General features: G+C 38.0%; 8 protein-coding genes and 2 long non-coding RNA genes across 19 annotated transcripts in view; 6 read left to right on the top strand and 4 right to left on the bottom strand.

The window, feature by feature from the left end:
- Positions 1–83, top strand: part of LOC126619735 (gibberellin-regulated protein 12-like) — a 1,314-nt gene extending 1,231 nt beyond the window's left edge. Inside the window, exon 4 of the mRNA XM_050288151.1 lies at positions 1–83. This exon is cut by the window's left edge and continues 308 nt beyond it. The gene's annotated coding sequence lies outside the window, so the exon portion shown is untranslated.
- A 1,816-nt stretch (positions 84–1,899) lies between these two features.
- Positions 1,900–4,119, top strand: LOC126620100 (uncharacterized). Its single transcript, XR_007622235.1, has 3 exons — positions 1,900–2,005; positions 2,106–3,439; positions 3,694–4,119. It is a non-coding gene; the product is annotated as an uncharacterized LOC126620100 (long non-coding RNA).
- Positions 4,120–13,426: 9,307 nt separating this feature from the next.
- On the top strand, positions 13,427–15,024 carry LOC126619090 (ethylene-responsive transcription factor ERF062). Its single transcript, XM_050287364.1, has one exon. It carries the CDS (start codon positions 13,507–13,509, stop codon positions 14,797–14,799), a length of 1,293 nt encoding a protein of 430 aa, XP_050143321.1. The 5' UTR covers positions 13,427–13,506; the 3' UTR covers positions 14,800–15,024.
- A 2,530-nt stretch (positions 15,025–17,554) lies between these two features.
- LOC126619091 (ubiquitin-conjugating enzyme E2 4-like) lies at positions 17,555–20,797 on the top strand. 2 transcript variants are annotated; one of them, XM_050287365.1, is made up of 3 exons: positions 17,555–17,713; positions 17,982–18,211; positions 20,477–20,797. In XM_050287365.1, exons 1-3 carry the CDS (start codon positions 17,695–17,697, stop codon positions 20,708–20,710), a joined length of 483 nt encoding a protein of 160 aa, XP_050143322.1. In that variant the 5' UTR covers positions 17,555–17,694; the 3' UTR covers positions 20,711–20,797. The 2 variants fall into 2 exon arrangements, with proteins under 2 accessions (XP_050143322.1, XP_050143323.1); XM_050287366.1 differs by having other exon boundaries at positions 17,559–17,713; positions 17,985–18,211.
- Positions 20,798–20,932: 135 nt separating this feature from the next.
- LOC126619092 (uncharacterized) lies at positions 20,933–24,009 on the bottom strand. The gene is made up of 3 exons (XR_007621943.1): positions 23,540–24,009; positions 21,867–22,057; positions 20,933–21,310 (listed from the first exon to the last, which is right to left on the bottom strand). It is a non-coding gene; the product is annotated as an uncharacterized LOC126619092 (long non-coding RNA).
- Positions 24,010–36,731: 12,722 nt separating this feature from the next.
- On the top strand, positions 36,732–41,867 carry LOC126619088 (high mobility group B protein 15). 8 transcript variants are annotated; one of them, XM_050287358.1, is made up of 8 exons: positions 36,786–36,873; positions 37,111–37,234; positions 38,519–38,776; positions 39,661–39,739; positions 40,300–40,462; positions 40,546–40,665; positions 40,780–41,192; positions 41,271–41,867. In XM_050287358.1, exons 2-8 carry the CDS (start codon positions 37,179–37,181, stop codon positions 41,508–41,510), a joined length of 1,329 nt encoding a protein of 442 aa, XP_050143315.1. In that variant the 5' UTR covers positions 36,786–36,873; positions 37,111–37,178; the 3' UTR covers positions 41,511–41,867. The 8 variants fall into 8 exon arrangements, with proteins under 8 accessions (XP_050143316.1, XP_050143315.1, XP_050143319.1 ...); XM_050287362.1 differs by lacking the exons at positions 36,786–36,873; positions 37,111–37,234 and adding exons at positions 36,913–37,068; positions 38,275–38,334; XM_050287359.1 differs by lacking the exon at positions 37,111–37,234 and having other exon boundaries at positions 36,732–36,872.
- A 486-nt stretch (positions 41,868–42,353) lies between these two features.
- On the bottom strand, positions 42,354–47,147 carry LOC126619087 (myosin-binding protein 7-like). Its single transcript, XM_050287354.1, has 4 exons — positions 46,854–47,147; positions 45,721–46,434; positions 43,426–44,906; positions 42,354–42,833 (listed from the first exon to the last, which is right to left on the bottom strand). The coding sequence occupies exons 2-4, from the start codon at positions 46,361–46,363 to the stop codon at positions 42,774–42,776; spliced, it is 2,184 nt and encodes a 727-aa protein (XP_050143311.1). The 5' UTR covers positions 46,364–46,434; positions 46,854–47,147; the 3' UTR covers positions 42,354–42,773.
- Positions 47,148–51,968: 4,821 nt separating this feature from the next.
- LOC126618045 (receptor like protein kinase S.2) lies at positions 51,969–54,835 on the top strand. Its single transcript, XM_050286116.1, has one exon. It carries the CDS (start codon positions 52,121–52,123, stop codon positions 54,614–54,616), a length of 2,496 nt encoding a protein of 831 aa, XP_050142073.1. The 5' UTR covers positions 51,969–52,120; the 3' UTR covers positions 54,617–54,835.
- Positions 54,801–64,136, bottom strand: LOC126618061 (probable calcium-binding protein CML22). 2 transcript variants are annotated; one of them, XM_050286158.1, is made up of 5 exons: positions 63,981–64,136; positions 55,878–56,117; positions 55,564–55,763; positions 55,299–55,473; positions 54,801–55,204 (listed from the first exon to the last, which is right to left on the bottom strand). In XM_050286158.1, exons 1-5 carry the CDS (start codon positions 64,003–64,005, stop codon positions 55,083–55,085), a joined length of 762 nt encoding a protein of 253 aa, XP_050142115.1. In that variant the 5' UTR covers positions 64,006–64,136; the 3' UTR covers positions 54,801–55,082. The 2 variants fall into 2 exon arrangements, with proteins under 2 accessions (XP_050142115.1, XP_050142116.1); XM_050286159.1 differs by lacking the exon at positions 63,981–64,136 and adding an exon at positions 56,270–56,395.
- Positions 64,137–64,793: 657 nt separating this feature from the next.
- On the bottom strand, positions 64,794–69,614 carry LOC126618060 (protein PHR1-LIKE 3-like). Its single transcript, XM_050286157.1, has 7 exons — positions 69,324–69,614; positions 69,033–69,232; positions 67,069–67,145; positions 66,755–66,809; positions 66,112–66,199; positions 65,952–66,021; positions 64,794–65,369 (listed from the first exon to the last, which is right to left on the bottom strand). Exons 2-7 carry the CDS (start codon positions 69,217–69,219, stop codon positions 64,923–64,925), a joined length of 924 nt encoding a protein of 307 aa, XP_050142114.1. The 5' UTR covers positions 69,220–69,232; positions 69,324–69,614; the 3' UTR covers positions 64,794–64,922.
- Between the last annotated feature and the right edge of the window lie 260 nt (positions 69,615–69,874).

Genomic DNA, 69,874 nt, shown 5'->3' with positions numbered 1-69,874 from the left:
TTTTCTAGAGCAATACGATGGAGAGTTTTTGTTAGAATAATAATAACTTGCAATCAGCACACATTTTGTGTGTGGAAGTGGAACCAAGTTTGTCTTTAATTTTACTATGACTTATTAAGGATGATAACTGAACAAAAGCAAAATGAAAATGAAAAAAAAAAAGAAAAAGAAAAGGAGAGTGTGAGAGAACGGCAAGAATCTGAGAGAGAAAGATGAGGAGAGAGAAGTGAAGTTTTCTTATTTAATTTTTAATTTTTAAATGGGGCATGCTATGTCTAGATGGTTGTAAGGTTAGTATAAAAACAGTAAAATTATGTGAGATGTAATTATTAGGTTGTACACGTTTTATATTTTTTGTTCAGTTTTGACGAGAGGGTTAAAATAGTAGTTTTATGAAGTTTTGATTAACAAACATGATCTATTAACATATAGTTTAGATAATAACTTAAACTTTTCTTGAGTAATGACATTTTTTATTATAACTATTCCACTCACTGTGTGTGTGAGAGCAGACTATTCAAGAACCTTATATATCAAAAAATTCTCAAAACCACAAATCCAAAAGCAATTCATCCAATACGATTTAAAAAGATGTTCAAACAATAATCCAGCCTACATTAGGTGGTGCATCTGTTTCACGACACGCAAGTGCTTAGATTATTCACACTCACCAATAACAATTTGTGCTATAGTGTCTTTGCATAGTATCCTGTCATAGTTCAATACTAGGTTGATCCCTAAGGTGCCCGCATTTTCTGTATGTGCAAATGTCGAATTTTCTTTGTGCACACACTAGTCTGAAACTTGAGGATGATGTTGATGATATGAGCATAAGATTATTCCTCTATTGAAGTCGATTTGCAAAATGCTATAATTAGTGGCTCACTTGAATTTGAGTGATTTCTGACATAAGATGCAACTCGATTTCATAATAAAAATTACATACAACAGTAATTTTGGGTTACGCACAATTGATAGATTTGCATGTGAAGTCTTTAATATCCATCATCCTTTATGAAACCATCATTCTTTGTGAAACCATCATGTCTATGTCTAAAAGCAAGTCCACACATGCCCAAATTACCAAGGTAAAAGGGAAAGAGTTGCCCAAAAACCCTAAAAATAAGCTCCGCCTGTCAAATATTGTTAGGGAAATCGCCATGTATTACCACGCCCGACTTAAAGCCCAATCAATTTTAGCATGCGTTAACATTTTTGAGTAAGACTTGACTTCAATCACGTTATTTATTTTTACGCCAAACACATAGGTTTCACGTATTTACAGTGCGAGTTGGCCCTACAACTTATGATGTTGTCGGCCCACTGCTGTCAAAGTGCTAGCCTTCCCTAACGCTTGTACATGTGGCACGATCTAGAACGTTTGAGTGTACAACGGTCCCAAGATCGAATGGTCCACATTTATCAAACGAGTCATAGATGCTTCTAAATTAACATATAGTGGGAGTCGAATCCCAACCAGATGATGAATAGTACATGACATATTTATGGTAAAGATTTGCTGCCACCATCCTACAACTTTGCATTGCAACCCTAAAAAAATTAAAAACCTAAAATCCTACAACTTGGAACCCCAGATCTCTCTTTCCCAATTGACTTGCTGCTCTTCCTCTGCTTTGGCACTCTGCAATCTGCATCATGACTCATATCCTTTCTTCTGTTGATTCCATTTATTTATTTATCAATCTTTTGTCATTTGATTTTGATTCATTCATTATCTTCTTCAATTTTTATGATTGATCTCGTAATCATGGTGTTTTTCAACGCTTCGAATCTGTTTGCCAGGTTTCCATTGCCTTCGAATCCGTGTATTTTTTTTTCTTTGTTATTATGGATTGAAATAAAAACGAAATTGCGTGTTTTCTTTGATTCTTGAGATTTGATCACGCGGCAACCAGAGAGAGCGTGACCGGGAGAGAGCCGCCGCCCGGGCCAAGGCTGGGAAGAACAAAGACGACGGCTTGACGCCGGAGCAGCGCCGAGAGAGGTCCAATTTCCCTTTTTTTATTGAGTATTATACCTTGCTTTAAGCTTTTGATAAAACCCAATTTGTAAATTTATCTGTTTCTTTGAAAAATTGATTGCAGGGATGCGAAAGCGCTGCAAGAAAAGCAGGCGAAGAAGGCTGCGGGGGCGGCGGGAGGGAATTCCTCCGGAGGTAATAAAACGAAATAAGAGAATGGAGTTGTCTAATTTGGAGCTCTTGTCTTAACTTTGGCTTGATTTATAGCTGTTGAGATCTAAATAGTTTGTGGCTTCCAACTTTATTTTTATTTTTCAAGTGCCGAATAATTGATGCTGGAGATGTTGTTGTGAGTTATATTATACTTGAATTTGAAACAATTGAAGTTTGCTAATGTGATGTGTCCTCTGTATTTGTTGAATGCTGATTTCTCTTTTATGAATAAGTCATGATTTAGAATTGTTTGATTGGAATTTCAGAAAACTGAACTAAGCTTGTTTTATACGAAAGCTAATAGCTTTAGTGTAGTTTTAACCTTTGATGTTTTGATGAACCGTCTCCTGATCTGGGTGTGTAAGCTCGTTCTGATTTGTTTCCGAATCAGATGTTACCATAGAGATGGTTGCTGGTTTATTTCTTTTAAGTAAGGGTACAAATATCATTTGATGTAGGAGAACGTAAACCTAAATAATTTAGGAGTCCATTACAAATTCATAACTAATTTAGGACCTTTGATTCTATTTGCGACTTTACAAATGGAGGCTTTAAATTACATATCCTGTACATCAGTTGTGATGTGAATCAACAAATGCAAGATATCATAAGCCTTGATTAGATGCATATGGTCTGAGTCTGAAAGAACGACACTTTGATGCCCATGTAATGGTTCGAAGTAGGAGGCATAGATTTTATAACAGTACCAATAAGCTTATTCATACCTTCATGCCCATGTGTGTGTTCTTGAGCATTGTCTCTTGCCCTTGGCTCAGGGGTTGACTTACCACTAAAACATGTCAATTTCTCTAGTTTGTTTTTCTATATACTATGCTACTGTCATTTTGGATCTGTAATTTATTACTGTAAGAGAGGCTCGTCGGCTAGGGAATAATTGTTGTGCATAGGTTCACATATATGAAGCACGTGCTCAAAAGTGTTAGTATCGTTCTCTAATTGTTTGAGTGAGTTAATACTCTTTTGAAGTTGAAAGAGGACTCAAAGGATACTATATGTTGTTTGTCCATGTATTGCATGTGCTATTTATAGAAGCAGGCCTAGTTGCACATTCCTCCACAAGCCTAGGACATCAAAGTTATACCATCTTGTTTAGGTACATCTTTCTCATGGTAATTGTGCTACATCACCCCTGCTCAAAGAATCAACTTCCTTCTTCACTTAAGCCGAGATGGTCTTCATTCTTTAGTTCGGGCGGGCATGTTTTCTTATGCGAAGACCAACTAGGTGTGCAATCCTCGCCTACAACCATTTAGAATGTTAGTTAAGATGATAGCGACTTAGAATGAATTAGAATTGTTTAGTTTATGTAAGTTTTCAAAATGTGAGGCCTGGACTTTAGGCTTCATCGGTCTGAGTGAGTATATCTCATGGCATGTAGACATGAGATACAACCTTTTTATAACATGCATGTCAGATTTACATAGCATTGGATCTGTAGGGTGTGAGCCGTATGCGATTACTTTTAAATTATGATGTAGGAGGGATTGGGGCTGGGTTTGACGGACAAGGGATTGGGCTGGATCGACAGACGAGGGATTGACGATGGTGGCTGATGGTGGTGGAAGAGGACGGTAGCTGGTGGTTATGGGTGAAAATGTATGTATGTGTCTGCTTGTGTCCTTGATGTGGGAGAAGAACTATGTTTGGTTAAGGTTGAAAGGAGAAAATTGCTGTTTGCGTAGCAAGATAACTATGAGTTTTGGGTGAGAGTTTAATACGACAGGTGTAATCATTTTATTGGGCCACATAAGAGGTTTTGGGTACTGATTAGTGAGTACCCAATTGTCCATTAAGCACATTAATCATTCCTACATTCATAAATCAAACCCAGAGTAGGAGACTAGATCTCTTTTATAAACTGTATAAAATGAAAAAAATAAAAACAGAAAGGTCTTTCATTTTGATTTTGGACAGTTTTTATAAGAAGCATTTTAGCGAAAGGGAATTGTTATTAGCACTCCAAAAATCTTATTTTATACTCCTCACATGTGTAATTTTCTTCCCAATTATATAAAGTTTAGAGTGCAAAATGTGATTTTTGAAGTGCTAATAACAATTCCCCAGCAAAATTGCTTTTATATAATAGGGCTTATTGTTATAGAGGTATGCTATCCACACATTCTTTTTTACTTCTCATACACTCTTTGTTAATTTATATCATTTGATTTTTTTTTTTCAATTCATCTGATCCGACAGTTGAAAATTTAAAAAGTGTGAGAAAGTAAAAAAAGTGTGGATATGACCCCATGTTCTAAATTATGTGAGCTTCCTAAAAAGTACCTAGAACTAACTATTTACTAGCTAACAATTTCAAAAGTTTTATATAATAGGGCTTATTGTTATAGAGGTATGCTATCCACACATTCTTTTTTACTTCTCATACACTCTTCGTTAATTTATATCCTTTGATTTTTTTTTTCAATTCATCTGATCCGACATTTGAAAATTTAAAAAGTGTGAGAAAGTAAAACAAGTGTGGATATGACCCCATGTTATAAATTATGTGAGCTTCCTAAAAAGTACCTAGAACTAACTATTTATTAGCAAACAATTTCAAAAGTGTTTTGTACTGAAAATGCTTTTAGAGCATTTTTAATGGTGTAGGCAAACATAATAAGTAAGACTACTATAATGGTGAAAGTGTCAAGTTGCATGTTCAATTTTCTTATGAAAAAATGTCACTCATATGGAATAGGCAACCCAAGTGGGTGATGCTAGACTAATTTTTAAATCATATTTTGTAAAACACATGATGTGACAATTGATGGTTGGACTCCTTCTTGAATGATTAAAAAAGAGTCCAACTATGAACCGTTATGTCATGTATTCTACAAAATACAATCCAAAAATTTGGTATCCCTACCATTTTCTAAACCAAATAGGTAAAATTTCATTTTATTATTGTCCTTCACCTTTGAGATTTGTTTTTATTATAGATAGATATGTAGGTCCAGTTTTGCCTACACATGTAGAAGTAGGCAATGCTGTATACTTTGGGGGAGTAGGCAAAGTTTACCTACTCAGGGGTGGTTTGAGAGTGAGGTACTTAAAAAAAAGCGCCCATGAAAAAAAGCTGTGAGAGTTTTAGGTGTTTGGTAAACTGAAAAAAAAAAGCTTATTTTGGAAGCTGCTGTGAGAATAAGCTGAAATCAAAGGAAAAAGCTGAAACTGCTATTTGCAGCTTTGGAAAACTGACTTTTTTTTCAAAACACACAGAGCTACAGTGCTCCTTTAATGAAAAGACTCACTATCAGACTTCTTTTTTTTTTTTTCCAAAAGCACTTTTACAAAAAAAGTTTACCAAACACTCTGCTGATTTATTTCACAGCTGCTTATTCTCACAGCACAGTCGTTTATTCTCACAGTAGCTTTTTTTCAAAGCACAGCAATACCAAACCAGCCCTTAATTGTGAGGTGGATTGTCTGCCCTCCCATTTCTATACTCTTCCCATCCACTTCTGTTTTGTGTGGACACGGTTAAGTCACGTCAACATTTTATATTCCTATTACTTTTTGTTTTATTATTTTTATAAAAAAATCAATATAAAATGTTGATATGATTTAACCGTAACCACACAAATAGAAGGGGATAGGAAGAGTATGGAAATGGGAAGGCAGACAATCCACCTCCACTCAATTGACTACTCCATTGGAGCTTGATTTTGCTTATGTGGCTCATCAAAAGAAGTTTGGCTAATCATTTGCCTACTATATTGGAGATGCCCTTGACCTTTTTAGAATGCGTTACCCAAAATACAAAGGTAATAGGCTTTATTATTTCGAAAGTAAAAGGAGGTATTTCAGTATATATACTTAGGCCTCCAACCATGGATGGCTAATAAAAGCCCTTGGGCACAAATTTAGCCCTCAGAATATTTTCTTTTTTAAGGAATGGTAGCCGGCTAATCTTCCCATCTCCAATTATCGAGGGTTTAATATTAGCACCTCTATAATTTTTCTTTCTTTTTAGCATGTTCACCATGTTATCAAGTGATGAGCTTGACAAAAAATAAATGTCCAAGTACCTAGAGGTTGACATTTTTTTAAACCTTGGCTCATTCGATTTCTTAAAATACGTCGTTTTCAAAATACCTTTTGATTGGAGATGATCGTAATCTTTAATTTGCTCGATATAAACTGCTCTGAGCATGCCACATTGATTTTCCTGCCCCCACCAGTTGTCAACACTTTTCATGTAATTGAGTTGCTGCCATTGCATTTGATGCTCTATTCATCGGTGACTTTGTGTTATTGGAGACTTAAAACATGGGTGAATTTAAAACCTTATCTTAGGACTTTAACATGTCAACGGGGAATCAATTTGGGCACATTTTCAGACACATTTTTCTTTGAATTTTATACTTTATAGGTGGAAAACGAATTGCTTTGGTTTGAGAAACTCTCTGACTTGATTGTTGATGTGTAATTCAAGGATACCCATAATTTGTAAAACTGATATGTAACACTATTTTTTCTTTTGATCGAATTGAAATTTCTGACAAAGTTTCTATCAAGGTCCAGATAAGTGCATCTTAGTGTGATGGGTACTATTTAATTTTTTATGATGTTTAATAGTTTTGAAATTCTCACAAACAATTCATTTTGCAAGAAAGAAGGTTTCTGAAAGCGGAATCAATAAATTACTGCATACAACTCTGATCATGTTGGAAGAGACGATGCATTACTATATTAAATTAAAAATCATAGGCCAATTTTTTTTTTTGATTCATGTGGTTACACGTCACTTTCAATGTGATCTTTGTAGTGAAAAAGTTTTTAATTAAACCCTCGTGGTGGACCTTATTAGCAATTGAGGTCCAAATCCAAATATTTGTTGGTCTTCCGTTAAATAAACTCACGTGACTATCACATGAAGGGTCAAATACGTCATTTCAATCCAAATTATATCTTATTCAATGAACATCTAGTATAATTTAGGGTTTAATTGAAATTTGATTTTATAAAAAAAATTAAAAAAGAAAAAGAAAAAAAAAGCTTGAACGTGAAGACTGAAACTAAACATGTAAAACCATGTCAATGGCTAGGACAAGAGGTGAAGGTGAAGTCGCACCTAATTTGAAGTTCATATGCGGAGGGCAAGCCTGAAGATTGAATTTTCTGCAATGCCTTTCACCCATTGTCTTTAATTCTACAATGCCTTTTAACCGTCTGAATGCATATATACTGCATTTGACCCATTGTCTTTAACTCTTTAAGTTATTCTTGTGCATATGTGATTTTTCTGCATTATATAGGTTGAGATACATGTGCTATCAAATTGGGGTGATGGTTAGTGATGGTGGAGGAGGTCCACTAGTGGCTATGGCAGTGGCTGGAAGCCTGAGATGAGCTACGGGAACAGTTGGGTTTTTTTATCTTTACAAGTTTCTTTTATTTGTAATTTTATTTTAATTCAATCATGTTTTTATCTTTTTATTTTCCAAAATAAATAAACTTAATTTTGACATATTCACATGTGATAGTCACATGATTTTATTTAATGGAAGATTAATGGAACTTTATATTTGGACCTCAATTGCTAACATGGCTCACCACGGGGGTTTAATTAATAGCTTTTTCACCACAAGGGTCACATTGAAAGTAGCGTGTCATCACAGAGATCACAAAAAAAATTTGGCCAAAATCATATTGAAAAGTACAACTAGAATTAAGAAATTTGTAAAAAAAAAAAGCCCTCGCTTTGTGTTCGTTTCCTCAACCTACCCATATGCGTGCAATAGTACATTATAAGAAATGTTACTACGATCTAGTGATATTTTTTCTCGAGTAATGCTAAGGAGATCAAATTTTTTAAACCAAATTGCAAATCAAATGATGTGTCACAAAAAAGAAACAAGCACGTTAATTGACACTTAATTAATAATCCAATCATCTACAACCACATCATTTAGTTTGCAAATTTTGTTTTAAAATTTGGTCTACCTAACATTACTATTTTTCTTCACTCGTAAGTAAAAATGTTAAGTTTTAATCTTGTGGATATATCATTGCATTAACAAATAATTTTGATATCCCTAATGGAACTCGACCTATGTAAATTTATCTTACATTGTCGGTCCCAAGCCTGAATAAAGGAGGAGGAGGAGAGCGTCAGGTAGTCAACAGTCGACATTGCGTTTTTCACGTCGAATCGGTCTAATAATGGATCATAAACGAAATTGTGCTAAAACTAGGTTGTCGCCTATGTGTGGCCCAGACACAGTGATAAGTGAGTAAGGGTCGTTGTATCTCCATAAGCCGACTACACTCCACTTAATGAGATAAGAATTAGTTTTTGTTGTTTAATATCCCTAATGGCCCACATATTCTCTAAACAAGATTAAGTTTGCCTACCTTAGTTATCCATGATTATATTAACCAATTACAATGATAAGTTGATATGCATAACGGCATTGATGATCATGCTTTGTCAAAACAACGATAAAGCGCACTCCATGCTACTTTTTTTCATTAAAATATATATTAGTTTAGTTCGATCGATTGGTGGAAGTCATGATGTTACTCATCAACAGATAAGCAAACTACAACTTAATTTGGAATTAAAGAAAAACAAAGTGCAACAAAATTTTCACCAACAGGATAAGGTTTTTTAGGTCATCTTCCAAGAGGTTTTGCTTGCTGCCTACCTACGAATTGAAAATTTTATAATATCGCTAAGCAAAGAATATTAAATTCATGCATGTATTTACATCCATGATTCTTTTTTTTTCTTTTTTCTTTTTTCAATCAGTATACATCCAAGATTAAGTGTTAAGTTGGGTTTATAATTTATGGAGAGTTTCAGTGTGCCGAGAACACAGTCCGGTTTACCAAGTATCAAAACACAAGTGGTAGAAATTTTTTTTCCTTAAGCATCCAACTATTTGTATTATAAAACTTGATATACCAGACTTTGTTCCTGGCACACTGAAAAATTCTCATAATTTATGACATGATCGATAGGTACTCAAAATTATATTAAAATAGTAATGTCATTGTTCATAGCTTGCATTATAATCTCCTTATTAATATGTCTCAAGTACGAACTCTATCACATGTAGTTTGAGTTATGTGATAGTGCCAAATATGTGATGCGCATGTCTAATATATAGGCTGCCAGAAGTCTTGATTCTTTTGGTTGATTTTCTATTTTATTAGGTTTCTAGTGCCATAACATTTTCTATACCTTGGATATAATAACTTTGCAGCTTAAAATTTCTTCTATTCATTACTAAATGAAATAGCATTTTCTATACTGTATTCAAATTTCTTTGTATTACATATTTATGCAAAGTCACGGACATGTAGAAACCCTTCGCTCTTGACATTCTAATTTGGATAATTAATAAGTAGTATCCGGAGCGTAATTCTTGTGACTTCGTGTCTACAACGCGCTGCATTAGTATAAAAAAAAAATTCATGATAAAAACTTGTTGATTTTTAATAACTCCTAATTGTGAGCTAGAAAATATGGAAAGAGTAAGCGATGTAAAACAAAACAAAAAATATTGGAATATATCATTTGAACAAGAAAGGTTCCACTTTCATATATGCAGTCGTTTTTATCTTTTACACTCTCTTATCATGTTTTTCATCTTATCTAACTTTATATAGATATGGCGATGCTGCAATAGAAACATATGGTGTTTGTGTGTGCTGTTACAAATTAAAGATCGAATTAGTGAAGGGGAAGCGTGGAGGGATGAACTTCCTTGCAAAAAAGATAGCTAGGGTTGATCAAAACCCTAAAAAAAAGAAGTCGATGTGATGAGAAGAATAAAGTAAAAGGAAAGTCATGCGTACGTATATAATAGTCGAATTCTTGGAGTAGTTGCACCAGAAACGAACCTGTTCGTTTTTTTTCTTTGAGAGTCAGCTTAATTAAGCTCAAATGGGTGATTAATAAATTGATTATCTGTGATGCCATTATACTTTAAACAAATTGATTAGACTTTGAGGGTACGTAGTTGTTGCAAGTGAAGGTTATAAACTGTTGACAAGGGACAAATTCTCTGTCCCCCACATATACTTAAATACATGCAGAGACACACACCCCGGATAAAAAATGTGGAATATTCAACATGTTTTTCTCTAGAAAATGATAATGATAATTAATACAAGTGACTAGAGATCTGTTGTTTATGCATGTATGTGCCTGTTAATTATATATATATATATATATATATATATATATATGTATGTATGTGATGAATTTGTCATAGTCCCTAGCCATCTTGATCAAACCAAAAACTAATACTTTGAGTTGGCAATGCTATTAGATAGAACATGAGTAGCCCAACGGCCACACGTGCTTTACGAGATAAGCATAACTATTAATAGAGAATTGTAAACAGGACAACCAAGCACAATGAATGTTGAGAATGAATCTCATATTGATGAGAGGAGGGACCTTGCATGAGCTTATAAGTAGTTAAGCTACTCCTCATATTGCCAATTAGTTTTATGATGGAACCTGATGTGTGTTCATGGTAAGCAGGTTGTCTCACGTGCGAAGCCTAACACGCGCTCTACATTACTTGATTTGCGTTGTCCACGTGTTAAGCTTGAAAATTCGTCACACGTGAGAGGGCGTGTTGAGAATGAATCTCATATTGATGAGAGGATGAACCTTACATGTGCTAATAAATAGTTGAACTATTCTCTACACTGCCAATTGATTTTATGTTACTAGATGTAATGGGACAGACAGGATGAAGCCAATAAAGAAAAGACTATAAAAGAAGATAACTTAAATAAAAAAGAATGTGATTCAGGCATAAGTTGAACCTCAACTTTCTTAATAATATATTTTCCTTTGATATACAGGCTGCAAAATTCTTATCTTCAAGACTGAGAAACAGATGGAAGTTTGTAATAAAATTAAGCAAAGACCTGTCACAATATAGTTTATATTTACAGGGCACTGAGTCCCCATTCATGACTTGTCATCCACTCCTTGATCATGTTCAAGCTCCTCCTACTAAATCCCTAATTTAAACTAAAAGCTAGCTATTGCTGATGTGTGTTCAGAAATGAAGGCAAGCAATTTCTCTATTTATATATTTACTTATGTTTTAGGGTTTTGAGGTCCAAAACACAGGAAGGAATAAAGATATAAAGAGAATAGGAAAAAAAAGCTTACATATGAAAACATAGCCTCGTACGTCTGCCTACTAATACTCCTCAATTAAACAAGTAAAAACATAATGTAGGTACTTTAGCTTCAGCCTTAGCCATGTGCTTGTTTTCTAAGATAACATTTACAAACTACTTAACCTAATTAATTAGAATAATATTTGTAAAACAAACTTGCCAAAAAAGTGAAATTATTAGGGTTTTTTTTTTTTAAGATTCCCTCTCCTTTCCCTCTAGAACATATTGTTATTGTATTTTCCTCCCTTGCGTGGTTCCTCCAAGTGGCGTTGACCCAACTAGGTAGCTTAAAATGGCTGCAAACTTACCAACACCACACAATTTGGAAATTATATAATTATATATAGGCTTTTTAGACAAAATGGTCTTTAAGATTGACATAACTCCTCATTTTGATCTCTGAGATTTAAAATCAATAGAAGTGATCTCTGAATTTATCCATCACTAATCGTTTTGGTCATTCTGTAAAAAATCTCTATCAAATAAGATCAAAATGGCAAAATAGTCTCATATTTTGTCAAATCATTTTGGCCCATAGTTTACTAAATTGAGGGGAGTTATGTTATTTTGGTCCTTATTTAACAGAGATTTTTCACAGAAGAAAAAAAAATTGATGGTAGACAAACTTAAAAATCACTTCTATCGATTTCAAATTTCAGAAACTAGAATGACGATATATGCTGTTTCAAAAAACATTTTGGCTAAAATAGCTTATATATTATGTGTGTGCGCGCCTCACACATATAATGATTTCAAAGCCAGCCTCAGTATTTGAGGTAGAGATGAACTACTGGAAGCGGTAGCTATATATATATATATATATATATATTATATCATATGTAGCTTTTACCTTTGATAAGGTGCTTATTGAGTGTCTCCAAACCCTCCTCAGAAGACACATGCTCATGTTGCCCCAAGAAAAAGCCAAACAAGGTATACCTGTGTCGATAACTTTCATCACCATTTGTTTAATGCAACTAGATCCAGAAAGACAGTCATCATTTCCTAATATTTAAATAATCAAACATTACTTTCCGGCCGAAACGAAATTCAATTAACTAACATAATAGCTGGTTTAAATTGGGTTTAAGGCCGGTTCAACGCTAATGATTAAGTCGATGATAATATTGATAAATGAAGCTTACCAACAATCGCACACATTTTCTCTTGCTATTCCATTAGTTAAATTTTAGTAAAATAAGGCTTGAATTGTTCAACCTTGCTGTATATTTCACTTAAGTTAATTAATAGTGAGAATGAGTAAAGCAATGGGTAGGAATATACTAGAGATTTAGAACTAAATCGAAACCTCCATTTGTAACAAAAAGAAAAGTTCTAAACTTTATATATAAAAATTAAATAGAAAAAGAGAGGGGATGAGGCATGTGAATTTTGGAGAAACCACATGATGAATGACAGAGAAAATCCATGATCAAATACATAGAGAGGCATGAAACGAAAGTAAAAGGTTGAAATTGCATGCAGTCACCATCACTGGGGAAGGTTCACTGCATGTAACACCCTCCCATATGGCAGGTAAGCCAAGAAGCGCCTGAGCTGGCGGGTTCTGATTGGTTGCATTGAGACATCAAAGAATATTGGCAAGCACGAATTTGCGTGGGGGAGGAAAATGGAAGGTTGTGAGCTTATTCCTTTTGTCATTTAATCAGAGGGGAGAGAGAGATCTGACTCGGACAATAGCTTTTGCTTTATCTACATAAAGTAGGTTCCCTAATATTCTATTAGGGCAGCAAAATACCTGTCACATGAGGAGGTGAGAACTTTAGACTTGGATCCTTTCCTGAGCTCAAGGAGAGGATTCTCCTAATCAAAGGACTTGGACCATTAGATGAAAATCCAACGGCTATAATTATTATAATTTTAAAATAACTATCATGTTTGTAGTCGTTGGATTTTCATCTAACAGTCCAAATCTTTTGGTCAGAATGATCCTCTCATTGGGTCCGAGAACTTTAGGCTTTAGAGGCAGCAAATATATATATATATATATATATATATATATATATATATATATATATATATAAAGCAACACAGTGCCTTGATGATCTCCCATCATTTCTGTGCCATTATTTTCTTTGTTTGTTGTGTTTTCACTCAAAGTTGTATTAGAATTTAGCATGGAGGAAAAGTTTCCCAAGATGGAAACCTTCATAGAAAAGCAATTGCCATACTCTTATTTTACAAGAATGGCAACTAGTAACAATATTGGATCAAATTTGTTCGGTGATCATCCAGCCAGCTGGGGCGGCAGTGGATCAAAATCGCCACTGTCATCGGAGTCTAGTAGCTCTTCCGCAGAGGATGTTTCTCTTTCGGGTTCCAATTTGATCAACAACACAAGTAGTCCTTTTGTTCCTCTAAATTTCTTGGAAACATTTCCACAGCTGACTAGAGCTCAAGTTTCTGATCAACCACCTACTTCTCCACCTTCCTTGTCATCAAAATCATCGAGATTTCCGAAATTAACTTTGTTTTTGCAGCAACCAAGTCTGTTCGATCCATCATCATCATCATCCCCATCGTCATCGTCGTCCATGCAAGTTGAATTTGTAAACTCACTTGGCAAGACCAAAAGGTGTAATGAGTTATCCTCTTTATTAACCCCTTCATTTCCTGCTCCCCAAACAATTGATCAAATTCAGCATCAGCCGGGCATGATTGAGTGGCTTAAAATTAATCAAACTATAGCAAACCACTCATCCAAAGGCTCCAATGATTACTGGCTAAGCACGACGAAGACGCAGCCAATGAAGCACACTGGAAGATCATCATCAAGATTGCATCAGCAGCAGATCAATCAACAACAAAAGCAGCCTAATAACAATTTGTCCTCCTCATCATCATCACAAGGAAAACTATTTAGAGGAGTTAGGCAGAGGCATTGGGGGAAATGGGTGGCTGAGATTCGATTACCAAGAAACCGAACAAGGGTTTGGTTGGGGACTTTTGACACCGCTGAGGAGGCTGCCATTGCATATGACACCGCGGCTTATATATTGCGCGGCGAACATGCACAGTTGAATCTCCCAGGTTTGAAGCATCAACTTAAGGCCAGTGCTTTGAAAGGAACCACAGCTGCTCTTCTTGAAGCAAAGCTGCAAGCAATATCATCATCACAAGCACATAAGAAGGCCATCAAGGAGTCCTCTTCGTCCGAATCAGCATCATCAAACAAGCACTCAGCGGGTGATGGCGGCGATCACAAGAATATCATGATCAATAGTAATTTGAGCCAAAACCCTACAAGAAAAGAGTGGCAGTTTGGGTTGCAGAGCAAAGTTGGGTCTCATCACCATCACCACCAGCAGGATTTAGTATCAACAGCAGATGTGGATGCCGTTCAATTAAGTAGAATGCCCTCCTTGGACATGGACATGATATGGGATGCTCTTCTGGTCTCTGATTCCTAACTTTTGAATTTCCTTTTTGGAATCTCATTTTTCATTTCCAAAATTGATATCTGATACCAAAACATGATCATATAGGCAAATAACTCTTATTTCGTTTCCAAATTTTTGCAGTAAATTGTTTGATTATCAGATTTGTACTTTCTGCCGGTTGTGTTTTTTTAATTTTTTATTTATAGTTTTCTTAAAAGTTGATCTTTATGCAGTTATACATTTTTCATTTCCTTTTGCTTAAGTGTTGATTCAATTTCTACAACTTCTGTATTCTGTAATGATAATTTTTCCCTTTGAACAAGCACGATGCTTACTGTTCCAACTATATAGTACAAAGAATGATTGTTTACTCAATAGATCAGATTATTTAGTAGTACAAAAAATAAACAGTCATAATTAAATTGTAAAAATACTATTTTTCTTCTTATTTGTCAATATAGTAAATAAAAAGTCGAACTACTACTTATTAGTCCGGATTACAAACAAAATGGAAAGAGAAGTAATTATGTTTTTTAATAGTATTGTTGTCAAAATTAGAATTGTGGAAGGGGCTTGATAGGCCCTCACCTAAGGTTAGAGGAAACTGCCTAAGGTCATCTCCAACCGAAGGCTGACTAGATGACTCGTTTTAGCCCTCTGGCTCTCCAAGAAATTAATATTTTAATGAACAGTGCATGGTCATATTTCTTATCATTTCCAACCGAAGGCCATAGGGCTTGTTTTAGCTCTGTCACAAAAAATCGTCTCCAACCGAGGGTCAAAGGGCTATAGTATGGAATGTGAAGCATTGAAATAAAATGAGGTAAGATAGTATGAAATTGTGAAAAATATGTGAGAAATGGTGTATGAAGAAATTAGAAATTTTAAAAAAAAAGTAGGTTGGGCATAAAAAACAAAAAAATGGGCTGGACAAAAAAAAACCCAAGCCCTACACTCTAAAGTGGGATGAGCAAATGGAAAAAAACAAAAAACAAAAAGAGTTGGGCAAATGGAAAAGAACAAAAAAAAAATTGAAATTGGGCTAGGCAGCGAGCTGGTTGGCTGGCTGAAGATGGCCAGCCGATTGGCCCTTTTTTGTTCAGTGAGGCCTACGGGCCTTTTAGCCTGACCCTTGGTTGGAATCAGTTTTCATGCTATTTTTGACCCTCTGGACCCTTCAATTGAAGATAGCCTAATAGAAGGATGTTTAGTACTTGGGCCACTCCAATCCCAATTTGGGGTAACCCATTTTCTACTTGGCTAAACTTTTTCATGGATGATCTCCGCAGAGACACTTTAATTGACGGTTCGAATCATTACATTATATTATTTTTTGGGAAAAATTAGTATCTGGTCCCTAGTTTTTACTGTTCATTAACTAACACCTTATTAGTTCTCAAATTTTGATTCAAGTCCCTAGCATTAATGTGATAATGAATTTACTTGTTTATTATATAATTTTTTTAATATAAAAATTAGTAATTAATTTAGGGTTTAATACTCACACCTCTATTAAACTTCTAATTAATTTTCAATTCAAACATTTCCAAAATAATAAAAAATTAAATTAAATTAAGTTTGTACCTATTAGTTTTTTTTTATATATAAAAAGATTCTCAATTTTTTAATCTTAAATGTACCCATTCATATAATTTTTCAATTTTTTTAATCTTAAATGTACCCATTCTCAAATATATCAATTTGTTATATGTAAAATGTACCCTTTTTTAATATAAAATCCATTCAAATTTTTTAATCCATGTTTAAACTTATATGGGTACATTCTTTTTCGTTGATTTGAGAATGTATCCATGTTTTGGTACAATAACTTTTTTTGTTAATTTTGGTTAATATACCCATACATATATGTATATATATACACACACACACAATATAATAGAGAGAATAATTTATATTTTATTATTTTTAATCCCATAATTATGGGTTTTATTTAAAATCTCATTAATATAAACAATTACAAATTTCAATTTTTAATTTTTAATTAAAAAAATATAGTAACTTACATTATTACATTAATATCAGGGACTTCAATCAAAAACTAAAAACTAACAAGGTTTCAATCAAAGAATATTGATAGCTAGGGACCGCATCCAAAGTGTCCCTATTTTTTGATAGTCCGGCAAATCGTCTTCCAGTACAAACAATTACGATACAATTGATTACTGTGCCGCCTCGATTTGAGACCAAGAGCAGAACCTTTTAGCTCTTCTTCCATACGTACAGTAGTTGAAGTAGTGACAAGAGCTAGAGTGAAGATTTGGCAAGGACCATGGTATGCGTCTGATTAATAGTTGAGTTTAGTCTCTTTTATATTACAGATCTGAGTTTAGTCAAGTTAGTTAGAACAGTGTGTTTTCACACATTACACTCAAGTTAGTTAGAACAGTGTGTTTTCACACACTACACACAAGTTTAAATCTCTCTTCCGGTATTTAGATGAAGTTAATGTAGAACATTTCATTTGTCAACAAAAACAAAAAAAAAAAAAACCCTATCAATGTGTTGCGTGAGTAAAGTACATAGATTAATTTTTATTTGGTGAATATATTAAGATTTTATTTTTCTTGCTCTATCATTCTTTATTAGCAAAAAATAAATCAAAAGTGGGTCCATACTCTTCCTTCCTACGGAAATAGAGAAGGAAATTGCGCAAACATTTCTCTTGCATTACATCGTTAGTTCCAGTATGGATTGAGAAAGAACTTGACGCGGTTGAAGTTAATTTACAAGAAAAGACTACCCCTTTTCTGGGAACGTAGGAAAAAGTATATAATTATAAATAAAAAAACATAAAAAAATTCCTTTATTCTATAAATGTTCGCTACTTTCTGATTCTCCATTCATTCTCAAAGCTTCAACATAATTCCTCAGATTCTCCTTCCCTGGCGCTGTTGATCTTCAAACATGGCAGACTGGTCTTTCGGTATATATCTTATCCTCTTCCTTTTTCTGTTTTCTCAAACATAACTTCTCTTATGATTTGCATATTTTGCAGTTTCTATGGAGAATTATATCGTGTAACTAGTTGTATATCATGTCTTTCTATTTTTTACATCATGTAAGTGAGAAAAATAACCGTCTCTTGATATGAGATATTGAAAGAGGAGATATACAATCGGTTGCTCCAAAAATTTAGCGTTTCTATGAGGCTATGATTAATTGATTGATTAAAGTAGTACAAATTGTTTTAGAAGACAGGAAACCTAAAAAGCACTGGATGTACGAAAGAGAAGGGTTGAGGAAAGTAGACTTCCCAAGTCACTGCAGTTATGGACCAGTGAATGAAGATGACCCTTACAAATGGCAAGGTATGATCAAGGGGCCACCAGATTCTCCTTATGAGCAAGGTGTCTTCTTTCTCTCCATTGATTTGCCACCACAATATCCTAACAAACCTCCCACCATCAAATTCCTAACCAAGGTACGTATACACGTCTTATCTGTCTAGTTTCCAAATCAATTAATTAAAGTTGTAGGTGTCACTAAATATTACTGTAGTGTTTAGTGATGTTTTTCTTCACTTAAAGATGAATGATCTTAGATTCGACTTCCATGAATGACCAGTTCAACACCAACAACCCATTGTGTAATTCAACTATCCCTTGTTCCTTAAAATTAAAGTTGTAAATTTGTTTAACTTGGAAGATGCATGTGATTAACTGAAATTAAACATGGTCATCTAGTTGTTTATGACTAATGAAAAACATCACCAATGAGAAAATTAGACTCTTTGTTCTCCTTATTAGGTGTTTTATGGGTCAGGTGTAGTAAGTGTTTTGATACAAGCGATATTCTATCTTAATTAAGTTTAAACATGAGTTTGAATTCACATATGTACGGAAAATGCATTTTCTCTAATCAATGTGGTTACTATTAAATGGCATAATATTTATTCAGACATTTTGCTTGAATAACAACCATGTTATCTAAATGACAAAAACTTGTTAATATGGCTATAGACTAATCAACCTTGATTAAGAAAGTATTATGATTAAAGTTCATCGCTCAACCTTGATTATGAAAGTACTATGATTAAAGTTCATCGTTCACATCCTTCTTCAATCCAAAGAGTTGAAGGCTATGACATATTGGTTTTTGGGTATAAAAATTAATCACACATGTTATGTGATTCGGTGATTCCTAGCTCCATGAGTCTCAACACGGTGGAACCACTTACTGGAATGAACTACAAAAAGTGGAAGCAAGACTTGAAGAATGTGTTCTCAAGTCCAACACATTCTCCAAGTCTTGCTTCCACTTTTTGTAGTTCATTCCAGTAGTGGATTCACCATGTTGAGATTCATGGAGCTAGGGTTCATCACTGAATCACATAACATGCGTGATTAATCTTTATACCCAAAAACCATACAATATGTCAGCCTTCAACTCTTTAGATTGAAGAAGACTGTGAACGATGAACTTTAATCATAACACTTTCATAATCAAAGTTGAATATTCTGTAGCCATATTAACAAGTCTTTGTGATTTAGATAACATGGTTGTTATTCAAGCAAAATGTAAGAATTTTATGCCATCAGACGTGAGGAACAATTTCTTTAGATAATCATCAATCAGTTATCAATATTAAATGCAAGTTTTGACGGCAGGATTAAGGCACGATTTCAGTGTGTGAAAAGCTTTAATTCATACACACCAAACCATTCTTGTTAAAGGAAAACTAATGAAAAGGACTTGAAAACTTTGAGTTTTAATGATAAGGACAAAATAAATAGTAAAGTGAATAATACCAGGATTGACTTTTTAGTGTAAAAATGTGGTTTTTCGTTAAAGTGAACAGTACCGGGTGCTTTTCGTTAAAGTTCCCTCTTGTTAATCCATAGCCAGTCTGTAATCTGCATAAAAATTTTGTTCCTCATGCTTTCGACATAGGGTTAAAGACATATGTGAAAGGCTCTAATACCAAATATAAGTTTAAATATATAGCGGAAACGAATAGCTCAACATATTAGTTTAACCACTAACCTTGCGAAGCCATTGTTGCAGAAATCTTAGGTTCTTCTCCTCTCAACACAGTTTGTATGCACTATCAGTCGATGGGGCTTGATCTTTCTGTTTGTGTGTATTTGTGAGAGAGCAAGGACCCTTTATTTATAAAATAAACATTGGTCTTCGATAAGGATACTTCCCATCATGTAATCCTTATCAAATTCATTAGTTTTGATAATCCTTATCACTAAAATCCAACGCATCCATATCAAAATGGTTAACACCAATAGCACCGGGACTTCTTTAGGCTTATACTTTAGTCTTTATACATTCCTTAATAACCTACAAGTATTGTCAAATATAAACTCTTATGATCTAAATCCCTCATGCACATGCTAAACGAGTGTGCAGCTCTCATTAAGCTTATAGTTACGTATGTGTACTGCCTTGGGGAAGCCACCAGTTGGTCCTTTTAAATAGTCATTATTACTTGTGCATGTCCAAATTCTTGTATTTCAACCTCTTAGCAAACTAAATACAAGATTGACTCCAATACTGTACTATTATTTGGACGGGTTTTACGTTTTTTTCTTTGTTATGGAAACATATCAACACCTCAACGCTTGAAGAACACAACCTTTCCTGTAATTCCCTCTTTAAACCAAATATTTCCTGTTTCTATTTAATCCTATATATGCTGAATTCATATGATTTACATACAGAACTTGTTCTTATGCAGGTTTATCATCCAAATATTAACGGCGAGGACGGGACTATTTACGTCGACATTTTAGAAGAGGATAAATGGAATCCAGTGCAGAACATTGAGAGCCTCCTGCTCTCCATATGCTCACTTCTTGATGATCCAAACCCAGTGGATCCCCTCAATCCATCCTGCCTGCTATTTCGGAAAGACAAAAAGAAGTTTGTCGAAACGGCCAAGGAGTGGACTAGGAAGTATGCAATGTTGTGAGAATTTTAATTATCTTGCTTCCAAAGTGTACTGGAAAATATGGAATGTGATCGGATAAGAATTAAACTGATAAGAATTTTTTGAGCATTGTATTGTATGTGGACATGTGAACCAAAGACCTATAGGTGCTCTGATTAGGAAGCTATCTCGTTTTACATGATTCATGTAAAACATAACAGCTTCATGCAATTTCAAATCACCTGCATTAAACAAATAAAACGTCCACAAAGTCTCTGTCAATCCAAAACCAATTTCACAAAGAAGAAAATATATAAACCATCAGGAGTAAAATCTTGAAATTGAGGGATAAAGTAAAGACCAAAGAGTTCTATTGCCAGCCTGTTGCACAACGAACCCTCTCAATTTCTTATGGTCCAGAATATAAGTCAAAGATCGCAATTAACCTGCAGCACTAAGCTTTTTATGTGATCCTAAGTATACAAGCATAGATCCCAAAGCTTAAGGCTTGAGTCAAATTGATTAGTTTCATTACCTAATACTAATAGGTGTCGTGGCTTATGGAGTTTCAATTCGAGTACTGTCAGGTTAATGTCTGTTTGCTTCTCAGCGTATGCAAAATAATCTGTCCGCCGGAGGTACCTGAACAATGCTACACTCATCCAATATACTTTTGAAGCACAAACAGAACGAAACTCTCACTACTGTAATTGTATACAAATGATAATACAATGTAAAAAATGTTCAGGTATCCTATTTCAGAAAGGGCATTGGGGAACATAGTCATAAAGGATTAACAGAGACATTGACATTTTCAAGTATGGATGCACGCTTACTTCGTTCAATGGCTGGCTCAAACAAGTAAATAGACAACTGACAGAGCAAAATGGGGTAGAAGTGACCCAATCTTTTGACTACGTACTTATCACATTACCTAAAACGGCCAATTGAGAATTTGATCAAGTTGATTTCTTTTCATCGCTTCCCTCTTTTGTTCATAGCGATTGAAATCAAAACTTAGATTGTTTTCTTTTCCTAAGTTTCTGGGAAAACATGCAAATGCAGTATACGAAAAGTTGAGTAAAGCTCAAAAATCCTAAATCAAGTGAAAGACAAAGGATAAACTTGAAGTACAACTCTAGTACCCAAAACTAAAAGAGAATATGTGTTATAAATCATTGGACTTGAATGTACTCACCACACTTGACACCAAGAACCGACAAGCGATCGTTAACAGGGTTCCACACAAGCAACTCCATGAAGTTCTTTAATATTTGCAACCAAACAACTGCATGGTAAATTTTAGGCCTCCAGTGTAATATGGTACAATAGGCTAGAAACCGTAGTGTGGCTTGCCCGCACCACCCTCACATATCGAAGATGCTTGCTCTACAGAAACACACACAACAACAAAAACAAAAAAAATACCCCATAAACAACATTATAAAGGTCGTACCCAGTGCACAAGGCTCCCGCTTTACGCAGGGTCTGGGAGAGGTGAATGTCGGCTAGCCTTACCCCCATTTACAACATTATGCAGAATATAAAAGAAAAGGACAGAAACTATAGAATTTCCATATCAAATGAGATTTATGAACTACCAACCATACACCAAATTTTACATTTAGCACCACCACCAATAACCGATAAAACCATCCAAACAAAAAGAAGAAAATAGTGGGATACATTGTTCTACACAGAGAAGTACAGAAATAATGAAGCAACCAAGTTTTTTCCTTTGAAATTTTATAATTCTGGGGAGTTTATGATATATTATGAGGTTGGTTTTGAACAAAACACATTAAACTGCCATAAAAATGGTGAATTTTAAGTGGGAAAAGGATAAAAGGAATCTCTTTGTGATTGTGCTGGTCTACTGCAAACTGGGCGAGTGTGATGATCCAGTCATCCTTGTGGGCACCCATGTAAATGCTAGTGCCACCACATGGCGGTGGTGCAGAAGAAGATGGTGATCCATGAAGGAGCGAGCAAGTGCGGAGCAGAGTATTGTGATCGAATGGTGCCCAGAAGCCGTTGTTGGGCTTCAGCATCAGGTGAGTATGGTTGGTTAACAGTCGTGAAGAGGTAACGCAGAGCCATATAAAGTAGCTACCGTGCAGCTTCGGAGGTTTGCCGATGTTGAAGGCAGGGCCGGTCCAGAGTTTTTGGGTGCCCAGTGCGAAAGCTCAAAATGTGCCCTTTTTTAATACCGAAACATATATTTAAAAAAAAAAAAATTTAACGAGGGCTGGAATCCAGTCGAAGCTGGGGGTCTAGGTCCTCATGCCCAAATTATATTACTTGAGAAAATATACAACGGGGGGGACATAGTACCTAAACCCCGACAATCAAAAATACAATCATATACAACCATTCCTAGCAAAGCTCCTTTAAATTTCAACATTTAAGAAATTGTCTTCTGGCATTTTTTGAAGCAAAATCATCAATTATACCATCATACTCCAAGTCTTAAACTTTCGGCAATTTTGTTATCCTTTGCCTTTTTTTATATATATATATATTACCAGAGAGTTGTTTCCTAAAAGACATGACTTCGATAATTTGTTTACAAAAATTACCTACACATGATATAACAAAATTTTCCTATCAAAACTATCATTCCAACACATTATATATTATAAAAACACTAACACATAGTCTAACATATTATAAAAATTGAACCTAAAAATTGGGTTTAAAATGAAATCAATTATCAAATAATTCAATGATCAATTAGTCAAGAATTCATTTCATCAACAACAATAATTCTATACATCAATTATCAATTTATCATATAATTCTATGTCACTTGCATTGCAAAATTTTATATTAAATTATAAATTGATAATTCAAATTTTAAAAATTAGTTACCTCAAAACTCAAAATGGTTGGTGGTGAGGGAATGTACTTGCAGCAGCGTTGCTGAGACTGAGGAGTGTGGAGTGGAGGATGCCCTCCCCTGCGGCCTGCCTGTTTAGCTGCTTGCAGCAGCTTGCTGAGAATATTGAAGATGTAGGGAACGGCAACAGAGAAGTGGATGATGTAGGGATTAGGGTTTAATTGGGACCTAGTGGTCCCTTTATGTTTTGTTATGTTTTTTTTTATTTTTTTCTAATTTGCGGCTGGGCCCTGTTGTTTGTTTAATTTTTTTTTATATAATCTGCTGCTGGGCTCTTTCTCTAGCCCTTTTGTTGCCTCTTGGACTCTTGCCAATCCCTATTTGGGCTGTGAACTTTTTTTTTTGTTTTTATACTTAGTTATATGGATTTTTTTTTTTATTCTGGTGCCCTCTTCATTTTGGGGCCCTGGACAGTTGCCCCTGTGGCACTGGGCCTGGGCCGGCCCTGGTTGAAGGACAATACTTTGAAGAAAGGAAGACTCGTGAAGTTTGAAGGACAATGCTTTGATGAAGTTCCGAATTTGGAGTTGCCCACTTTTTCCAATAAAACAAGCCATATAAATCTCCAAAGAAAGGAACTACCGTGCAAAATGGTGGTGTTGCCTATGTATGGTTAATGATTTTAGGAGGTTGGGAGGTTTTGTCCCAACTCCAAGTCACACACAATGTCTGCCAATATCAAACTTGTCAATAACATAGGTCTGTTAATATCGAACTTGTCATTAACATAGATGTGCTAATATCGAACTTGACATCAACGTGATTTGGTCTTAAAACATATCGAAAAATACAATTAGGTCGGAGATGTTTTGGTATATTTATTAAAGATTATAAACTAAATATTTAATTTCGACAAATAAAATAGACAATATTTTATTGAAATAAAATTTAGAGAGCGGAAGTAGAAAAGTTGAAGTTTTGAAGAAAATCTAAAATGGTAAAACCAAAAGCGAAACAAAGCCTAAAATGGTGAGAAGTGCAAAGTTGAAGCTTGAAGAAAACAAGCGGCTAACACTCAAATCAAGGTATGACCAACCTATGATAAGTGCCTTGTAAAAATTTTGTCAACTTAGCAAAACCCCGATCGGACAAGCAACTCATGAACTAAGGGAAAAAATTACATCAAGGTCAACTAGGTATCTACTAGATACTCACCCTGAGTTTAACAAAACTTCTTAATTAGACTGCAAGCGGCGTAATTCAAACAGTATACGCATTCTAATTCCTCGAACAAGCTTTAGAAAACTGGATTTCGGTAATGACTTGGTAAAGAGATCATCGAGGTTGTCATGGGAACAAATTCACTTTATGTCGATCTTCTAATGCTCTTGCTGTTGATGAGAGAAGAAGAACTTGGACGCAATGTAGTTTGTATGGTCTCCCTTGATGTATCATTTTCGAATATGGTCTATATAGGAGAATTTATCCTCAAATATCGTTGTTGGGAATGTTCGAATTATACCCTAGAAGCCAATTTATGTAATATTAAAAATTATGTAATTGTGGTAAACATTCCTAGAATAAGTATGATTGTGTAAATCCTAGATTAGATTTGATTCTAGTTATCCTTTCCTATTACAACTTGTATTACTTGGAGGAGAAGGAATATATTCTCTCCCTTTACTACTATAAATAAAGGCACAATGTAGGAGGGATAACAACACACACATTCCCCTACAATTCTACAAACACACATCTCTCTTCCCTCTCTCCTGTGTCGTCGGCCCCTCTCCCTTTGTCAGATAAAAATAGACCACAACACGTTATCAGCACACTCCTACCGCTGCGCTTAGGAATCTGACGTTGGAGATTTTTTTTCTGCATCAAACCAGTTCATCCATATCATCACGCAATCAGGTTCTTTCCAAACAACGGCTTTTAACTCGATATTTTGCAAGCCCTGATAGCATGAACATTCACCATGATGCATGACCTAACTTTACGTTTAACGTATTTTAGATTCTACATAAATTGTGTATGCTTCATAACCAAAATTGCTACAATTATGTGAATTTGATATTTTCCATGAATTGAATCTTACATATGTACATGCATTGAAACTATTATTTGCATATGCATCAACGTAAATATTTGATTCATTAGAATTATACATGCATATAATATAATTGAATTAAAAATAAAATAAAAATTTTGCGATTGGGGAATTAGGGTTCTGTTCGAACCCATGCACTTGCACCATGCAAGCCACAAGCCACCAGGCCCGCAGCCTGTGATGGCCCAACTCATCCCCCATGCTTTCCCGAGCTGAGAACCAATCCTGGAGCCACTGCTCCAGGCCCAACACCCAGACCCGACGTCCAGAAGGCGTCGCCACCCATGAAATCGTCAACCAACATGGCATGCAGCCATGCCCAGTTACCCCCGACGACCTGCAGTCGTCCTCGACGAATTTTTGTCTGAAAATTTGATTTTTTTTTAAATTACAATCGAATTTCTAGGGTTTTACAATGAATATCGAGATTTTTCAAATCTCCGTTCACCCCCATGGTCACCATGACTCAAATCGAGTCTTAAACAACACCCCGACCGACGCCAGAAGCGCCATGTCCGGTGTTCTTCTTTGGCGACACACACCCAGCACTCGTTGGGGTGTTTGATCCCAAAAACCCGAGCCCTAGTGGGCTCTTGTCCCTCGACCTGCACAACGCCCTTTGGGCTTGCTGCTGCTCTGAGATGTCACGGCCCAGCCCGTGCGGGAAAAGAAAAAAAAAAAAAACAAAACAAAATTTTTTTTTTGGCTCGCCTGAAGCGACCCGTGAGAAAAAAAAGAAATTTTTTTTTGGGGCTGCACACAGCAGCCCATTCCCCTTGCCCATGTCTCCCCGTGAGCTCCATGTGCCACCTGTGGGCTTTGCCTATATTTTTAGGCCCCGAGATTTTATTATTTAATATTTTTAAATAATATGGGTTTTTATATTTTCACCCACACTTTAATTTGGCCCCGAAGACCAAATAAATTAATTCAATTATCATTATACAATATTTGTCGCATCCCGGCCCGGGGCGGATCACTTCCCGAGCCCGCTCCACCACCGTAACACGATATTGTCCGCTTTGAGCCTCAACCACGCCCTCACGGTTTTGTTTTTGGGAACTCACGAGCAACTTCCCAATGGGACACACCCCGACCCAAAGGATCAAGGCATGCTGGCCGTCACGTGAGCGTGACGTAACCAAAAGTGCGACACGGAAGCAAGATATAACAGAAAATGAAGGAATTCAAACCAATCTCTAGTAGAACCACCTACTAGAATAACAGGATGAGTTATAAGGTAACACATAAATTCAGAGCATAGGTTTCAGTGCAGTCGAGTAGGACCAAAATAAAAGTACATCACCCGCAGGTAAGTCCTACATGCAGAACGTCTGTCAGAATGCCGAAAAAGACCTCGAGAGCCACCAACCGCTAACTAGAACCTGGAGGGGCGCAAAACAAAGATGAGTGGGTCAGTAAAATCAAAGATTTTCTAAAACATTTCATTTAAAACATTTCTAACCCCTCACCGTAAAACCTGTATACTTTCCCAGAAAATAGTATATAAACATGTATATACACATATCATCAAAACTCAGCTCATATCCATCAACATAACATCTCACAAATAATATGCCACGCCATGCCAAATATAATCAGGAATGCATCAATATCAATCAGGTGAAATAAGAAATCAACCGGAGACCCTACAATGGTCCTGTACGGCTGATTCTAAAGCTCAACATCCCACTCAGCCGGAGTCACCACAGTGACCTATACGGCCCTGCCGGAGTCACCAACTGTGACCTGTACGGCACTACACTGCACATAACTCGGAACTACGTATAGTAGTATGTACGATGAAAGGTGTATAAATACGCTTTAGTGCTTCTCTCATCAATCATCAGCGCGCATAACTAAGGTCACCCACTAGTCGGAATCACATCTAGTGATATATACGACTAGCATGTCGGAACCCTCACATGGTCTGTACGACATCCACCTACTTGGATCCAAGACGAACGTGCGGTGTGGTGAATAATAATATAAGCACTAACACCTAAGGTGCAGGTTATGAGCTTTCAATGCAATTCTCATAAAATAACTCATCTGAATAATATAAAAACTCACCTGTGCGTCCACCGCGTCAATTAACATATATATGCATCCATTATCAAACTAAATATCTCAACATTTGCATGCATGGCAATTTAAATCATAATTTCCATATAAACGCATTTTCTGGGAAAAACAGTTGTATATAGGTAATACGAAAACAAAACTGCCCACTCACTGATAAGTCGATGGGTCGTAACCCCCGTGACGTCCCTGGATGTGCTCGTCCTCGGGATAAGTGTCACCTATATGCGAAACAACTATAGAAATGTTAATTTAAACACATAACCAACAATTCGAAATAACTTCTCATACGATGCTCAAATTGGGTATATGAATATACCACATCGACCTACTCGACGTCACGGACGTCGAGTAATTTTTAGAAAAAAATTTTGAGGCTGCACGCGCCCCCACGCGCCAGGACAGGCACGGGGACATGCGCCCCCACGCGCACCATCTTCAACCTCGTGCTCGCCGGACTGAACTTTCCGGCGGCCGGTTTCCGGCCAAACTTTGAACGTCTCGTTCTCCTTCGTTTCTCAACCATTTTCTTCGTATTTTATACCAAAATGAAGCCCCAAACATGTAGAATCACGATACACTACTTTTAAACTTCAAAAACAACTAAATCTCACCGGAAAAATTCAAGCAAAACCGGCCAAACTTAACCCTCGTGATCCCGACGTCCAAATCCTTCAAACGAAGCACTCCGAGCTTCCTTGGGACCTCACTAAGCTCACTATAAGCTTAGAATTTCCTGAAACACAACATTTCACGTGTGCATGAATAGTGACCAAAAATGGGGGGTTTCGGATTCACGTGAAATCGAAGGTTCTACGTCCTAAAACCAGTACCAATCAACTCAAAACATCTCAAGGATGAAGATTCTTACCTTGGTTACCTCGATCCACTGAGTTTTAAGGGATTTTGGGTGAGGCCGTACAATATGGGTGTGAGAGAGAGGGTGCGTCGAGATGGAGGAGAGAGAGAGAGGGCTACGGGATAGAGAAAGGGAGAGTGTGAGGGTTTAGATACCCACATTCAATCCACACCATCCATTTTTCCAAATCCCTAACCAAATTAACAAGAACCAAATTAATAAGCCAACTTAACTTATTTATTTTCTTCTAAAACATTTCTAAGATTAGACCAAATAATGTCACACACCCACGTACCTTAATGCCCGTTAAGGGCAATTCCGTCATTTCACGTCCTGAATAAGAAAATCTCGGGACGGGCTGTGACAATATTTTTGCATATATTTGTTGCATATTTGTTTGCATATATATTTGTGTTTGCCTGCAGGAATATATGAACCTGAAGTTCATAATTACTTTGAAACCCGAAGTTTCTTATAAACATGCCTTGTTTGAAAACCTGAAGTTTTCTCTTAAACGTATCACCCATGAAAACCCGAAGTTTTTCATGCAAAATTAAACCAATACATGTCTATTAGAACCTGTATGTTCTACTCCTATGTGAATGGATTGATTTTTCTCCATTACACTAACCACATCTTGTCCATCTATTTGTGATAGGAACATGTCGAATTTGAACAAACTCGATTTCACCGCTTTGGAGGTCTCTGGAAAGAACTACCTCAAGTGGGTTCAAGATGTGAAGCTCCACCTCACTGCCAAGAACTTGCGTCCTGCTATTGAAGAAGCAACAACTGAACCTATTGGCGAAGCTGAAAAGCCACTGTTATGATCTTCATCCGAAGACATATTCATGACGCTCTGCAAACTGAGTACCTTGCTGAGGAGGATCCACGTGCATTATGGGTCGCTTTGGCTGATCGTTTCGATCACCAAAAGGACATATTCTTGCCTGAAGCAAGACACGACTGGCAGCACTTGCGTTTCCAAGACTTTAAGTCTGTGAATGAATATAATTCTGAAGTTTGTCGAATCCGATCACTTCTCAAGTTTTGCAATGAAACTTTGACTGAAGAGGATCTCCTGGAGAAGACCTACTCGACCTTCTCTGCTTCTAATATTGTCCTGCAGCAACAATATAGAGCTCAGAAGTTCACTAAGTTCTCGGATTTGATCTCTGTTTTACTTCTTGCTGAAAAGCAGAACCAGCTGTTGATGAAGAATCATCAAGCTCGACCTACTGGGGCTACTGCTGTGCCTGAAGCACATTATAACACTAATCAGCACCCAAAATGCCAAAAGAGGCGTGGTAAGGGCGGCCAGAAGCCATCCCACCAAGGTCAACAGAGTCAATGCTCATCCAAAGGAGGAAACAAAGCCCAGAAGCGCCCAAACCTCGCTCCCAAGAATAAGGGCAAAGCACTTGCCACAATGAATGACGATATGTGCTATTGTTGTGGTTCAAATGACCATTGGTCCCGTATTTACCGTGCTCCCAAGAAGGTTGTAGATGAATATCATTCTCGTCGTAAGAAGTTTGAATCAAACTTCATGCAAGTGGACGAACCGGAGACTACAAAGATGGAGACTTTCAGGAGGATACCACTCCTATGGAAGATTAGAATCTTAGACATAGACTTCTTTTTTAGTTGAAATAAGACAATTGGGGCCGAATTCCACCTAGTGGCCGCACCCCACCTTGTTTTTGGTTGATTTTGAACAATTTTCCTTTATGTTTTTGGATTATTAGTTGGCGATTTATTTTGAATATTCAGTTTTAATCCTTGAATAAATGAAATTATTTTGAATTAATACTTGTTTTTATAAACTTTTATGCATGTGACCAATTCAAATTAATTTTTCATTCTAGGTATGACTAGTGGGAAAGTTAGTTGTCTGGCAGATAGTGCAACCACGCATACTGTTTTGCGTGAACGCATCTATTTCACTAACTTCGTACCTAAGAATGCACCTCTGACAACCCTCTCAAGCCCATCCAACCTGATAGAAGGATACGGTAAGGCACGTATAATGTTGTCCAATGGTACAATCTTGACCATTGCTGAGGCACTCTATTCTCCACGTTCCGGAAGAACGTTACTAAGTTTCAAGGACATTAGAGATAACAATTACCACGCTGAAACCCACGTAGAAAACGGAGTTGAATTTCTGTGCGTAACTTCCTACGAATATGGCCAGAAGCGTATTCTAGAGAAGATGGAGCGTAACCCGAGTGGTCTGTATACTACGACCATACGCCCCATCGAATGCCACTATGTGGCCGGCCCTACCACAGGGACCGTGCACGAAATTACACTTTGGCATAATCGTTTGGGACATCCTAGATGAATAACGATGCGCCGTATCCTCAAAACTTCACACGGGCATCCACCAACCCAAAGCTTAGGTTCGATCCATGAAATCGCATGTCAAACATGTTATATGGGAAAGCTTATTACTAAGCCTTCTTATGACAAGATTCGTTTGAATCCTCCCATTTTTCTACAAAGGATTCAGGGGGACATTTGTGGACCGATTCAACCTCCCTGCGGACCATTTAGATATTTTATGCTTTTGGTTGACGCTTCTACACGTTGGTCACACGTGTGCTTGTTGTCCACGAGGAACGCTGCATTCTTCAAACTGTTAGCTCAGGTTATCAAGCTCAGGGCTCACCACCCTGATTATCCGATCAAATCTATTCGATTGGATAATGCTAGATAATTCACATCTAAAACTTTTGATGACTATTGCATGTCGGTTGGGGTTGAAGTTGAACATCATGTACCCCATGTTCACACCAGAACGGCCTGGCAGAGGCTTTCATTAAGTGTTTACAAATGATTGCTCGATCATTGGTCATACGTACCAAGCTCCCGATCGCTGCTTGGGGCCATGCAATATTGCACGCAGGAAAGTTGGTCCGCCTGAGGCCTGTTGCGACACAACCATTTAGTGCCCTTCAGTTGGTCACCGGATGCGAACCCGACATATCGCATCTGCGCTTTTTTTGTTGTACGGTCTATGTGCCGATTTCGCCGCCCTTACGTACAAAAATGGGGCCTCAGCGAAGGATGGGAATCTATGTCGGATATGATTCTCCTTCGATTATTCGTTACTTAGAACCTTTGACAGGCGATCTGTTTGCCGCTCGTTTCGCGGATTGTCACTTCTATGAGACAATCTTCCCGCCGTTAGGGGGAGATAAGAACGTCAACGTTCCTAATGAACGACGTGAATTATAGTGGACGACTCCCACTTTGTCTCATTTAGATCCCCGCACCGCTCAGTCTGAAGCTGAAGTGCAGCGCATATTAGATCTCCAGAGCATAGCTCAGAGCATGCCAGATGCTTTCACCGATCTAGCTCACGTGACAAGATCACATATTTCAGCTGCGAATACGCCTGCAAAGATAGATGTACCAAATGTACGACGGACTACCCTCTTGGAAGCCCGGGACGCCAATTCTGGTGATCCACGTACATTAGCGGCTAGCCAATCATCTGCCCCTACACAAAAGCATGGCAGACCCCTTGGTTCAAAGGATTCACACCCCCGGAAGAGGAAAACCACGACATAAGGTCCTGAAGAGCCTACCTTGAATCCGACTATCGCTTACTCATTTTACCCAACTCATGAGGAAATTCTAGATTATGGAAGCGTCCTTGAAGAGACGAATCCTCCTCCCGAGAATCGTGAGATTTCGGTCTATTATGCTAGCTTAGATGATGTGTGGCGTAGAAATAAGATGATTGTCGACGATGCATTAGCATTTGCAGTAGCTACTGAGATCATGTTGAGCGATGACATTGAACCGCGTTCTGTTGATAAATGTCGACGTAGAGCTGATTGGTCAAACTGGAAACAAGCAATCCAAGTCAAACTTGATTCACTTACGAAACGTAAGGTGTTTGGACATGTAGTTCTTACTCCTCCACATGTGAAGCCCGTTGGCTACAAGTGGGTTTTCGTTCGGAAGCGTAATGAGAAGAACGAAATTGTGCGTTACAAAGATCGTCTTGTAGCACAAGGTTTCTCACAACGCCCCGGGATTGACTATGACGAAACTTACTCACCCGTTATGGATGTGATTACTTTTCGATACCTTATCAGTTAGGTAGTTTCCGAAAAACTGGATATGCAGCTGATGGACGTAGTAACCGCGTATCTCTATGGGGATCTTGATACGAAAATTTATATGAAAGTTCCCGAAGGACTTACATTGACTGGTTCAAATATTTCCAAACCCCGGAACACGCTCTCAATTCGGCTGAGGCATTCACTATACGGTTTGAAACAATCCGGAAGAATGTGGTATAACCGTCTGAGTGAGTATTTGACTAGTCAGGGATATGTGAACAACGAACTATGCCCTTGTGTGTTCATTAAGAAGTCACATTCCGGATTTGCGATTGTTGCAGTATATGTCGATGACATGAATCTCATCGGAACTCCTGAAGAGCTCGCGAGAACTGTTTCGCACCTGAAGTCGGAATTTGAGATGAAAGATCTAGGAAAGACTCGATATTGTCTCGATCTCGAGATAGAGCATTGTTCGGATGAAATCTTAGTACATCAATCGAACTACACCCAGAAGGTGTTGCGCCGTTTTAATGATGATAAAGCAAAGTCTTCGAGTACTCCTATGGTCGTTCGTACGCTAGATGCAAAGCGAGATCCCTTCCGTCCGAAGGAGGATGATGAAGAGATTTTGGAGCCTGAAGTTCCTTATCTAAGTGCGATAGGCGCTTTATTGTACTTAGCTCAATGCACTAGACCCAACATCTCATTCGTTGTTAATCTTTTGGCAAGATACAGCAATGCACCAACACGCAGACATTGGACTGGCGTGAAAGACATCTTCCGTTACCTTAAGGGTACTACGGATTTTGGCTTATTCTATCTCTACGAATCCTCGAGTGATACCGCACCATATGCTCATCGGGTTGATTCTCGCCTTGTTGGTTATGCCGACGCTGGATACTTATCTGATCCGCACAAGGCGCGTTCTCAAACGGGTTATGTCTTTACCGTTGGAGGCACCGCAATATCTTGGAGGTCAACTAAACAGACCTTAGTTGCCACTTCGTCTAACCATGCTGAAATTCTCGCCTTACATGAAGCAACTCGGGAATGTTTTTGGTTGAGAGCAGTAATGGGCCATATTCGAAGCTCCTGTGATCTTCATCCCGCCGTTAATGCCCCGACGATGATTTTTGAAGACAACGCAGCTTGCATCGAACAGCTCAAGAAGGGTTACATCAAAGGAGACAACACCAAGCATATTGTGCCGAAGTTCTTCTTTACACATCAACAACAAGAGCATCAGAAGATTGAAGTCACGCAAATCCGATCACAAGACAATTTGGCCGACCTCTTCACCAAATCACTACCTAAGGCGACGTTTCAGAAGCTTGTTCATGGAATTGGTATGCGTAAATTTTCTGAGTTGTAACTTTGCTATTTCTCTTTGGAATTATGTCAAACTCAGGGGGAGTATCTTCTGGATACTTGCTTGATCTTAATGTACTCTTTTTCCCTACGATTAGGAGCATTTTTCCCACTGGGTTTTTGCTACCTAACTAGGTTTTAACGAGGCACCCACCTTGGGCTGGTCATATCCCTGATGACGTCCTGTAGACGTTTCTTTTGACTTTGCATTTCTCACGCATTTTTCCTTAGACTATGGATTTTGTCCCTACTTGGGTTTTTGCCATAGCCTTAGGGTTTTTTAGTGAGACTTACTACTTATGCAAGTTCCTACCTTATTGAGAATAAGCGTTGTTCCTTGGAATCAGTGCCGACGAGTCGACTTCCTCAACTTCTGCATGATGCTAAATCTACCTTAAGTATTTGCACACTTAAGGGGGAGTGTTGTAAACATTCCTAGAATAAGTATGATTGTGTAAATCCTAGATTAGATTTGATTCTAGTTATCATTTCCTATTACAACTTGTATTACTTGGAGGAGAAGGAATATCTTCTCTTCCTTTACTACTATAAATAAAGGCACAATGTAGGAGGGATAACAACACACACATTCCCCTACAATTCTACAAACACACATCTCTCTTCCCTCTCTCCTGTGCCGCCGGCCCCTCTCCCTTTGTCAGATAAAAATAGACCACAACAGTAATAACTTTGTATTAGTTAATTAACAAAGGGGCAAGCTTTATTCATTTATGCTCTCAACTTGTACCCAAAAAAAAAGATTATATTATGCTATATAACAAGATGGATCTCAATTGAGTCAAAGAATCTATAACCACATACTAGTATAGTATGATTCAAAAGAGCCAATACCGGATCCAGATAACCCACCCATATGGGTTTAAAACTTGGGCTGGGTTTGATTGGATTCAAGTTCAAACCTTTGAAGAATTTCCTTGGGAACAAATGTATGACATGTTTATTTAACAAAAGTGAGAAAATTAAGGAATCGGAGAAACTTAGGATTACTGGTTGATCTGGTTTTTTATGTTTAGATATTAGATTAAGGATTTTAGAAAGAAAAAAAAATTATTTTTCATATGAATATTAAAATCATTTAAATACTCATATTTTAATAAAATAATTCAAATGATTCTACTTCTTATTCTTGGTGACTTGGGAGAAGAGAAACCAAATCTTGAAAACTAATGAATAAAGATACATAGATGATCTCTTTCTTAATATACAAAAGTAAATCCTCCTTTCCAACCTTCGTTCATAGTTTTCTACCTCAATGCAATGTTAACCATACTAGTGGTTTGTTTGGAAAATCCTTTTGAATGACTGAAACACTGTTTCATGCAAAAAGTATATAATTGGTGCTTTCAGTCATTCAAAAGGATTTTCCAAACAAACCACTAGTATGGTTAACATTGCATTGAGGTAGAAAACTATGAACGAAGGTTGGAAAGGAGGATTTACTTTTGTATATTAAGAAAGAGATCATCTATGTATCTTTATTCATTAGTTTTCAAGATTTGGTTTCTCTTCTCCCAAGTCACCAAGTGTTTTTTTATGATTACCTTGCATTTTTATTAAGGATTGATTTTAAAAACATTTTCTCCAAAAGCATTTTAAGTCATTTAAAAGTACTTCTCAAATAAACCCTAGATCTAAGAAGTTATAACAAACTTCCCCATGCCCAAAAATAAACCATATAGATCGCTCTTCCATTCTAAACAAATTGAAAAGGTCCATATCCTAATACTAGAAATAGTACTAACCATATTCAAGTGCCCTACCATTTTGGCCACCCTAAAGAAAATCATGCAAACCCTAACCCCAGGCTATGTTAACTTCCACCACACACAATCTTCGACTTCAAGTAACCATTTAATTTGTGACAAGGTTTTCGTAAATTTGGTTGGTGATAGTATTCAAATGCGCATTAAACATGCTAAAAATAAGGAGGAAAGATATTGAAGAAAAAGAAAGAGGATGGTGGGAATTATTCTAAACTGATTAAATGCCAAATTAAATACCAAGAAGCTAGTGTTACGGCACCCATATCTCTTTATCTCTCTCCTCCCCAACCCCTTATTATTTTTTTAAAGTGTGATTTTTTATAGAATCTCTATTACGTTACAATTAACATTAATTTATATGTTAACATTATAAAATATTGTATCAAAAATATAAAATATCAAAGATCTTAAACGCTTAAACATGAGATAAGAAGGATATCCACTTTAATAGTCTCTTTAGCATTCATCTTTTTGTTTATTTTCCTTATTCTTATCCTTTGGGTTTTTTTTTTTATTTAACACATTAGAGATTGTGCCGTTTCAACCGGAAAGTCAATAGGACACGTTTTGCCAATCCCATGACACCTTCTTTCACCCACTTTCTTAATTAACAACATTTTATATTTTAAATTTATTTTATTTGTTAATTAACATGCTAACTTTTCATTTTTCTTAAGCTAATTTTTCATTTTTCTCCTTTTGTTTATATGGTTTATTGATTTGAGCACTCATGATCCACCCTTTATTTTGGAGAATAAAGAAGACTCCTTCCTAATAAACTCTAGCATAATACCAACACTACTCTTCAAATTTTGGCATGTATCAAAGCTACATGAGGATAGAGTTGTCACTTAGCAAGTTTTATAGTTTACTATTAGAGGGTTGTTTGAAATTGTCACCACCCAAATGAAAGAAAATACCCACACAAAAAAAAAAAAGGATTTTGAAAGGGAAAAATAATAATAACCTCCCTTTGGTTGGTTATAAATTATAATACCCGAATAAGCTTTTCATCCTTAATGTCAGTCATTTCATTTTTTGCATGCTCAAATTCTCCCCCTTCTCCTTCAACTGTTGGTAAGTTTTTATTTTATATGTTTTTTCTTTCATTTATTTATGTGAAAAAATGGTGTATGTTTTTAATGTCTGTCATTTCTTCATCTGGGTTGTTTGCATTGTAGACTCCTCAAACATATATTATTCTGATCCCCCATTAATCCTCCAAAGGATTATAAAGCATAGACCACACAGAAAAAAATAATTAAAATACTAGGTAATTAATGGTTTTCATATTTATCTTACTGTGTCATCCATGAAAGTGGAACAAAGATTTGAATTGGGTTATTGGAGACTGGAGATTGGGGATAATCATTTTTTTAATTGATGGGCACACTTGGGCACTTCTCAAATCCAAAACCCGACATGGTATTGGTATTGGGGTATTTTCTAAATTTTCCATTTTTTTTTCGAAATGCGTGAGAAATTGCAGAAAGGTGATGGAAAAATACATCGGGCATTGTAGATGAAGATAGCCATTTGATGTGGATATCATGCAAATCTTTGGAATGTCAGGCAAGGCAATATAGGCTGTAACAGCCTAATAGGCTTGTCAGCCTGGTTTTAGAGAGAGAGAGAGAGAGAGAGTTTTGTTTGTGTCATCTGAGTCTTTATTGCCATAGCCTAAAAAGGGTTTCTGCTTTTTAGCCTGTGTATGTATGTTTGAAAGGTCTGAGCATTGTTTTATGTTGCTTGCATCTTCCTCCCTCCTTGGTACTCTCATGCTGGAATTTATGGCTGTGACAGCTTTGTTTATGTCTTGGGCTTTGAGCCATCTCTCCATTTCTATTCTATATTCTGAGTAAACTGTTAATATAACCTCTTAATTTAATAGTATAATATATCTTGTTAATCTCAGTACATATGCGTTTAAGTGATTGATTTGAAAAGTTACCATCAAAGTGTTCATTAAGTTTTTTGTTTACTTGAATCATATTATAGGTAAACTAATTTAGTAAATCAAGTTTACAAATTATATAAAGGTCGTACCCAGGGCATAAGACTCTCGTTTTACGCAGAATCTGGGAGAGGTGAATGTCGGCTAGCCTTATCTCCATTTATGGAGAGGCTGCTCCTAAGTCTCGAACCCGAAACCTACCACTTATGGACAAAGGCACTTACCATCACACTAAGTTTACAAATTATATAATGCGTAAAAATACTAAGTTCGGATGAGACTTCAAACGTTCTCTGTCTGTCATTTCAGTTTCTCTGCCGCAATCAGGACATGCATATTTTTTCTCTCTTGGGTTTCTTTTGTTTTTAACTTTTAGTAAAAGAAAAAGAACTTCTGCTTTTTCACATTTCCCTTCGGTTTTGTCTTATTCCTGTGCACTTTTGGCATTTCACTCATTTGTCTGGGAGTCTCTTCGGCCATAGTCATGATGTGTTCCATGATTTCCTTCCTGCATTTTTCATGCAGATAGTTTCCACCTACAACTATTGCTCATTGGTTCATCTTCAACTCACTCTTCTTTTCTCAGTTAACTTTTTCAACATACATCAACTTTTCATTAAAAATTATAATTAGCATTACAAAATAATTATTTTGCACTTGTTTTTTATGTTATTTTTTCGCTAAATAATAGTATGTTTTGCAGCGTCAATGACAGTTCCCTTGTGTTTTCGATTTTACTCACTTGTATTTATGATGCTATAATATGCAGTGAAGAACAAGTAAAGAGTGGTGTGTGGGTGGTTAATGGTCGAACAAGGAAGGGAGATTTGGATGTGGAAATGGCATCACCATCTTGTGCCACTTCAAGCAAGAGCCCACTTCCCATGAAGGACACGACTTCCTCCTCTCAGTCTCACTTGATTAAGTACCCAGCACCACTTGCTAAACTTGAGGAAGTTGCATCCAACCCTAAGCTCTTCATGTCTACTTTGGAAAAGCTCCATGCTTCCATGGGAACCAAGTTTATGTATGTATGATTTTATCTTTTGAATTTTTTATCCTCTCCCTTCAACTTGTCATTTTTTTTTTGTTTTGCTAATTCCAATTAATATGTAAAGTTTAAGGATCAAGATCTCATCTTTTCTCAAAATCGCTATTGATCAAGTAATTGGATTTTGGTAATGTGAGCATGCTTCCATCTTGCAAACTTGAAGGTTAAACGAAAAGTTTTCCTAACTGCTCACTGAAAAGTAACTTTATCCAACTCTTAGATATGGTACTACTCTTGTCTTTCAGAAATTCTCAACATGCATGTTCATGGTGACACTGGTTTTAGGGCATAATTTTGCTTATCATGATTCCTTGAAATAATTCATTCTTCATGTACTAGCCAATTTTATGATTACTCACGCGGTATAGGATGTCGGATATGGCACACATCTGCGCCAATTTTGTGGTTTGTCATCGATGTTTTCTATATACAGCGCTTTTCTTACCCAAGAATTGTGCTGCATGAGCATAATGTGAAGATGACTGTATGGAAGTGGTTCAGAATACATTCTATTCCACTGGACAGTTCAAGCTCTTTCGCAATTTTATGATGTAACAGTTAAAAACTTAATAGTCATCCGCTCAGGAGTTCATTTTTGGCAAGCATCAATTATGTTTCGGCATGGAAAAACCTCGGTTTTCTTATTTGCATTTAGAACTCTGGAGGCTCATCACTACCCTTTAGTGTGGTTTTCATGGAGAAGATGAGTAGGGTTTAGTTTTAGGCTAGGCTGACTTGCATTGGACTCTGTTTGTCTTGTAGATTTGTAGTAGCTTCGTGTTGTCGATTGTCTACTGTAACTGCCTTATAATTCTGTAGTACCTGTCCTGGTGCTGACATTTTCTGTTTTGTGATTGTAGGATCCCTATTATAGGAGGAAAAGAGCTAGACTTGCATAAGCTCTTCGTGGAGGTAACTTCCCGTGGCGGTCTTGAGAAGGTAAGAAAAAACTACGTTTAACTAATCTGGTAAATCATTGAAGGATCAAGGTTCTGTTTTATGATTTATCGGGTACTTGTGTGAATTTTAAGCTTGTTTTCGTTTTCAACTATTTTTCTTATAAAATAATTTGGCCGTAGTGAAATAGTGTGCATTTTGGGCCTCTTTGGAAGTGATTCTGGGAGGGCTAGAAGCACATGAGAGGTGCTTCCCCATACCTGTCACGTGAAATCACTTTAAGTGATTTATTCAGTAGTTGTATGGAGAAGCAGCTCTCATTTGCTTCTTCGAAGAAGTAATTCTGGCCCTCCCAAATCACTTCCATACGAGGCCCTTAATGTATGTTTATCTGTATGCGGTTGTGTGTTGATCTTTTTTTGTATCTGACTCGGTCATTTTAGTCAGTCCGTAAAAATGTGCTCATACAAGGAAGCATGTAACATTGTGTTTACAGAAACACACAAACACACACAGGAACGCACGTAACAATTATTCGTCTTGTTCGCTGAAAATGCGTACTATATCATCTACTGATTTTCTAATCAAATTGGATTTTGCAGATTATTAGAGATAGAAGATGGAAGGAAGTTACTGCGGTGTTCAACTTTCCATCTACAGCTACAAATGCTTCATTTGTGCTGCGGAAATATTATCATTCGTTGCTTCTCCACTACGAACAAATTTACTATTTTAAAGCTCTAGCATGGGATCCTCTCGCTTCTGGTGTGCTCATAGAACATTTAGACCTCATACGAGTAAAAGAATTTGGTACCGTGAAGTTTCCTAATGCAACAATTATTTTGCAGAAAGTTCGCGCAACCCTTCAGTGACAGGCCTTCCATCTCCAAGGGGAGGAGCTAAACGGAAATCAGCTGAATCTCCTTCTGTGCATCAACAAACACCGATAAATTCAGAACTGCCTGGAGGTTTCTTCTTTTTTCACATTTCAAGCTTAGTCGCTCCTTTTCATTGCTTTTTTTTTTCTAACGAGCTTAGTAGAGAACGAGATTACAGTGCTTCTGTATCATTTCCTGTGGCAGTCAGGACAACAGCATCATCAGAAGATACTGTGACAGGGGTTATTGATGGGAAATTCGAAAACGGATATCTTGTTACTGTCATCAGAGGCTCAACGAAGCTTAGAGGTGTACTTTATCAGTCTCCACGGAATCCAGCACAGGAAGTTCCACCAGTCCCACAGAACTTTGGCGCATTGGTTAACAGAAATGACAGTGTTTCAGCTACACCTGGCGTCCAGCAGCGTCGGCGCAGAAGAAAGAAGTCTGAGATAAAAAGGAGGGATCCTGCTCATCCGAAACCTAACAGAAGTGGCTACAACTTTTTCTTTGCGGAGCAGCATGCAAGGCTGAAACCACTCCATCCGGGGAAGGATAGAGAGATAAGTAGAATGATTGGTGAGCTCTGGAATAAATTGAAGGAGGCGGAGAAATCAGTAAGGACTATTCATTTAGTATAAGAATTCAAATCATCCAATTTGAGTTATAAATAACTTCAGTTTTGCAATGTGTAGGTGTATCAGGAGAAAGCCGTTAAAGATAAAGAGCGATACAGAATAGAAATGGAGGATTACCGGGAGAGGTTGAAGACTGGTCAAGTGGTTAGTGATGCAGTGCCACTACAACAGCGGTTGCCCGAAGCAGATGCAAGTAATGTGGAATCAGATGCAAAGATTGAAGAAACTGAGGCCGGAGGCTCAGCACAAACATCGGATGAGAGTAATGAGAGTAGTTCTAGCAAAACAGAAAAGTGATTCTGATGATGGATTGATATGACGATCTGGATTTCGTGCCTTGCGGGTGAAGGCATTCATCTGAGCAAGCCTGAAGAGAGAGTATTGAGTATGGATGGATGACGAATCAGGTGGCGAAAAAGAAAGCTTAGTTAGTAATCTAACTTAGACAGAAATCATCGATAGCTAATGAAGAAAACTGAGTCTCTGTGACCAAGTAGGACTGACTCTTTCTATGTTTTAGGTTTAAATTATCCCTTGAATTAGTAGCTTAAGTTGGCATGTTTTTTCCAAACTGCATTACTTTTCATGGTAAGTGAAGCATAAAATTGCATTTACTTGTTTGTTAAAGGAAGGTTTTCATCTGACTTTTTTTTATTGATTAGACTCCATAAATTCGAAATATATTGGACGGACCAAAATTATATTCTTTAATTCTCAAAGTAAAGAGATTTACTTGAAACCTAATTGGACATTGGTAGGGAAATGATTTAGCCGCCCATGCCAGTAAAGATTTGAGATCAACCCATAAGATTTATTAGTCGCCCACACCTATAAAATTTATAGACCAACTTATGCTGGTGCTATGATTAGTCGTTCATGCTAGTAAAGATTTGAGATCGACCCATGTCCTGTGGGCAAAAATGAAAAAAAAAAATCGATGGCCCAAGTAACAAGAGACCACATCGAAATGATTTGTAAACGTTTAAATTTGACGTTGCATCACGACCAAGGGGCATGAACCGTTGGTTGGACACTTGGGGTTCTTTTTGCCTCTCTTCTCTTGCAGGAAAGAAAAACTTGTGAAGGGAGAAAAAGAGAAAATTGGTACCAACCGACAAACCCAAAGTAAGGAAACTAGCATGATAAAAATTTTGCTTCTCGTTATGCCGAAAAGAGAAGATTTTGCTTCCCAAGTGACAGTGAAATGCGATAAACGAAAATTCGCTTCTCAAGTGGAACCTACCGTACTAAAACACGGTCAAAACCATAATACTATACCATTAAAATGAAACTAGTATATACCTCCTAGTAGTCACTAACCAGCCATCCCCGGCATTACAGGGCTCCCATGAAAAAGGATCCTGCATTACTTATTCGGTCTTCTCTATCTATGCGTCAAACGAAAACTAGGCAACTGAAAAGAGTTGAGACTAGGTACCCAGCCAGAACAAACACTTGAACAGGTGTAACTACGCTGAATGAGCTTCCTTGCAATGCCCGAAGTCAACTTAACCAGTTTTGCCGCTGTTACTTGTATTTGTAGAAGAACTGCAACATTTTTTAAGAACTTGTATGCACTTGTAGAGGTAAAGTCCGCCAACGTCTTTTCTTGGACATGACCTGAAAATTTAGATTTCAGCAGTCAGCAAAAAAGAGAAGGGAGGAGAAATGATGGTTGCGGAAATCAATGCAATGACAGTCAGGTGGCCTCAGCATAGTTAACACGATAACACCAAGGATTGCATAGAAGGCTCCATTGATCTGATAGTAGGGAAATGATCAACTTTTCACGTACGTGCAAATGAGTGCACACATAATACACATTGTTATGATATGAAGGTCGATAAAAAACCTCCCATGGCTCACACCCTTGCCTCATTCTAACTTTCAGCACAAATCAACATTATGGAAAGCCCACACTGCTCCAGCTTCTCATTCTAATTTCCCACAAAAGCACTTTTGGGAAGACCAACACTGCTAAACCTTAAGGAAGAGCTAATCACAACCTAGCAACTGGACAAAAGCCACCAAAAGTTTGCAGCCAACAGAATAATTATGCCACCGACGAACATCAATTAAGATATTACTAGATACTAATTAACAGAAGAAACAATAAAACAAAATAAAATAATAGAAGATATTGTATGCATATATTTACTGATAATGATATAATCAATGCAGAGCGTAAAGAATGGAAGTTTTGACAATACACCTTAGATAATGGAGGCAGCATTGCAGCCTGGCCCTCAGCTTTTCCAGGTTCTGTTAACTGCCGTATCTCTCTAAGATGGCTTGCAATATCCTCCAAAAGTTGCAGCTGAATCCTTTCCCTGTCTCTGTGCCCCACTGAGAAGTTGAGCTTCTCTCTTCCCTCTTGCACAATCCTTAACCTTTCTCCAAGCCGCTCAACTTCATTATCAATTTTATATCTTTCATAATCAATTGCAGACATTGAATATCTCCGCATATCAGAAGGTAAAGATCTGCCTCGTGGGCAATCCATTGTGAGAAATACATTAGTCGTGTCTGAACTAACTCTCTGGATTTTGCGCTGATTTTTCAACCCAATCGTGGTTGGCATATCGCGTTCACTTTTCTCTGCATTGGACAGATGAGACTTATCATCAATAACATGAACATCAAGAACACTAGGCTCTGTATTCAACACTGTGCTACGTGGATCTCTGCTGCCCTCATCCTGGTTTTTCCCTTGCTTGTCTCTTTTATCATTATTGGATGGAATAGGATTCCTATTTTCATTGCCAGTCCCAGATGTCTTTGAAGCCAACCCTTCCCATATGCTAGTGCTAGCATCTAAATTCAGTTCCTGCTTATACGGAGGGCTAGTACTTTTATGGAAACTGAGTCCCCCGGGACTAGGTGACAGGCTGCGTTGTTGATATACCTCTAGCTTCTGGAGCCCTTTTCCTTGAGAAGAAGGTTTCTCATCCATAGACACTATTTCCTTTTCTTGAAACTCATGACTGAACTTATTGGAACTACTTGAGAAATGTGAATGACTCTCTATGCTTGGATGCAAATGCATGTCCACCTGCTTCAAAGAGTCAGAATCTTCATCCAAATCCAGAATTGGTAGTTCTTTACCAAAAGTAAGAGTATAATCTTTTATCTCGGTAGATGGGACCGCATAATCTGGAGAACTATGTTCCAATTCCAGCTTTGGTACCTGGTCCTCACTTGAATCCACTCGATCATCTCCAAAAAACATTTGCCTGTATTGCTCAACTTCGTTCTCCAAGAAATGCTTTTCCCTCTCCCTCCTAATTAAGATCTCTTTAAGAATGTTCATTTCCTCAGCATCGTAAGCAAATTTTTCCTCTATCATCCTTTGGTACTGCTTTGCCTCCATTTCTATTGATGCCTTCTCCTCTTGCAGGCGCATTATCATGGCCATGGCCTCATCTGCAGCGGTGGCAGCAGCACTTCTCTCCTTCTCCAGTTCAAGATACAGAGCAGCACGAGCAGCATGCTCTTCTTCGAGTGCCTGTTCCAGTACTCTAATTGTAGTTGTCTCATTACTGTCAAAACCTAGTTTCTCTCCTGCATTGGATCCAGAATCTTCAACAAGTGATCCATCCTTCTCCACTGATTTAGTTTCATCAACATGTTCATTAAACCCAACACGTGAAACGCTTTCCGGCGAACTCATATCTGTAGGAGCTTCGATGCCATCTAAAATTACAAGAGCATCCACAAAAATGAAGAAAGCAGTATTAGCATAATATGACCAGAAATGAAACAATGATGAGTCTACCAGATCTTATAGTGTAACTTCAAAACAGTAAAACATGTGTGAACTTTGGCTGCAGGAAAGCACCTCTAAACTCAAACTTCAAAGGTAATACCTTAAAATAAATAAAAATTGTACAACTCAGATCCACAGCAATATTTCCGAATCTCCAAGGACAATTTAAATGTCTCTCACCATCTTTTTCTTTTCTTTAAGAAAAAAAAAGTAAGAGATACTGTTTTACAGAAATAAATGTATCAAAAATATCTTTTTTGGTTGAAAAACGGGGTTAAGAGCCCAAACAAAGCTGTTCAAATATAAATCCATACCAGGACATCCCAAGCCGATCCACACAAACAAAACTAACTGAACTAGGAGGAGGATTATCGAAGTAAAAAATTGCAAAATCTAATGCAAGGCTATAGTTTGCTAAGCTACCCGCCACAAAATATCTTCAAATGGTTGAAAAAATACTTAATTCAAATGGTTTAGTTCACAAGCTGTGCGGCAATCACTTGTTACTATAAATTGTACAACGTAAAATAGAACTGCTAGCTGCAAACTTCCCCTTTGTCATATCTCTAAAAGGTACTACTTGTTTAGGTAAGAAATTACAGCATTTTACTGGCCCTAAACAGTAAACAGTGACTTAGAATACAGTACGAGAATGAAATTTGCAAACACTAGCAAATCAAGCATTAAGAAGACTCGATAGTCAAATATAGATTAAATTAAACTCGATATAATGAATCTCACCTGAATTTACAAAAACTTCAGTAACCTCATTTCCCATTTTACTAATGCTGGAAGGAGATGTAGGATTGTCCTGTGCAGCGGACTGGAACATATCATATGATGAAACTGATGATGAATTTCCATAATCAACAGAGCCCCCTCTGCGGCAGCGCCGAAGTCTCAGCCTTCGACCTGCAACCTTCTTTGCCTTAAGATCAAAACTCTGTTCCTTCCCAGCTGCCAAGTTGCCTACATCAGACTGAACACTCTGTTCATTCTCAGCCACCGAAAATGAGCTACATGATGCTTCACCTTCAAACGCAAAACTCCCATTTGCCTCATTTAGGGACTTCAACTTTAAATGGAAATTTGGGTCTTCATCCCATATAACATTGAAAGGGAACTTGCTCCTAACCGACCATAGAACTGAAGAGATTTTCTCACACGGGGGATCCGCAAATTGCCTCTGAAAGCAGTTACTTTTCCTTGGGGTCCCAAAAAACCCATCACAAGGGCACGGCAGACAAAACCCAAACAGACCAACAAATTTCGAGGTAAAGTAGGCAACCGCTGCGGCACATAGTAGAAGATAGGCTATTGCAAGATCAAGAAATGCACCGACTAGCTCGTTAAATTTCCACGAATGTATCATTTGGCACGCCATTTTCCATAAAAATCATTCACCATTCATCCAGCTCACTTAAAACCAAACCAATTCAAACCTCCGCTCGAATGCTGAAACATTAATTGAAACGAAAATCAAAAGAAAATATTCCCATATTCGTACCTTTCTATATCAATCAGAACACAATAAACAATAACGAAGAACAATACATCACAAAGTTTGAATCTTTAACCATTTTCCACTGCAATTAGCACACTATAAACAGAAAACTAATAAAATTGAACCAGTGCCGCATTTGATTGCTAACCAAAATGCAACTATTAACAATTTGGATCTCTAATCCAACAGTAATTACACTCAAATCACCTGATTAAACTCCAAATTTCAGTGATTTCCATTGTTATCCGACAACCCAAATCAGCATGCCAATAAACTCAAACAAACACCAACCCAATAATAAAAATGGAAACAATTTGACTGAAAGCAGGCAATAGAAAGCTATGAAATGAAGAGTAAGTTCTTCACTCACCAAATTAACAATACTGAGTCGACTCGGCGATTTTTCCTCTCTGAGTTTTTTTTTTTTCTTTCTAATTTTGGACAGTGGCGGTTTTGTTTTTATTTTGAATGGGAGGAGGAGGCGGCGCTAAGGGATGAAGACGAAGGCGTTGGCGAAATGGACCGGCTCGGCCGCTTCGGGCAGCACCCGAGGGGAATACGTCGTCGTTTTCCGTCACCTACTGCTCTCATCTTATTAAATTTTGTTGGATTCGAATTTCGCACGTTATGATTTTGTCAGCGCTGCGTTTGGGGGCTTGGGATTTACCGCTTGATGATCAACTTATTTCAATTTGACGCTTTCTGTAACTGTCGATCTCCTTTTAAGATGGTGATGCTGGTTTTACTTTTACCTCCAGTAAAATGAAATTTTGTTTAATAAAAAATCCTCTCAATTAAAAAGAAATTATTTTCAAATTTACCTATTATGTTTTGTTATTAACGATATTATTATTTTAAGTTACACTAAAATATAGGGGGTTTTAACGAAAAGTCTACGGTACTGTTTACTTTAATAAATTTTTACATTAAAAAATCAATCCTGGTACTATTCACTTTACCATTTATTTTTGTCTTTATTGTTAAAGCTCAAAGTTTTCAAGTTATTTTCATTAGTTTTCCTTAAAATATATGTTGATCTTGATACATATTCAAGACGTATCAGCGTAACCTACAACGCATTGTATCGGATCAAATATCGATTACACTATTAAATTGTTGTATCCATGCTTCATAGTGCAGCTCTCATTGGGACCATTGTAAGGGTTGGAGGGAAGGGAACTAAAATAAAAGAAGTCTCCAATTTTTCATAAGATGCTTTATGGTATGGGTATTTCTATCAAAGTTTTCTCAAAAATTTGTGTTTAAATTGGGATGTTATAATAAAAAAAATCATACGTCTTAAAGTTGGAAAGACAGGGTGAAGAACTCACGCATTGGTGAGTGGTATTGTCGAATGGAAAATGCAGTGGGAAAGTGTTCGGGAATGAAGCGCTTCCCCCTTGCCCTAGTTACCTATGCTTAGTATCATAAGTGGAGTGAGAACACATGAGATTTTTCAGTGTGTCAGGACATAGCCCGGTACTCTAAGTTTAATAATAAATTTGGTTGGAAACTTAAAAGAAGAAAAAAAATTCAACTGATTGTTTTATTATACTTGATATATCAGACCGTATTCCCGATATATTGAAAATTTGATGTTAGAAGATTAAGGGATTATTCAATTATGAGACGGAGGTCTATAGACACTTCGATGATGATGAGTACGAGAGGCGGAGGCAGGTTCTGAGATTTCAAGACAAACTATCCAAAATTCCAAATGAGGTCATCAACACTGCAGTTAGAATATTCACTTTGATCTTTTGAGCGGTTGGTTTTGAATCCTCTCCCAACTTTTTGGTTTTGAATCCTCTCCCGACTTTAGACAGAAAAAAGTGCAGTTGGTGGGTATATTTGTTGGGCTTCCGCTGCCATCCCAGATTGTGTTTTGGTGGCCTTTGCTACCATCAAATTCAACTTTGCTGTTATGTTTTGTCTCAACTACTCCCTTAGACGGGGGATTCTTAGGTGTAACCGAGGTATTTCTTTTGTTACATATTAGAACTTCTCGTTAGATGACGACTAATTTAACAATCATATGTGTCCCTTTTATCATGATTCATGAGTGAAAGATGTCAACTACTATATTTTTAGTAATTGAATTGTTTATTTATCAATAAACATGTAAGAATTTTATCAATTATTCTCTCTTCTCATATTAAGAAAATATTTGGATGCTAAATCCCTTTTTATTGTAGTAGGTATATAATCACATTGGCTAGAACGAGTACGTTGCCTATTCCAGATCCAGGAAAAAAACGTACGATGGAATAAATTCTTAGTTATATATGGAGTTATAATCCTCTTCTTCATAATTTAGACTAGTGTAATTTTATCGATTATTTTTCTGTCTCTCATATTAATAAAATATTTGAATGCTAAATCCCTTTTTATTGTAGTAGATATATAATCACGTTGGCCAGAACGAGTACGTTGCCTATTCCAAATCCAGGAAAAAAAACGTAGATGGAATAAATTCTTAGTTATATACAGAGTTATAATCCTCTTCTTCGTAATTTAGACTAGTTTAAAATAGAATATCAACAGTTTATATCGAAAAGTCTTTTCAACTCAATAATTCTGACATCCTGTCAAATACACCCTCCAACATGAGTGTGTTGTCGCGTACGACAGCCGCACCGAACAATCTCTTAGAATTTGAGGTAGTTGGTCTCTCAACTTCAAATGGAAGAAAAATAAGAAAGAAATAGAGAAAGAGATTGAAAAGTTGGAGATCTATGAATAAAATTACAAGATTAGGCAACCCACATCACCAAACTCAATCTGCCATGCGAATTTGAAATATAATTCCAAAACCCAAGTTTAAAATTTATGCTCAAATAAATTTTGGCACCATCCATAGACTTCCAACGACTCCAACCCATCAAATGGTCCCATCCTCTTGCCGTAATTGTCTTCCACCACCCACACTGATTGCGCCCTTGGTTATGATTTTAGGTGATTTATACAGTCGACAGCTGACAATATTTTAGCGGTAGTGTTATCTGCACATTCTTTTTTATTTTTTACGTATTTTTTGTTATTTGCTGTCATTTAATCATCTTCAAAGGTCAAAAATTAAGACAGTTGTATAAAAGGTAAAAAACGAGTGTACGGTAGCACCACCCTATCTTAGGCCTTCCACATAGTCGGAAAATTAAATGTGGTACTAATAATATGAGAATAAAGAGTGATTTTTATTTTTTAGTTCATTATATTGAATACAGATGGTAATGCCTATAAATAAAAGAGTGGCTAATCATACAAAAAGAAGAACAAAACAGTAAACGGATCTCACATTTAATAAATAAAATTACCTCTATTAAACCCACATTATTATCACAATAATCTGTAGGGGTGTGTTATCAATACACTAATTTTTACTTCTTACACACTTTTTATTAATTTATATCCGTTGATATTTTTTAATTCATATAATCTGACGGTCAAAAATTAGAAAAATATGTGAGAAGTAAAAAAATGTGTGTAGATATCACATCCCGAAAACCCTTAATATGTAATATGAATTAAATATACGGTGCCTGATTCTTATATTCAAACATCAAACACGCATAAATAACTGTTGAAAGCATTTACTCTCTCTAAATTACAATCAGTCACTTCCAATTTGAGGACGCTTGGCAGTTGATATGACCTCAAATTAGATAAACCCCAAAATTTCATTGTCTTGGTTGTGGGTACACAAAATCAACAAAGTGGTTTAATCTGTACGTAAATTGTCTGCCATCCGACCAAGGTCTGGTTAGACTTACTAGACATGCATGTCGTTGATAGGTCTTGCATATAATTAATTATAGCAACTACTAGATGTGATAGGTATCGAGAGGTATGAAATCAAGTAACACGCTCATCCCACATCTAGTATTTCGTTTAAAAGTGTTTTTAAAATGATCAAAATCGTTCTTTATGAAAATATTTTTAGAATTAATTTTTAATAAAAAATACAGTTGAATCTTGAAAAAATACTTAAAATGTTTTCTATAAAAAACCGATAATTTGTGCTTCTTCTTACAAGAAGAACCTTAAGTTTTTTTTAGAATTCAAAAACTTTTTTTTTTTAATTTAAGTCATTTTAAAAGTAATTTTAAACGAGCATCAAGCTTAATATAAACTTGTGTGTTTCACAAAATTGATCATTTTTTTTAATATAAACAAAAACGTTCCCGCTCATTCGTACACATGATACATCTTTGTTTTATTGGAATGACAAACTCAAAATTGTAGAATTTTTCTTTTAAGTGATATTATTACTTTAAGTTATATAGATATATAGAGAGGACAATTTGAATTCTAGACGAGATGAATTGAAGATGAAGATCCTAATTATTATGCTAATCCACCACTTACTGAAATAATAGAATGTAGTCACAAAAACTCTAAACCAACATTATTTGGCGTTCACAAATACAATTTGATTTAGTCGCATCATAAAAGATATTCAGAATCACATTCCATGAACGATAGCTGCTAAATGAAAGAAATTATTATATAAATCGTAAATAAGTTAATGCGCATTCTTGAACGTCATCCCATCTTAATCAACGATTATTAGACACCTTTCTGCTTTTTCCATACTAATTTTACGAGTTCGGATCCTCGTCAGATCCTTTTTGTGAGAATTCTGAAGATTCGTGAATCGTGTTCATTCATGTACATTATGCGGTCAGAAATTATTTTAAATATTTTTATTTAAAATAAACATAAACAATACTTGACAAAAACTGGTTGCACGATGTACGACGAACGGACACAATTCACATATCCTCAAGATCCTCCCCAAAATGATCTAGAAAGGATCTGTTGGTAATTTTACATAAAAGTCTTGGTAATTACTAATTTATTTAGTGTGAAGATGTAAGGGTCAGATTTGGATGGTCGGGATCCTCCTGACCAATGTTAGTGGACTGTTTGATTTTTATCCAACGGCTACAAATAGGGAAGCCTCTAAAAGTTATAACAATTGTAGCAGTTGGATAAAAATCCAACAGTCCACTAACACTGTTCAGAGGATACAGACCAGTTGCCTCGGAGATGATCCAAATCTGTGAGGGTCAACCAACCCTTGTGAAACGTTGTACCCACGCGCTTACAAGGCCAACTGGCCAAAGTGTGAAACCAAATGTTTGGCAACCAAAAACACTAAGAAATTGCAATTGAAATGTATTCTATTCATATCTGTCACGTGAAATAGAATCGTCGTCAATTGCGTCTACACAGTTCAGAACCTTCGGCTGACGCTATTGCGGGCGTAGCGTAACTATATTAATTAGAGTTAATACGCTTTCTTTACCATTTAAGTTTGAATTCTTTTCCTCGCAATTTAAATTAATCAAAATAGAAGATCGTTCGTATGAAAAAATATTCAATGAATTTTTTTCATGAAATAAATATGGGGTAGGTTCCAATATGGGCGGTTGATAGGCATTTAATTCAACCATGCAACCTACCCCTTTTGATAAAACCGCGCACCACCAAAGGCATTGAGGGTGACTGTTATATACTTTATCCTTTCAACAATTCATCCAGTTTCTCAACATCTTTCTTGCTCTCCTCCACCGCCGTTCATGTCCAAACCCAACTAGTCCATAATCTCCGTCACCCGCCGCCGCCGCCGCCACCATGCAGCTGAATCGTCTTTGCTTCGTACTACCGGAAGACTACAAAGAAATGGAGCCGGTGGATCACCAAAACCTCCACAAACCTACCAAGGAAGACATAAAAAAAAATCCACCACATCGTCACTGCACGAGTCATATTCGTGGTCTCATCAAGGATTCACTATGCAGGCTATATGATTTGATATGGATCAACTTCTGTCACCATGACGCTACGCAACGGAAGCAACACTCGGGCGCGTTTCAAGACATGGACGGGATACAGCTCAAGGACAAGGTCGGAGGAGACAATCCGAGGATCTTTAGCTTTTCCGAGCTTTATATTGGCTCGAACGGGTTCAGCGAGGATCAAGTTCTTGGAAGTGGAGGTTTCGGGAGAGTGTACAGAGCGGTTTTACCGAGTGATGGAACTGTGGTTGCTGTGAAATGCTTGGTGGAGAGAGGAGAGCAGTTTGAGAAGACTTTTGCGGCGGAGTTATTGGCCGTGGCTCACCTCCGTCATAGGAACCTTGTCCGGCTGAGAGGATGGTGTGTTCATGAAAACCAGCTGTTTTTGGTTTATGACTTCATGCCTAACCTTAGCCTCGATCGCGTACTTTTCAGGAGACCTGAAAATATGCGGTCGGTCTCTCTCAGTTGGCAGCGTAGAGCGAACATAGTCAGCGGGTTGGCAGCAGCGCTTTTCTATCTTCACGAACAGTTGGAGACTCAGATCATTCATAGGGATGTTAAGACGAGTAACGTGATGCTTGATTCCCATTACAATGCTCGGCTTGGTGACTTTGGCTTGGCACGGTGGCTAGAACATGAACTTGAGTCCCAAGCACGGACGCCGTCAATGAAAAATGTTCAGTTTCGGATGGCAGAGACCACGAGAATTGGTGGAACAATTGGGTATTTGCCGCCCGAAAGCTTCCAAAAAAGAAGCGTGGCTACTGCGAAATCTGATGTTTTCAGCTTTGGAATTGTTGTGCTTGAGGTGGTGTCAGGTAAACGGGCAGTAGACCTCGCTTGCTCAGATGATCAGATCATATTGCTCGACTGGATTCGAAGGCTATCTGATGAAGGGAAGCTTTTACAAGCAGGGGACAATAGGATTCCAGATGATTCTTACCAGCTTTCTGATATGGAGTATTTGTTTCATGTTGCTCTTCTTTGCACACTTCACAGCCCGCAATCACGACCAAACATGAAATGGGTTGTGGATGCACTTTCCGGCAACATTCATGGCAAGTTGCCGGACCTCCCATCGTTTCAGTGCCACCCTTTGTACATCTCTTTATCCTCTCCCTCGAGTGCTGGCACGAACAATGGCAGCAGCGCCAACAGCAGGTACACAATTGGCACCACCAACACAACCACATCTACTACATCAACTTATGTCACAGCCAATGCAGACACCATCTTTGCAAGTGCTGAAAACGGAAGCAGTGATGTCAGCTCTTCTCAAAGCTTCCGTCTGAAGAAATCAACATTTCCCATGGTTGAAACTCCGCAAGAAATATCCTACAAGGAAATTGTATCTGCTACGAATAATTTCGCAGACTCTCAGAGGGTAGCGGAGCTGGACTTTGGAACAGCCTACCAGGGCTTTCTCAACAATCGCCATCATGTCCTTGTGAAGCGGCTTGGCATGAAAACATGCCCAGCACTGCGGGCGCGATTTTCAGATGAACTTCAGAACCTAGGAAGGCTCCGCCACCGAAACTTGGTACAGCTCCGTGGATGGTGCACGGAACAAGGAGAGATGCTTGTTGTCTACGATTACTTGGCAGATCGCCTTCTGAGTAACCTACTTTTCCATCACGACAATAGATTCGTTAATTGTATCCTGCAATGGCGTCACAGATACAACATTATAAAATCGCTTGCTTCCGCCATTCTTTATCTTCACGAGGAATGGGACGAACAAGTGATTCACAGAAATATTACCTCCTCGGCTGTTATTCTTGATCCAGACATGAACCCGAGGCTGACTTCATTTGCCCTTGCTGAATTCTTGACACGAAATGACCACGGGCATCATGCAAGTACCAACGCCACCAAATCAGTTCGTGGAATTTTCGGTTACATGTCACCAGAATATATGTTATCTGGGGAAGCAACACCAATGGCTGATATATATAGCTTCGGGGTGGTAATGCTTGAGGTTGTTAGCGGACAGCTGGCAATCGACTTCAGGCGGCCTGAGGTGCTACTGGTGAAGAGGGTCCATGAATTTGAGGCGCGCAGAAGACCATTCGAGGAGCTGGCAGACATCAGGTTGAATGGAGCGTACAATCACAAAGAACTGATGAGACTGATTAAGCTAGGAATTGACTGTACACGCTCCAATCCTCGATCAAGACCAACCATACGGCAGATTGTAAGGATACTTGATGGTGATGACAAATGCTTCATGCAAGAAGGGAAAAGGGCGGAAATTGTCGAAGATTGGAGACGAATGAATGGTTGTTCCTTGTCATTGATTAGGAGTATCCAAGCTCTAGGAATACAATGAAAGTCACTCGGGCGGCTTAACAGAGTGATGAATAGATAGTGTATAAAGTTTTGTTAATGGAAAATTTGATTTCTGTTTTTACCTCCTACACAGAAATTTAGTTTTTATTCTTTTAAGTTAGACTTTGTGTAACAAAAGAAAGAGGATCATGTCTCCGGATGTATTTTTCTCAGAAACCGAGCGCTGTAAATATATATATTTATATATGTTCTTGCCAAATCGAATGCCATATCAACAGATACAAAGTTTTTTGCAATTTCGTTTACTAAGAATACAAATAACCAGATACAGATGCACAGGATTCACTAGATGACTCAAACTTTCAAAGAAATGAGAGGACCTAACAATGACCGATCAGCGAAACTGTTTTATACAGATTAAAGATTCTTTAGTAATACAAGCAGATATATCAATCGACCTCACTGAACAGCTACTCCACCCATTTCTAAGCTGTTCAAGCTACACACTACTTGCTTGAACTTCGTACTGGAGACATTTCTCCGTCTGTGTCAATTCCAACCCAATCGATGAAAGCAAAGAGGAACTCCCTGAAAGTGACCTTCCCATTTTTGTCCCAATCCATTTCTTCTGCAACAATCAACAGTTTAAAAAAATGAATTATGAGAACCTTAGATCCATGTCGAAGAAATAGTTTAATCATAGAAAGCAAAAGAAACTATACTGAATCGAGTCCTGGTGACACGTGCAGGGGATTTCTCCAAAGGAGAAGCCTCGTTCAATGCCTTCACTACATCTGTCTTGTTCAGTTTCCCATCGCCATTTTTATCCAGAAATGAGAATACTTCAACTACAGTGTCAAAAGTTGCTTCAAGCTGTGGCGAGTTTATCTTTGATATCTGAAACAATCCCCAAGACATTACGTATAGGAATAGGATGCTACGAAATTGATTCCAAACAGAAAAGCAAAATAGAGTTTAGTGGAATACCGTATGAGAAGATGAAGGTTCCTTTAATAGATAGATGAGGCATAGAAGAACAATGAATTCGTTAAATTGTATCCCCTCACTTCCATCCATGTCACATGAATGGAAAAGATCCTCAATCTCCTCCGCTGTCAGATGGAGTTGCAGTTTCTGCAAGCATTTCTTCAGTTCTTCGCGGTCAATAGTTCCATTTGAGTCCTCATCTGTGAGAAAGAGACAGACAGATCAAGAGGGGGAATTTTCAGTAAACCTCCATAATAACATCTTCGAAAGCTGAAAATCTGGGCAAAGAGTACATCCACTTTGTCCAAACTCACCATACTGTTCAAACACATCTCGAATTTTCTTGAGTTCCTCCCTGAACTGGGGGAACCTCATGATAATGCTGTCAATTGACTTAAAATTACTACGGCCCAAGGAACCTCTTTTAACTTCAACCATCTTCTTTTCAAGCTTCGCATCCAACCTGCTATACTTATTTGGTGAACTACAACAACACAGCATACCTCCTACTTTGTTTGACATAGACTTGAGCTGAGAGCGGAGATGGGATGTGCCTTTACATAATACATGAAGAAGAATCAAGTTTAGCTCAACAAGAACGATGAAACCTATATCCTGTCAAAATATCTCATGCTCAATTGTTTCAACAGTTAATAATGACAAATTTAATTACATAAAAGCTCAATGGATATGTTTGTAACATTACTCTGCCGAGGTCAAGAATCAAATTGCTTAATGATTTTCGTATTTCCTTCCGATCTCAGTGGCAATCACACAAAACTGAAAATGTATATTCTGCAACTGCAGTTTTTTTCTCCTTCACATGATTAATGGCATATTCTGCAATGTTAGATCCTAACTTTAGACTTGTTGGGAATCCAATTGAGAATGCTAAGAACTAAAAGGTTGTCGTTGTTGATTCTCATAACACGGAAACAAGAGGAATGCAGTAGAGAAAGTGCTAACAGGCTACAAAAGTTTGTAGAATAGGACGGGATGTTAACAAGAAACTTATACAGGATAACAGGAAACCAAATAAACAGAACAAACAACAACAACAACAACAACAAAGCCTTTTCCCACTAAGTGGGGTCGGCTATATGAATCCTAGAACGCCATTGCGCTCGGTTTTGTGTCATATCCTCCGTTAGATCCAAGTACTCTAAGTCTTTTCTTAGAGTCTCTTCCAAAGATTTCCTAGGTCTTTCTCTACCCCTTCGGCCCTGAACCTCTGTCCCGTAGTCACATCTTCGAACCGGAGCGTCATTCGGCCTTCTTTGTACATGTCCAAATCACCGGAGCCGATTTTCTCTCATCTTTCCTACAATTTCGGCTACTCCTACTTTACCTCGGATATCCTCATTCCCAATCTTATCCTTTCTCGTGTGCCCACACATCCCACGAAGCATCCTCATCTCCGCTACACCCATTTTGTGTACGTGTTGATGCTTCACCGCCCAACATTCTGTGCCATACAACATCGCTGGCCTTATTGCCGTCCTATAAAATTTTCCCTTGAGCTTCAGTGGCCTACGACGGTCACACAACACGCCGGATGCATTCTTACACTTCATCCATCCAGCTCGTATTCTATGGTTGAGATCTCCATCTAATTCTCCGTTCTCTTGCAAGATAGATCCTAGGTAGCGAAAACGGTCGCTTTTTGTGATCTTCGCTAGATTGCTCCGGTCATTAGTGTGGATAAGTATATAAATGGATAGAGATAGGAAAGCAAACACAAGATGTACGTGGTTCACCCAGATTGGCTACGTCCACGGAATAGAAAAGTTCTCATTAATTGTGAAGGGTTTACACAAGTACATAGGTTCAAGCTCTCCTTTAGTGAGCACAAGTGAATGATTTAGTACAAATGACATTAGGAAATATTGTGGGAGAATGATCTCGTAATCACGAAACTTCTAAGTATCGGAGTGTGGTGTCGTCTTGACTTGCCTTATCTGTCTCATAGGTAGATGTGGCATCTTCTCTGGAAGTACTCTTCCTCCATCCAGGGGTGGTATCTTTAACTGGTGGAGATGCACAAGGTAATGTATCAATTTCACTTGAAGCTTACTTGTAGTTTCAGGCTTGGTCAAGCGCGATACAAACCATGTAGTAGGAGTCCCCCAAGTCGCCGAGCTAGGGGGTCTGCTGAAAGAGGTGACAGACAAGGTAAGCAATCAAAGCTCCAACTGATTGTTCACCTTCTCCCCATCTTTCAGCAGCATGAAGGATAAAGAGAAGAAAAATGAGAAGAGATGATATGAGATACTTTTGCTTTTGAAGAAGTAACTTTCCACAGGCTTATTCTTGAACTGAGCTGGAGGGTTTTCTGGTTTCCTCCAGAGTATAAGGCCGACTGAAGAATTTGAGGGTCAAAACAAGTCCATCAAATCTAGAGTACGTTCCACCCTGCTGATATGGGATACTTTTGCTTTTGACAGAGTAATGGATGTATCGGCACGTGTGCTGTTACGCTTGTCTCCACATGCTTCCTTGTATCCTTCGCACTTGCCCTATCTGTTCCTCAAGCAGATGCGGAATCTTCCCTGGAAACATAAGATGTTGAAGATGAGTACTCGAGAGCAATGCCAGGTAAGTAATCAGGTAAGCGGTTCCAGGCAGTCAGTTCCTGGCTGGAAGCTTGATTCCAAGTGCTGACTGATTGCTCTCTTTCTCCTTGTCTTGCAGGTAAAAACAAGGCCAAAGGAAAAGACAGGGAAAAAGCATGATATGGGATACTCTTGCTTTTAACCCTGATGATATGAGATATTCTTGCTCTAGTATAGCTTGTTTGCAGAGGTATTATCGGGGGGAAAGAAAGCTGAATATTTCGAAAGGTTTCGTTGGGAGTGCCCTCTCATATATGATGAAGGGTTGAGCATTTTTGCAGGTCTGCCTGTTCGTTGGGGATGGAGGTCGACATATATAGGAGTCTCCCTAACAAGTAGTAATGTTATTCCTTTACCCTGCTTGGTCATATCACGGTAGTGGGAGCTGCCAGTTTCACATGTTTTAACTCTGTCAGAGCACTTTGAAAAAGTGGTCTGTGGTATCTGGCTCTCGAGATTCGGAGAACGATGCCTCTTCGATTTTTGAGAAAGCAATCATGCTGGGGGTCTGGCTCTCGAGATTCGGAGAGCAGTGTCTCTTCGATTTTTGAGGAAGTAATCATGTTGGGAGTCTGGCTCTCGAGATTCGAAGGGCGGTGCCTCTTCGATTTTGGAGCAAGCAATCTTGTTGGGAGTGTTGTCTCGAATGTGAGTAAAGGTTGGGCATGTTTGCTAGTCTACCTTGCCACGAAGCACAAAGGTTGACACACAGGGACTTTCCAATTATCCAGCAATGGTACTGTTCCTTTACCCTCTCTTCGATTTTGAGAAAGTAGTCATGTTGGGAGTCTGGCTCTCGAGATTCGGAGGACGGTGCCTCTTCGATTTTGGAGCAAGCAATCTTGTTGGGAGTGTTTTCTCGAATGTGAGTAAAGGTTGGGCATGTTTGCTAGTCTACCTTGCCACGAAGCACAGAGGTTGACACACAGGGACTTTCCAATTATCCAGCAGTGGTACTGTTCCTTTACCCTTGTGGGTAATAATATGGTAGCTAGACCTTCAAAATTTATGTGTCTAAACTTTGTTAGTGCTGTTTCTTTGCTATTCTTTTACCTTTCTTGGTCAGAGCGATTTAGTGGGAGCTGCAAGCTTCACGTGCTCAACTTTGGCAGAGAACTTTGGCAAAGTTATCTGTGGTACCCATGAGCTATTGTTGCGTGTGGGAAGTGGGTGATTGAACAGTAAGATTCATGTGCTTTCTACTTCACCAGAAGTCTTCGACAGAATGCCCATAATTTCTGCAAAGCTGAGTGTGCGTGTGACAGGTGCTGACAAGGCTAGAAAAGTAGGTGCCTCTTCGATTTCTGAGATCGAGCCTCGTGGTCTCTGAGCAGCCCAGCTTTTGAGAAAGCGAGCGCCTCTTCGATTGATTCGAAGAACGATGCCTCGTCGATTTTTGAGAAAGCAATCATGCTGGGGGTCTGGCTCTCGAAGATTCGGGGAGCAGTGTCTCTTCGATTTTTGAGAAAGTAATCATGTTGGGAGTCTGGCTCTCGAGATTCGGAGGGCGGTGCCTCTTCGATTTTGGAGCAAGCAATCTTGTTGGGAGTGTTTTCTCGAATGTGAGTAAAGGTTGGGCATGTTTGCTAGTCTACCTTGCCACGAAGCACAGAGGTTGACACACAGGGACTTTCCAATTATCCAGCAATGGTACTGTTCCTTTACCCTCTCTTCGATTTTTAAGAAAGTAGTCATGTTGGGAGTCTGGCTTTTGGAGCAAGCAATCTTATTGGGAGTGTTTTCTCGAATGTGAGTAAAGGTTGGGCATGTTTGCTAGTCTACCTTGCCACGAAGCACAGAGGTTGACACACAGGGACTTTCCAATTATCCAGCAGTGGTACTGTTCCTTTACCCTTGTGGGTAATAATATGGTAGCTAGACCTTCAAAATTTATAGGTCTAAACTTTGTTAGTGCTGTTTCTTTGCTATTCTTTTACCCTTCTTGGTCAGAGCGATGTAGTGGGACCTGCAAGCTTCACGTGCTCAACTTTGGCAGAGAACTTTGGCAAAGTTTTCTGTGGTACCCATGAGCTATTGTTGCGTGTGGGAAGTGGGTGATTGAACAGTAAGATTCATGTGTTTTCTACTTCCCCAGAAGTCTTCGACAGAATGCCCATAATTTCCGCAAAGCTGAGTGTGCGTGTGACAGGTGCTGACAAGGCTGGAAAAGTAGGTGCCTCTTCGATTTCTGAGATCGGCCCTCGTGGTCTCTGGGGAGCCCAGCTTTTGAGAAAGCGAGCGCCTCTTCGATTTCTGAGATTAGCCTTCGTGGTCTTTGAGCAGCCCAACTTTTGAGAAAGCAAACGCCTCTTCGATTTCTGAGATCAACCCTCGTGATCTCTAAGCAGCCCAGCTTTTGAGAAAGCAAACGCCTCTTCGATTTCTGAGCAGGCGCCTCTTCGATTTCTGAAGCTCCGTCGAGTGCAGATTTTTATAGGGGCTGGCATTACGTTCCAAAGCACACTTGAATCTCCACCAGTAGAAGCTTCATTCTTGCACTTCTAAGATCTTGATTTGTCCGACCTCTTCTCTCTTCAACACCTTTGAAAATGTCTGGCCCCTCCGACCGTCGTTTTGACTTGAACCTTGTTGAAGAGGCAGCCCCGCCTTCTCCAGACAACATATGGCGCCCATCCTTCGTCTCCCTTACTGGTCCTCTTACTGTTGGGGATTCCGTGATGAAGAATGATATGACCGCTGCGGTGGTGGCCAGGAACCTTCTCACTCCCAAAGATAACAGACTACTTTCCAAACGGTCTGATGAGTTAGCTGTTAAGGATTCGCTGGCTCTCAGTGTTCAGTGTGCAGGTTCTGTGTCTAATATGGCCCAACGCCTATTTGCTCGAACCCGCCAAGTTGAATCATTGGCGGCTGAAGTGATGAGTCTCAAACAGGAGATTAGAGGTCTCAAACAGGAGAATAAACAGTTGCACCGGCTCGCACATGACTATGCTACAAACATGAAGAGGAAGCTTGACCAGATGAAGGAAACTGATGGTCAGGTTTTACTTGATCATCAGAGATTTGTGGGTTTGTTCCAAAGGCATTTATTGCCTTCGTCATCTGGGGCTGTACCGCGTAATGAAGCTCCAAATGATCAACCTCTGATGCCTCCTCCTTCTAGGGTTCTGTCCAGTACTGAGGCTCCAAATGATCCCCCTCCGGTGCCTTCTCTTTCTGGGGCTCTACCGACTGCTGAGACTTCTCCTAAGCAACCTTTGTGAAGGCTCCCTCTTGTGTGTTTATTTTGACTCATGTATATGTACATATTTGTAGCTTATCGGGGATATCAATAAATAAGATTTCCTTCATTTCAACGTATTGTGTTAAATACACCAAAGCCTTCTTCGCTAAGTTCTTTGAATTTTCTTTTGTTGAAGCTTGTATGTTGAAGCTTTCTGAGTGGAGCATGTAGGTTGGGGTAGTGTTCCCTTAATTTTCCGAGTGAGGAAAACTTCTCGGTTGGAGACTTGGAAAATCCAAGTCACTGAGTGGGATCGGCTATATGAATCTTAGAACGCCATTGTGCTCGATCCTGTGTCATGTCCTTCGTTAGATCCAAGTACTCTAAGTCTTTTCTTAGAGTCTCTTCCAAAGTTTTCCTAGGTCTTCCTCTACCCCTTCGGCCCTGAACCTCTGTCCCATAGTCGCATCTTCTAATCGGAGCGTCAGTAGGCCTTCTTTGCACATGTCCAAACCACCGTAACCGATTTTCTCTCATCTTTCCTTCAATTTCGGCTACTCCTACTTTACCCCGGATATCCTCATTCCTAATCTTATCCTTTCTCGTGTGCCCACACATCCAACGAAGCATCCTCATCTCCGCTACACCCATTTTGTGTACGTGTTGATGTTTCACCGCCCAACATTCTGTGCCATACAGCATCGCCGGCCTTATTGCCGTCCTATAAAATTTTCCCTTGAGCTTCAGTGGCATACGGCGGTCACATAACACGCCGGATGCACTCTTCCACTTCATCCATCCAGCTTGTATTCTATGGTTGAGATCTCCATCTAATTCTCCGTTCTTTTGCAAGATAGATCCTAGGTAACGAAAACGGTCGCTCTTTGGTATTTCTTGATCTCCGATCCTCACCCCTAACTCGTTTTGGCCTCCATTTGCACTGAACTTGCACTCCATATATTCTGTCTTTGCTCGGCTTAGGCGAAGACCTTTAGATTCCAACACTTCTCTCCAAAGGTTAAGCTTTGCATTTACCCCTTCCTGAGTTTCATCTATCAACACTATATCGTCTGCGAAAAGCATACACCAAGGAATATCATCTTGAATATGTCCTGTTAACTCATCCATTACCAACGCAAAAAGGTAAGGACTTAAGGATGAGCCTTGATGTAATCCTACAGTTATGGGAAAGCTTTCGGTTTGTCCTTCATGAGTTCTTACGGCAGTCTTTGCTCCTTCATACATATCCTTTATAGCTTGGATATATGCTACTCGTACTCCTTTCTTCTCTAAAATCCTCCAAAGAATGTCTCTTGGGACCCTATCATACGCTTTTTCCAAATCTATAAAGACCATGTGTAAATCCTTTTTCCCATCTCTATATCTTTCCATCAATCTTCGTAAGAGATAGATTGCCTCCATAGTTGAGCGCCCTGGCATGAACCCGAATTGGTTGTCCGAAACCCGTGTCTCTTGCCTCAATCTATGCTCAATGACTCTCTCCCAGAGCTTCATTGTATGACTCATTAGCTTAATACCCCTATAGTTCATGCAATTTTGTACGTCGCCCTTATTCTTGTAGATAGGCACCAAAGTGCTCGTTCGCCACTCATTTGGCATCTTCTTCGTTTTCAAAATCCTATTGAAAAGGTCAGTGAGCCATGTTATACCTGTCTCTCCCAAAAGTTTCCACACTTCGATTGGTATATCGTCTGGGCCTATTGCTTTTTTATGCTTCATCTTCTTCAAAGCTACAACCACTTCTTCCTTCCGGATTCGACGATAAAAAGAGTAGTTTCTACACTCTCCCAAATAAACAGAAAAGTAAATAAATTACTGTAACTACGAAAATGAAAGTGCATGATTTGACCAAGATGCCCAAATTCCATATTTCCAGAGTTTTTCTTGACGTGCCGAAATTCCTAGAAGAATTTATTAAACAAAACTTTTCCTTTCTGAGAATCTAACAACTCCATGCACACATTAATGATGCCTACTTAAACTTGGTACAAAAACTTTATAAAGAAAAAAAGCAGTACTGATGGCATCTGTGGAGACGGGCAAGTGATGGATAAGCCGTCAGTGGTTCCAATGTCAAAGTATAAACAGACGAGGAACTTCCTTTTCCAAATACAAGTAACCATTGAGAGTAACCCACGTCGAAGGATGGAACTCTAGCATAAGTGCTAAAAAGATCTCAGGCCTCTTCTAAATCCTTCTAAATCCTTACACACACACACACACAACACATGTAAGGCATAGCAGAAGCCTAAATAAACTAGCTTCAAAGGATATAAACCTAGTTTTTATTAAACACTGTAATCAATTCAATCGCTCATTATTTTCTTCTTTGATTCGAGCTATTAGGGGAAAGGGGAATTGAACTCAAGACCTCGGGTGCGTGGAAACGCTCTTAACCAACTAAGCTACAAACGACCGTCGCCAATTAACACATAAATGACCCCAGAAACTTTCTGGCAATGCCCAACTTCAACTTTTTGAAAAACAATTACTGGGTGTTTTCTTCCAAAAATATAGATAATTAACACCTGACAGCTTAAAGATAATCAGATAACAAATATAAAGAGCAAAGAAAGAAAGAGGGAGTAAGACTAACTCACCAGCTGAAGGAGAAGAAGTCTTCATGTTTAGTTTTTTGTTCCGGAGATAAAGCAATGACAGAGAGAAAAATAAGAAGAGTAGCAACAAAGCAAGTACCACCCCACCAAAGGCCTACCAAGCTAGAGAGAGAGAGAGAGGGAGAGAGAGAGAGAGGGTTTAAATAAGGAATGGGATGCCAAAGTGGAGATGCCAATTATTATGGCTTTTGAATTTTGGTGGCCAAAGTATATTTGCTTCCAACGTCTCTCCTTCTCGAATATTTATTCATTTTTTCCATATAAGATCACATAAATTAATATGATGGTTTAGAAGGATATACCATTTTCCCTCAATCCCATTGACAATCTTTAGAGCAAAAAAGAAATTTACGTAACCAATAAATATTTTGTCCAGTGACATTCAATCTTTATTTTGTTCGAAGAGTGTAGATAGTCCTCATTAATTGGTCTTAAACAGAGCACACCATATTTCCCTATTTCACTTCAAATGCATTTAGTGATATTTCCTTTTCCAATGTTAGAAGAGATTTCAAGGCTGAACCTCCCATTCACATTGATAAAGGAAAGGAGAATAACTTGTATGCGTTCGCATTGATAAAAAAAATAAGAATGACTTGTATGGGCCCGATAGTATCTCCCTATCCAAAAAAACTCGAAACCATTCCAGGGCCAGTCCAGCATGTAAAAGGGAGTCTGACTTGTATGGGCCGGGACACCACTGCGGCGGTGTACCGTACAAGTGCCATACAAGTATCTCTCTGTAAAAGGGAGGCAATTCCACAGGTATAAAAGTAAAGGTAACCCCAGAGCCCATATGCAAACAATCTGCTTTAAGAATAGACCACTAATGGTACATTTTGCAAAAGATTGGTGCATTTTAGATTAGCTAGACAAGAAAAATTAAATAATAAAGGTTTCTTTTCTAAGGGAATGTCTTGCTATTCATCCAATATTACTCATCATCCATTCGACTTCCTGCCTCATGTTGCTCTCCAAAGGCAACGAGTCTCCATTACCGAAGAAGGGTCTTTGTCTTTTCTTCATAGCAGCAGCGAGTGAACTCATATCCATTGGCAAAACAGGGCTTCCGGTTGATGTCAAGCAGCTATCAACAGAGCAGTTGCCGAGGTGAGCCATTACATTGGAGACATCTCTGTTCTCTAAAGCGGCAGCAATTTCCGACAATGAAGGGATTTTTGTGGAATCAAGTGGAACTATCCCTTCACAGTCATTGGAAACCCGAATAGCTAGTTCAGAGAGTTCCTCCTTAGCAGCTTCAACCCCAGCGGCTGTGGCAGCCTGGTCATTCAGAGCCTTACAAGCTTTCTCAAGTATAGACTGAAGATACTTGCTCTGTGCTTCAATTCGAAGTTGAAGACGACGCTGCACCTGCTTACAATATAACCATTAGAAATTGCCACTTAATAATCACAATGAATTTAGCGTAGTGCTTGAGAGGGGGGGGGGGGGTGGTAACCAAGAATATATAATTATACTGGAGGGTCTAAGAGTGTTTTAGGTCAAGGTTGCAAATGGATTTATCTCGCAAGCATACAGGTAAAACCGTAAAACCATCAAGGCAATCTGAAATATTGTTCTTTGTTAACAAAAAAGGCTATTTTCTAAAGAGATGAATGTACATTCCAAGTCAACTCTGTCAGCTGGTGCTTAGTCATTAGTCCATCTATTGTACAGGTTTCTAATTGTATTTTTCTGTTTCATAGTTTAGTTAGTTTGTCACTAATTGCAATTAAGCTCTCAGCATATAAACCACGGTGTAATCATTATTTCATTATTGAGAAATACAGAAACTACATTTTCTCGCCAGGAGCTCCTGAGTTCTGACCTGTGGTTATATTTACAAGTTGATGTGGTCCGTGCATGCCGTAAAAGAACTATACAATTGTTCAAGGTAATGAAAACCCCGTAAGCTGCAAATTAGTAGCTAAACAAGACACAAAAGAGACTAACCTCCAGCTGCTCATGCAGTCTCCGTTGGACTTCCATTTGTACTCGCAAAGCCTCAGTAACCTGGTAGCCACTGTTTCAAAAATGAAAAGCAACAATTACATGGACATATATAGATAGTAGAAGTAATTTGTGAAAAAGTAACAAGTGAAAGTTCAAATACTCATTCAAATCTTGCGCAATCACTCTTGATGAGACCGCCGAGGATGAACCAGTGTCCTGGCTTTCAGCTATACAAGAGGCTGCAATCCCTACATATTATTATGTAACTAATAAGTATTCCAAATGCAACAGCTTATCACCAGGAACTTTTGGCACACAAACTATACACTACTACTTCTACTTGAGCGATCAGAATGTGTAGTACAAACACGTCTTTCACCGGCAGATGTCATGGTTCACAGTTATGAATTTGATTATTCAGAGATTTATAATGATAGCACAGCACTCCAAGCAAATGAAAAAGTGGTGGCCCGTGCAGTTTATAACAAATGATTTATAATTTTCTTGCCTTCAAAAGGTCACGATACATCAGACCACACAATGGACAAGAGAAAGGAGATGTGAGATGCCAAGAGAGAAAAAGGAAAGGAAATCTTTGCACTGAATGTATTGAAACAACTTGCAGAAAATGTATGAAATGAAAATTGAAAATGGGCTCATTATGCTGGATAGTTTCAGGTAGCATTTGTGATTTTCCTGCACTTTAATATGGGATCATAAAAAAAGACACAGAAACAGTATAGGGTACTTAATAATACAATGTTCCAGGCTCTTCTATATTTTAAAGTGTTTGAGGTTAATACCATCCTTGGAGTTTTCAGCTGAATCTTTACACGATAGCTTCCCCAATCGATATTTCTGCAATCATAGATCATCAATACAACAAAGAAAATTTGAAAACGGTATTTACGTAAGATTTCAAAAAAAAAAAAAAAAAAGAAGTTTATTAGGGTGGGAAGTACAGAGGCTATACTAATCAGTTAATTGGCCCTTTATGTCTAAACTACAAGTTCCCTCCCTCCCTCCTCCTTCATCTCCCTCTCTCTCTCTCTCTCTCTCTCTCTACAATTTCAGCTCTAGCTCACCACAAATTAGATAATGGGAAAGAAAAGCAAACCTGAAGATGAGATTTCAAGTGATAAAGGGTAAGGCCTTTGACTCCCATTGTTCTCATAATGGTCTTAGGTGTTGCTTCTGCAATTGAAAGCATTTAAAAACAGTATAATAAAAAAGCAAGCGACCCCAGGACACACAGCTTGTGACCAAACAATGACAAAACCAAGAAATGAGACATAAATTGGATGAAATGCACTCAAGGCTATACAGATTGACCTAACTCAAATTGAGCAACAAGAATGAAAAGCCTGAATATAAGCTGAACTCAGATATTTAATAAACAGTAAAAGTTTGGTCCATCTATGCCTTAGTCAAAAGAGACATTCGTGACAACCCTCTTAGTTGGGAAAGACGTGTGGACTATGAATGAGGTGGCAATATCTCTCTTGAAAACTGATCATAAAAAGCACCGTACCAGTTTTCCATATTGAAGTGGTCTTCTGGTGAAGTCAGATTCCAAGTCTAATGGGAGTAGAGGAAGGAGCAGATATACAGGTGGGAGGTTTAGTAGGAATGGCGATCGCCACCATTCAAAATCATAATGCAGCTGAGAGCAAGATATACTAGAAGAAATCCGAGTAGTTTATTCTCAATGTTCTAAACATTGGAATAAAAACACTGCACTTCCATGAATTTTTAAGAATCTCGAGGACCTAATTAATGTTCTTAGAACTCTATACCAAAACACTATCAGAACCCAATTAATTATAACATTAAGCAATTGGATAATAGACGTGTAGATTAGTAAGTTGCAAGGCAGTTGAGTGAAAAGTTGAACTTCTGCGAACATTATGAATCTATGATGGTGTTAGAGAAAATAAGTAAGGTGCTATTGGAAGAAGGAATGAGAAAGCTCTGATCGAGGTGGAGATGAGAAGCAACCGAGGATGGTATTACTTCATTGTTAGAGATAGAAGTCGTGGACATGCCCCTATAATAAGGGTGCAAGAAAGGTGTGCTAAAGTCATACTCCTGATAGGTGTATGAAGTGGCAGTTGGAGATTTAGTCAAAGTGGAGATTTGTTAGAATATGACTCAAGGTAATGTTTGGGTTTAGTTTCCTATTAGGATCTCCTAGAGAGAATATATTGACTAAAACACATAAAGGAAGTTTCTTGCTCCTTAAGTAAGTTTTCCTGCACCTAATTAGTTTAGGGTATTTCTCTAAGTCCATATCAAGGCCCTTAAGTGCGCCTAACAGTTTGCAAGATATTAGGAAGCAACGAGGGAGTGGGAGAAAATTGAGAGCTTGGGTGTACAGGGATTTGAGTTCAAGATTTATAGGTTGAGAGTTCCTTGCACTTGTTATCATGAAGAAAGTTTCCCAACCACTTAACTTTTTGTGTACTTTCTCTCTCCTCTTTTTCTTAAGTGGACATTACCACTGTGTAATCTATGTCATTTGTCATCCAAAATTCATTAGGAAAGCTCGTTAAATATCATGTCGCACCAAGCAATATGACGGATTACTGAAAATCATGAATACAATGACTAAAGTGATCAATCTAAGAATGATTTGAATGATACCTAACCTCGGTGAATATGAAAAAAATTGATTCCCAACACAGACGGGTAAGAACACCCCATAAATCACTCCAACTCAGCAATGACATAAAATTCATCAAATCATCCCACCAGCGTAACCGAAACATAGTCAATGGAAGGGAAGTAAATTTTCAAGTAAAAGTAGAATATTCCAACAAAATCTCTCTCCTTTAACAAAATAAAGACTACACAACCAATGAAACAAATTAAAAGCACGACAAAAACACAAAAACCCAATAATCAAATGACTATTCAGACCAACATTAAACACCCAGAATTCACAAGTATAAAGCTTCAAGGCTGCACAACCAAACACATAAAGCTTTCAATAAACCAATATAATTTTAAAAAAATATATTAATGCCCCCCCTTAAAAACCAAGAATTTCAATTACAAGAAAGTAAAGAAGCAAATACTCACTGTCAGGGCCACCAAGTTGAGTCACAGCATCCACAAACCTCTCATGGAGCTCCACCGTCCACCGCAGCCGGGGCTTTGGATCCGTAGTCAGAACCAAGCAAGCATCACCAGGCAGGTTGGTACCATCCAACGACCCACCAAAGTCTCCATGCCCATCCAACGCCAGAGAATGGATAGCAGAGTACATCCTCAATCTTCTCCTGAAAATAAAAACCCACAAAATATTACTTCAAAAAGCAAGCGAATTTGCGACCTGGAACTGCTTTCAGACTCGTTTGGAAAAATGGGTACCTGGGAATCGGGGCTCGGAGCCCCGAAAATGCAGAGAAGGGGAGCGGAGTTTGAGTGGGTTCCGAGGAATGGGGGTTGGAGTATGAGTGTGGGAGAGACGGAACAGAAGTAAACTAAGGCGTGCGAGGCTGAGCTGATGAGCTCAGCTTAGCTTTTGGACAGCGATGTCTTTGTTGTGTCTCTGTCTGTCTCTCTCCCCTCTCTCTGTCTCTCTCTCTCTTTCTGCTGCTTTCTTCTTTCCTTTGTATATTTGACTCTCTCTCTGTTTTGTCTCTGGAAATGGCTAAAATTGAGAGATGCAACCTGTAGTCCTTGTTTGGCATGTGATTCTTTTGTGCTTTTTATAGTTTTTGCTTTTTTTATTTTTTATTTTTTATTTTTTTTAATATGAATGCTATGATTTTATAAAAGTATATGGTGGACATATGATGTCCATTCCATGGGTGCATCTCTTTGTTCATCTAATTATGAATAGAGTACTTAAATCTTGCAAATCCCAAAACTAGAATCTTGTTGTAGTTAATATTACTTAAAAAGGGTGATTGTGTAAA

The sequence above is a fragment of the Malus sylvestris genome, chromosome 4 (assembly GCF_916048215.2).
Source record: "Malus sylvestris chromosome 4, drMalSylv7.2, whole genome shotgun sequence".
In the NCBI taxonomy this organism is placed as follows: Eukaryota; Viridiplantae; Streptophyta; class Magnoliopsida; order Rosales; family Rosaceae; genus Malus; species Malus sylvestris.
This window is presented reverse-complemented; position numbering and strand designations above follow the sequence as displayed.

Bases quoted from the DNA above. Each gene is read 5' to 3' on its own strand.
- LOC126618061 (XM_050286158.1), bottom strand. From the start codon at position 64,005: ATGAAGACTTCTTCTCCTTCAGCTG. The intron at 55,764-55,877 runs GTGAGTTTGGAC...TCTTTCTCACAG, and splicing joins AGATGTGTTTGAACAGTATG to ATGAGGACTCAAATGGAACT. The intron at 55,474-55,563 runs GTATTCCACTAA...GGATTGTTTCAG, and splicing joins AACCTTCATCTTCTCATACG to ATATCAAAGATAAACTCGCC.
- LOC126619088 (XM_050287357.1), top strand. From the start codon at position 38,442: ATGTTTTGCAGCGTCAATGACAGTTCCCTTGTGTTTTCGATTTTACTC. The intron at 38,777-39,660 runs GTATGTATGATT...TTGTGATTGTAG, and splicing joins TCCATGGGAACCAAGTTTAT to GATCCCTATTATAGGAGGAA. The intron at 39,740-40,299 runs GTAAGAAAAAAC...TGGATTTTGCAG, and splicing joins CCCGTGGCGGTCTTGAGAAG to ATTATTAGAGATAGAAGATG.
- LOC126618060 (XM_050286157.1), bottom strand. From the start codon at position 69,219: ATGTACTCTGCTATCCATTCTCTGGCGTTGGATGGGCATGGAGACTTT. The intron at 67,146-69,032 runs GTGAGTATTTGC...TTTCAATTGCAG, and splicing joins TCAACTTGGTGGCCCTGACA to AAGCAACACCTAAGACCATT. The intron at 66,200-66,754 runs GTATTAACCTCA...AATAATATGTAG, and splicing joins AGCTGAAAACTCCAAGGATG to GGATTGCAGCCTCTTGTATA.
- LOC126619091 (XM_050287365.1), top strand. The intron at 18,212-20,476 runs GTACGTATACAC...GTTCTTATGCAG, and splicing joins CCATCAAATTCCTAACCAAG to GTTTATCATCCAAATATTAA.
- LOC126619090 (XM_050287364.1), top strand. From the start codon at position 13,507: ATGGAGGAAAAGTTTCCCAAGATGGAAACCTTCATAGAAAAGCAATTG.
- LOC126618045 (XM_050286116.1), top strand. From the start codon at position 52,121: ATGCAGCTGAATCGTCTTTGCTTCGTACTACCGGAAGACTACAAAGAA.
- LOC126619087 (XM_050287354.1), bottom strand. From the start codon at position 46,363: ATGGCGTGCCAAATGATACATTCGTGGAAATTTAACGAGCTAGTCGGT. The intron at 44,907-45,720 runs GTGAGATTCATT...TTGTAATTTTAG, and splicing joins TGAAGTTTTTGTAAATTCAG to ATGGCATCGAAGCTCCTACA. The intron at 42,834-43,425 runs GTGTATTGTCAA...CTAAATTTTCAG, and splicing joins TGCTGCCTCCATTATCTAAG to GTCATGTCCAAGAAAAGACG.